The sequence below is a fragment of the Oncorhynchus mykiss genome, chromosome 1 (genome assembly GCF_057628025.1).
Source record: "Oncorhynchus mykiss isolate SJ-2025 chromosome 1, ASM5762802v1, whole genome shotgun sequence".
Lineage (NCBI taxonomy): Eukaryota > Metazoa > Chordata > Actinopteri > Salmoniformes > Salmonidae > Oncorhynchus > Oncorhynchus mykiss.
Window position 1 is genome coordinate 1616417 of NC_143022.1, and position 60948 is coordinate 1677364.

The 60948-nt window shown below is 44.4% G+C and overlaps 1 protein-coding gene across 1 annotated transcript; it reads left to right on the top strand.

Annotated features, from left to right (window-relative positions):
• Positions 1 to 3788: 3788 nt before the first annotated feature.
• gabrb3 (gamma-aminobutyric acid type A receptor subunit beta3) lies at positions 3789 to 55532 on the top strand. The gene is made up of 9 exons (XM_021608164.3): positions 3789 to 4411; positions 4504 to 4595; positions 4726 to 4793; positions 23336 to 23556; positions 35733 to 35815; positions 42727 to 42864; positions 45565 to 45717; positions 51551 to 51813; positions 54257 to 55532. Exons 1-9 carry the CDS (start codon positions 4311 to 4313, stop codon positions 54602 to 54604), a joined length of 1467 nt encoding a protein of 488 aa, XP_021463839.3. The 5' UTR covers positions 3789 to 4310; the 3' UTR covers positions 54605 to 55532.
• The last annotated feature ends 5416 nt before the right edge of the window (positions 55533 to 60948 follow it).

The following is a 60948-nucleotide window of genomic DNA, read 5'->3' on the forward strand; positions in this document are numbered from 1 at the left end:
TTGAATGATAGGCTACTACCTCGTTGAATGATAGGATACTACCTCGTTGAATGATAGGATACTACCTCGTTGAATGATAGGCTACTACCTCGTTGAATGATAGGATACTACCTCATTTAATGATACATACTACCTCGTTGAATGATAGGCTACTACCTCGTTGAATGATAGGCTACTACCTCGTTGAATGATAGAGTACTACCTCGTTGAATGATAGAGTACTACCTCGTTGAATGATAGGCTACTACCTCGTTGAATGATAACTACTACCTCGTTGAATGATAGGATACTACCTCATTGAATGATAGGCTACTTCCTGTCACAATTGACTCATCTATCACACACAGAGTCACGGGCAAGAGAGCAGTACTTCACTGAGCTGACATATCTTATCTAGGTTAACACACATAACTGATCTTGTTTAACACACAGAACTGATCTAGGTTAACACACATAACATAAATCTGATCTAGGTTAACACACATAACACATAACCTAGATCAGTTAACACACATAACATAAATATGATCTAGGTTAACACACAACACAGAACTGATCTAGGTTAACACACATAACACATAACCGATCTAGGTTAACACACAACACAGAACTGATCTAGGTTAACACACATAACACATAACTGATCTAGGTTAACACACAACATAAATCTGATCTAGGTTAACACACATAACACATAACTGATCAGGTTAACACACATAACATAAATCTGATCTAGGTTAACACACATAACATACATCTGATCTAGGTTAACAAACACAACACATACATTATCTAGGTTAACACACATAACTGATCTAGGTTAACACACAACACAGAACTGATCTAGGTTAACACACATAACATACATCTGATCTAGGTTAACACACACAACACATAAATGATCTAGGTTAACACACATACCTGATCAGATTAACACACATAACACAGAACTGATCTAGGTTAACACACATAACATAAATCTGATCTAGGTTAACACACAGAACTGATCTAGGTTAACACACATAACACATAACTAATCTAGGTTAACACACATAACATAAATCTGATCTAGGTTAACACGCATAACTGATCTAGGTTAACACATAACATAAATCTGATCTAGGTTAACACACAACACAGAACTGATCTAGGTTAACACACATAACACATAACTGATCTAGGTTAACACACAACACAGAACTGATCTAGGTTAACACACAACACATAACTGATCTAGGTTAACACACAACATACATCTGATCTAGGTAAACACACATAACACATAACTGATCAGGTTAACACACAACACAGAACTGATCTAGGTTAACACACACAAAACAGAACTGATCTAGGTTAACACACATAACTGATCAGGTTAACACACATAACATAGAACTGATCTAGGTTAACACACAACATAAATCTGATCTAGGTTAACACGCACAACACAGAACTGATCTAGGTTAACACACAACATAAATCTGATCTAGGTTAACACACACAACACATAACTGATCTAGGTTAACACACACAACACAGAACTGATCTAGGTTAACACACATAACTGATCAGGTTAACACACATAACACAGAACTGATCTAGGTTAACACACAACATAAATCTGATCTAGGTTAACACACAACACATAACTGATCTTGGTTAACACACACAACACATAACTGATCTAGATTAACACACACAACACATAACATAGAACTGATCTAGGTTAACACACATAACATAGAACTGATCTAGGTTAACACACACAACACATAACCGATCTAGGTTAACACACATAACACAGAACTGATCTAGGTTAACACACAACACAGATCTGATCTAGGTTAACACACACAACACAATATAAAACTGCAACACACTGTAATGAACCAGAGATTTACTCCACAGCTAGCTTGAAATGTTGCGGATGGAGCCACCAATTGGTACCTATTGGGTGACTCAACCCGCTGGAATGTTGTCAAGGAGGGCGTGTGTTAGCAAACCAGAGGTCCGGAGTTTGAGCCAGGTACTGCCGTGTTCACATGCTAGGCACATGCTAGGCAGAACTAGAAAACACACCGAAATTGTTTGTGTATCCCATGCTTTCGGTGTTGTACACCAGATGAAAATGCACTAATTCTGGTTGTGGAAAATATATTTCAAAGCTGGTTAGACAGTGCAATGATTCAAAGCGGGTTAGACAGTGCAATGATTCAAAGCGGGTTAGACAGTGCAATGATTCAAAGCGGGTTAGACAGTGCAATGATTCAAAGCGGGTTAGACAGTGCAATGATTCAAAGCGGGTTAGACAGTGCAATGATTCAAAGCGGGTTAGACAGTGCAATGATTCAAAGCGGGTTAGACAGTGCAATGATTCTCTACACTGGACTTGCTTGTTTTGTCACCAAACTGAAATGGTCAAACTATTAGAATTTTAACAACCAGGAAATGGAAGAGTGATTTCTGAATAGTACATATTTAACTAGTTTGCTGGAAGACAATCAACCATAGGCTAAATATTGCCAATAAGATGCAAAACCTCATAATTAAGCAATAAGTCCCGAGGGGGTGTGGTATATGGCCAATATACCAAATCAAATCAAATCAAATTTTTATTTGTCACATACACATGGTTAGCAGATGTTAATGCGAGTGTAGCGAAATGCTTGTGCTTCTAGTTCCGACAATGCAGTAATAACAAGTAATCTAACTAACAATTCCAAAACTACTGTATTGTACACAGTGTAAGGGGATAAAGAATATGTACATAAGGATATATGAATGAGTGATGGTACAGAGCAGCATAGGCAAGATACAGTAGATGGTATCGAGTACAGTATATACATATGAGATGAGTATGTAAACAAAGTGGCATAGTTAAAGTGGTATTACATAAGGATACAGTCGATGATATAGAGTACAGTATATACGTATGCATATGAGATGAATAATGTAGGGTAAGTAACATTATATAAGGTAGCATTGTTTAAAGTGGCTAGTGATATATTTACATCATTTCCCATCAATTCCCATTATTAAAGTGGCTGGAGTTGAGTCAGTGTCAGTGTGTTGGCAGCAGCCACTCAATGTTAGTGGTGGCTGTTTAACAGTCTGATGGCCTTGAGATAGAAGCTGTTTTTTTCAGTCTCTCGGTCCCAGTCACCACGGCTAAGGGCTGTTCTTAGCACGACGCAACACGGAGTGCCTGGACTTCAGCCGTGGTATATTGGAGATGTTATAGCAACGTGCATTAGGTGAACACCAAACATGGTATATTGGCCATACATCACAAACCCCGGAGGTGCCTTATTGCTATTATAACCTGGTTACCAACTTAATTGGAGCAGTAAAAATAAATGTTTTGTCATACCCGTGGTATACGATCTGCTATACCACAACTTTCAACCAATCAGCATTCAGGGCTCGAACCACCCACTTTACAAATAGTAATACACACTATGTAGCAGAAAGCTTGATCCAAAGTGTCCTACAGGGAATCGAACCCATAACATTTACTGTTGTACGCGCCCTGCTCTACCGACTGAGCCGCATAGGACCACCACATTACCTTGTGGAATATTAAACTAATGATGTCAGGGCATATACATTTAACAGTTTTACCCATGTAGATAATAGATATATATTTCCGTTTAGTGAATTGTTGCTAGCTTGCCCCCGAGTCAATATGAATTCTGCTGTTCTACCAATCAGCAAAACGCTCCAACGAGCTCGCAAACTGAAGTATCACGTAACCAGGTCCATTTAGCTGCTCTGTCATACAGAGAGCCAGTTTCTTCAGACTCCGGACAACCTGGTATGAACCAGTGGTGGTGGTGAGTCTCGTCTAAGGGAGAGGAAAACCTGGTAACAACATGGATAATGTAGGCTAGATGAGTTTTGCGCACTCGGAAACGAATTGGTCTTTAATTCAACCCTCCCCCCCAAAAACCACAGAAGTGACATTTGGACTTCTACATTGCCGTGGGTGTGATAGTCTAATAACCAATGAATGCCACGGCTTGGATAATGGAGGTTTGGATGAGTTCAAACCACGACGGGTCTCGCCGCCGCTACTGGTAACGGTTTAGGCAAAATGTTTGGTGTTCACCTAATGCGCGGTGCTATAACATCTTCCGAAAGATTTCCGACTGATGTGAAACATTTCAACTGATCTAAGATCTCGGGAGCTGTTAGGTTAATATCAGAGAGCTGCTGATCAAATATAGCCATAGATACGTGGTTTTATAACGGGTTTTTTTAACGCTGGAAAACCCGTTAAACACCTGTTTAGAGTCGAGACGCGTGATCCTATGTTGGAGAGATCACAAGAAATGTTTGGGTTGCAGAGAAGAGGGGAATTTGACATTCTCTCTGTGTCACTCATAGTGGCGTTGGTGTGCTGTGCGCAGAGGTGAGTGTTGGGGAAGAGACCCGTCGTAAAGAAGGGATGGTCCCGTCCTATTGGAAAAAAGTTAGTTTAATGGTCTCTTTCTTGTATTTCAGCGCCAACGAACCGGGGAATATGTCTTTCGTAAAGGAGACGGTGGACAAACTGTTAAAAGGGTATGATATCCGCCTTCGACCAGACTTCGGAGGTACATCTACACTTTTTTTGCGCGTTGATGATGGTGCAAATTATTGCCCAATAATATTACTATAATGAATATAATAATATACGTCATTTGTCATGTTAATGGTAATTTGATTATTGTTCCTATTTCTCAGGCAAACCGGTTTCTGTTGGCATGAGTTTAGATGTGGCAAACATCGACATGGTGTCAGAGGTCAACATGGTAAGTAGTATAAATCCATATACTTACATTTGACCACTGATTGACTGGATGTTGCATCATTTTTATTATTCTATATTTTTTATTTCACCTTTATTTAACCAGGTAGGCTAGTTGAGAACACCTTTATTTAACCAGGTAGGCTAGTTGAGAACACCTTTATTTAACCAGGTAGGCTAGTTGAGAACACCTTTATTTAACCAGGTAGGCCAGTTGAGAACACCTTTATTTAACCAGGTAGGCCAGTTGAGAACACCTTTATTTAACCAGGTAGGCCAGTTGAGAACACCTTTATTTAACCAGGTAGGCCAGTTGAGAACACCTTTATTTAACCAGGTAGGCTAGTTGAGAACACCTTTATTTAACCAGGTAGGCCAGTTGAGAACACCTTTATTTAACCAGGTAGGCTAGTTGAGAACACCTTTATTTAACCAGGTAGGCTAACTGTGACCTGGCCAAGATAAAGCAAAGCAGTGCGACACAGAAGACAACACAGAGTTGGAGTATGGAGTAAACAATAAACAAGCCAATAACACAAACAAGTCAATGGCACAGTAGAAAAAATAAAGTCTATATACAGTGTGTGCAAAAGGCATGAGGAGGAAGGTAATAAATAGGCCATAGGAGCGAATAATTACAATTTAGCAGATTAACACTGGAGTGATAAATGAGCAGATGATGATGTGCATGTAGAGATACTGGTGTGCAAAAGAGCAGAAAAGTACATCAAATTAAAACAGTATGGGGATGAGGTAGGTAGATTGAATGGGCTATTTACAGATAATGTTGATATATTTCAGACATTCCTATGGTTTACCTTTTCCTTATTGACAATGTTGTCTTCATGTTGTTTGAAAGGTTGAGCGATCGCTTTATGTTGACCGACAGTATTTCAGACATCAGTATTACCTTTCCACTGTCTTTACTCGTCAGAAGTGAAAACCTTTTGGTTGAGAAGTTAGTGGCAGATTGTTGTATTTTGTGTCTTGCTGAGCAGGATAAGGAAGATACTTAATCAGCGTTTCTATATAGAAATATATGTTTCACATTGCAATGCATGGTCATATAAAGTCATTGCTTTTCACAGTGCAACGCTCACATTACTTTTGATATGATTCTCTTCTCATTTGTTAAAATACATTTTACCGTTACTTAATCCCAAGGCTCATCATTGATAATCATTAAACCATTTGGTAAACATATATATTTTTCTACTGGCTACTACAGATTTACATAATGAAAATGTAAGTTTGTAAAGTATAAACATTTAAAGTATGATACAGTGTATATATATATATATACTGTAATGTATTATTATGGAGTATTAAAACAATCTGATATTGACAAGATCAGAGATGTTAGTTTATTGGTCACATACACAGATTAGCAGATGTTACAACCGGTGTGACGGAATGCTTGTGTTTCTAGCTCCTACAGTGGAATAGTTGTTTCTAGCTCCTACAGTGGAATAGTTGTTTCTAGCTCCTACAGTGGAATAGTTGTTTCTAGCTCCTACAGTGGAATAGTTGTGTTTCTAGCTCCTACAGTGGAATAGTTGTGTTTCTAGCTCCTACAGTGGAATAGTTGTGTTTCTAGCTCCTACAGTGGAATAGTTGTGTTTCTAGCTCCTACAGTGGAATAGTTGTTTCTAGCTCCTACAGTGGAATAGTTGTGTTTCTAGCTCCTACAGTGGAATAGTTGTGTTTCTAGCTCCTACAGTGGAATAGTTGTGTTTCTAGCTCCTACAGTACAGTGGAATAGTTGTGTTTCTAGCTTCTACAGTACAGTGGAATAGTTGTGTTTCTAGCTCCTACAGTGGAATAGTTGTGTTTCTAGCTCCTACAGTGGAATAGTTGTGTTTCTAGCTCCTACAGTGGAATAGTTGTGTTTCTAGCTCCTACAGTGGAATAGTTGTGTTTCTAGCTCCTACAGTGGAATAGTTGTGTTTCTAGCTCCTACAGTACAGTGGAATAGTTGTGTTTCTAGCTCCTACAGTGGAATAGTTGTGTTTCTAGCTCCTACAGTACAGTGGAATAGTTGTGTTTCTAGCTCCTACAGTGGGATGCTTGTGTTTCTAGCTCCTACAGTACAGTGGAATGCTTGTGTTTCCAGCTCCTACAGTGGGATGCTTGTGTTTCTAGCTCCTACAGTACAGTGGAATGCTTGTGTTTCTAGCTCCTACAGTGGAATAGTTGTGTTTCTAGCTCCTACAGTACAGTGGAATAGTTGTGTTTCTAGCTCCTACAGTACAGTGGAATAGTTTTGTTTCTAGCTCCTACAGTGCAGTGGAATAGTTGTGTTTCTAGCTCCTACAGTACAGTGGAATAGTTGTGTTTCTAGCTCCTACAGTGGAATAGTTGTGTTTCTAGCTCCTACAGTACAGTGGAATAGTTGTGTTTCTAGCTCCTACAGTGGAATAGTTGTGTTTCTAGCTCCTACAGTACAGTGGAATAGTTGTGTTTCTAGCTCCTACAGTGGAATAGTTGTGTTTCTAGCTCCTACAGTACAGTGGAATAGTTGTGTTTCTAGCTCCTACAGTACAGTGGAATAGTTGTGTTTCTAATCAAATCAATTCAAATCAAATTTTATTTGTCACATACACATGGTTAGCAGATGTTAATGCGAGTGTAGCGAAATGCTTGTGCTTCTAGTTCCGACAATGCAGTAATAACAAGTAATCTAACTAACAATTCCAAAACTACTGTCTTGTACACAGTGTAAGGGGATAAAGAATATGTACATAAGGATATATGAATGAGTGATGGTACAGAGCAGCATAGGCAAGATACAGTAGATGGTATCGAGTACAGTATGTACAAATGAGATGAGTATGTAAACAAAGTGGCATAGTTTAAAGTGGCTAGTGATACATGTATTACATAAGGATACAGTCGATGATATAGAGTACAGTATATACGTATGCATATGAGATGAATAATGTAGGGTAAGTAACATTATATAAGGTAGCATTGTTTAAAGTGGCTAGTGATATATTTACATCATTTCCCATCAATTCCCATTATTAAAGTGGCTGGAGTTGAGTCAGTGTCAGTGTGTTGGCAGCAGCCACTCAGTGTTAGTGGTGGCTGGTTAACAGTCTGATGGCCTTGAGATAGAAGCTGTTTTTCAGTCTCTCGGTCCCAGCTTTGATGCACCTGTACTGACCTCGCCTTCTGGATGATAGCGGGGTGAACAGGCAGTGGCTCGGGTGGTTGATGTCCTTGATGATCTTTATGGCCTTCCTGTGACATCGGGTGGTGTAGGTGTCCTGGAGGGCAGGTAGTTTGCCCCCGGTGATGCGTTGTGCAGACCTCACTACCCTCTGGAGAGCCTTACGGTTGAGGGCGGTGCAGTTGCCATACCAGGCGGTGATACAGCCCGCCAGGATGCTCTCGATTGTGCATCTGTAGAAGTTTGTGAGTGCTTTTGGTGACAAGCCGAATTTCTTCAGCCTCCTGAGGTTGAAGAGGCGCTGCTGCGCCTTCTTCACGATGCTGTCTGTGTGAGTGGACCAATTCAGTTTGTCTGTGATGTGTATGCCGAGGAACTTAAAACTTGCTACCCTCTCCACTACTATTGATGTGGATAGGGGGGTGTTCCCTCTGCTGTTTCCTGAAGTCCACAATCATCTCCTTAGTTTTGTTGACGTTGAGTGTGAGGTTATTTTCCTGACACCACACTCCGAGGGCCCTCACCTCCTCCCTGTAGGCCGTCTCGTCGTTGTTGGTAATCAAGCCTACCACTGTTGTGTCGTCCGCAAACTTGATGATTGAGTTGGAGGCGTGCGTGGCCACGCAGTCGTGGGTGAACAGGGAGTACAGGAGAGGGCTCAGAACGCACCCTTGTGGGGCCCCAGTGTTGAGGATCAGCGGGGAGGAGATGTTGTTGCCTACCCTCACCACCTGGGGGCGGCCCGTCAGGAAGTCCAGTACCCAGTTGCACAGGGCGGGGTCGAGACCCAGTGCACTGGAATAGTTGTTTCTAGCTCCTACAGTGCACTGGAATAGTTGTGTTTCTAGCTCCTACAGTGGAATAGTTGTGTTTCTAGCTCCTACAGTGCAGTGAAATAGTTGTGTTTCTAGCTCCTACAGTACAGTGGAATAGTTGTGTTTCTAGCTCCTACAGTGGAATAGTTGTGTTTCTAGCTCCTACAGTGGAATAGTTGTGTTTCTAGCTCCTACAGTACAGTGGAATAGTTGTGTTTCTAGCTCCTACAGTGGAATAGTTGTGTTTCTAGCTCCTACAGTGCAGTGGAATAGTTGTGTTTCTAGCTCCTACAGTACAGTGGAATAGTTGTGTTTCTAGCTCCTACAGTTCAGTGGAATAGTTGTGTTTCTAGCTCCTACAGTACAGTGGAATAGTTGTGTTTCTAGCTCCTACAGTACAGTGGAATAGTTGTGTTTCTAGCTCCTACAGTACAGTGGAATAGTTGTGTTTCTAGGTCCTACAGTGGAATAGTTGTGTTTCTAGCTCCTACAGTACAGTGGAATAGTTGTGTTTCTAGCTCCTACAGTGGAATAGTTGTGTTTCTAGCTCCTACAGTACAGTGGAATAGTTGTGTTTCTAGCTCCTACAGTACAGTGGAATAGTTGTGTTTCTAGCTCCTACAGTACGGTGGAATAGTTGTTTCTAGCTCCTACAGTACGGTGGAATAGTTGTGTTTCTAGCTCCTACAGTGGAATAGTTGTGTTTCTAGCTCCTACAGTGGAATAGTTGTGTTTCTAGCTCCTACAGTGGAATAGTTGTGTTTCTAGCTTCTACAGTGGAATAGTTGTGTTTCTAGCTCCTACAGTGGAATGCTTGTGTTTCTAGCTCCTACAGTACAGTGGAATGCTTGTGTTTCTAGCTCCTACAGTGGAGTGGAAGGCTTGTGTTTCTAGCTCCTACAGTGGAATAGTTGTGTTTCTAGCTCCTACAGTACAGTGGAATGCTTGTGTTTCTAGCTCCTACAGTGGAATGCTTGTGTTTCTAGCTCCTACAGTGGAATGCTTGTGTTTCTAGCTCCTACAGTACAGTGGAAGGCTTGTGTTTCTAGCTCCTACAGTGGAATAGTTGTGTTTCTAGCTCCTACAGTACAGTGGAATGCTTGTGTTTCTAGCTCCTACAGTACAGTGGAATGCTTGTGTTTCTAGCTCCTACAGTGGAATGCTTGTGTTTCTAGCTCCTACAGTACAGTGGAATGCTTGTGTTTCTAGCTCCTACAGTACAGTGGAATGCTTGTGTTTCTAGCTCCTACAGTGGAATAGTTGTGTTTCTAGCTCCTACAGTGGAATGCTTGTGTTTCTAGCTCCTACAGTACAGTGGAATGTTTGTGTTTCTAGCTCCTGCAGTACAGTGGAATGCTTGTGTTTCTAGCTCCTACAGTACAGTGGAATGCTTGTGTTTCTAGCTCCTACAGTACAGTGGAGTGCTTGTGTTTCTAGGTCCTACAGTGGAATGCTTGTGTTTCTAGCTCCTACAGTACAGTGGAATACTTGTGTTTCTAGCTCCTACAGTGGAGTGCTTGTGTTTCTAGCTCCTACAGTACAGTGGAATGCTTGTGTTTCTAGCTCCTACAGTACAGTGGAATGCTTGTGTTTCTAGCTCCTACAGTGGAGTGCTTGTGTTTCTAGCTCCTACAGTGGAATGCTTGTGTTTCTAGCTCCTACAGTACAGTGGAATGCTTGTGTTTCTAGCTCCTACAGTGGAATAGTTGTGTTTCTAGGTCTTACAGTGGAATAGTTGTGTTTCTAGCTCCTACAGTGGAACGCTTGTGTTTCTAGCTCCTACAGTGGAACGCTTGTGTTTCTAGCTCCTACAGTACAGTGGAATAGTTGTGTTTCTAGGTCCTACAGTGCAGTGGAATAGTTGTGTTTCTAGCTCCTACAGTACAGTGGAATAGTTGTGTTTCTAGCTCCTACAGTGGAATAGTTGTGTTTCTAGCTCCTACAGTACAGTGGAATAGTTGTGTTTCTAGCTCCTACAGTGCACTGGAATAGTTGTGTTTCTAGCTCCTACAGTGGAATAGTTGTGTTTCTAGCTCCTACAGTACAGTGGACTGCTTGTGTTTCTAGGTCCTACAGTACAGTGGAATAGTTGTGTTTCTAGCTCCTACAGTGGAATAGTTGTGTTTCTAGCTCCTACAGTACAGTGGAATAGTTGTGTTTCTAGGTCCTACAGTGGAATAGTTGTGTTTCTAGCTCCTACAGTGCAATGGAATAGTTGTGTTTCTAGCTCCTACCGTGGAATAGTTGTGTTTCTAGCTCCTACAGTACAGTGGAATAGTTGTGTTTCTAGCTCCTACAGTACAGTGGAATAGTTGTGTTTCTAGCTCCTACAGTACAGTGGAAGGCTTGTGTTTCTAGCTCCTACAGTACAGTGAAATAGTTGTGTTTCTTGCTCCTACAGTGGAATAGTTGTGTTTCTAGCTCCTACAGTGGAATAGTTGTGTTTCTAGCTCCTACAGTACAGTGGAATAGTTGTGTTTCTAGCTCCTACAGTACAGTGGAATAGTTGTGTTTCTAGCTCCTACTGTACAGTGGAATAGTTGTGTTTCTAGCTCCTACAGTGGAATAGTTGTGTTTCTAGCTCCTACAGTGGAATGCTTGTGTTTCTAGCTCCTACAGTGGAATAGTTGTGTTTCTAGGTCCTACAGTACAGTGGAATAGTTGTGTTTCTAGCTCCTACAGTGGAATAGCTGTGTTTCTAGCTCCTACAGTGGAATAGTTGTGTTTCTAGCTCCTACAGTGGAATAGTTGTGTTTCTAGGTCCTACAGTGGAATAGTTGTGTTTCTAGCTCCTACAGTGGAATGCTTGTGTTTCTAGCTCCTACAGTACAGTGGAATAGTTGTGTTTCTAGCTCCTACAGTGGAATAGTTGTGTTTCTAGCTCCTACAGTACAGTGGAATAGTTGTGTTTCTAGCTCCTACAGTGGAATAGTTGTGTTTCTAGCTCCTACAGTGGAATAGTTGTGTTTCTAGGTCCTACAGTGGAATGCTTGTGTTTCTAGCTCCTACAGTGGAATAGTTGTGTTTCTAGCTACTACAGTACAGTGGAATAGTTGTGTTTCTAGCTCCTACAGTGGAATAGTTGTGTTTCTAGGTCTTACAGTGGAATAGTTGTGTTTCTAGCTCCTACAGTGGAATAGTTGTGTTTCTAGCTCCTACAGTACAGTGGAATAGTTGTGTTTCTAGCTCCTACAGTGGAATAGTTGTGTTTCTAGCTCCTACAGTACAGTGGAATAGTTGTGTTTCTAGCTCCTACAGTGGAATAGTTGTGTTTCTAGCTCCTACAGTACAGTGGAATAGTTGTGTTTCTAGCTCCTACAGTGGAATAGTTGTGTTTCTAGCTCCTACAGTGGAATAGTTGTGTTTCTAGCTCCTACAGTACAGTGGAATAGTTGTGTTTCTAGCTCCTACAGTGGAATAGTTGTGTTTCTAGGTCCTACAGTACAGTAATACAATATCAATACAATACAATAAGCAACTAATCCAGAAAGTCCAACACTAGAAAGATATGCATTCCCTATACAATAAACATGTGTCCAAAAGTGTATTTTTAATGGATGGGAGGGGGGGGGGGGGGGGGGGGGCAGCAATAGAGTAATGTAATATAGGCCAATACAGTACTCTAATACTGTAATATAGGCCAATACAGTACTCTAATACTGTAATATAGGCCAATACAGTACTCTAATACTGTAATATAGGCCAATACAGTACTCTAATACTGTAATATAGGCCAATACAGTACTCTAATACTGTAATATAGGCCAATACAGTACTCTGATACTGTAATATAGGCCAATACAGTACTCTAATACTGTAATATAGGCCAATACAGTACTCTAATACTGTAATATAGGCTTATACAGCACTCTAATACTGTAATATAGGCCAATACAGCACTCTAATACTGTAATATAGGCCAATACAGTACTCTAATACTGTAATATAGGCCAATACAGCACTCTAATACTGTAATATAGGCCAATACAGTACTCTAATACTGTAATATAGGCCAATACAGCACTCTAATACTGTAATATAGGCCAATACAGCACTCTAATACTGTAATATAGGCCAATACAGCACTCTAATACAGTACTCTGATACTGTAATATAGGCCAATACAGTACTCTAATACAGTACTCTAATACTGTAATATAGGCCAATACAGTACTCTAATACTGTAATATAGGCCAATACAGTACTCTAATACTGTAATATAGGCCAATACAGTACTCTAATACTGTAATATAGGCCAATACAGTACTCTAATACAGTACTCTGATACTGTAATATAGGCCAATACAGTACTCTAATACAGTACTCTAATACTGTAATATAGGCCAATACAGTACTCTAATACTGTAATATAGGCCAATACAGTACTCTAATACAGTACTCTGATACTGTAATATAGGCCAATACAGTACTGTAATACTGTAATATAGGCCAATACAGTACTCTGCTACTGTAATATAGGCCAATACAGTACTCTGCTACTGTAATATAGGCCAATACAGTACTCTAATACTGTAATATAGGCCAATACAGTACTCTGATACTGTAATATAGGCCAATACAGTACTGTAATACTGTAATATAGGCCAATACAGTACTCTGATACTGTAATATAGGCCAATACAGTACTCTGATACTGTAATATAGGCCAATACAGTACTCTAATACTGTAATATAGGCTTATACAGCACTCTAATACTGTAATATAGGCCAATACAGTACTGTAATACTGTAATATAGGCCAATACAGTACTCTGATACTGTAATATAGGCCAATACAGTACTGTAATACTGTAATATAGGCCAATACAGTACTCTGATACTGTAATATAGGCCAATACAGTACTGTAATACTGTAATATAGGCCAATACAGTACTCTGATACTGTAATATAGGCCAATACAGTACTGTAATACTGTAATATAGGCCAATACAGTACTGTAATATAGGCCAATTCAGTAATATATTCCATTTACACAGCAGAAAATGTTTTCCAAAGTGACAGCAGTCCATACATTTAGCTATGTAACCCCAGTGGGAATTCAACCCACAACTGTGGTGTTGCCAGGGCCATGCTCTATTGAACCGAGCTACGGACAGGACCACTACAATACATTCCTACAATACCAAAGTGCTTGGTTATGTTGCTGACTTCTTAACTTTGTAACCACTATTTTAGGAGTTTCATAATGAGTCAGCAGAGCACAGCTAAGTGGTCGAGCCCACAGAGGGCCATTTTAAAAGCATTACCCTCAACAGTAGAACCGGTCTTAGAGGCTGTGTCCCAAATGACACCCCGTTTCCTATACAGTTGCACTACTTTTGACCACGGCCCATGGGGCTCTGGTGAAGAGTATCAAATCAAATCAAATCAAATCAAATTTATTTTATATAGCCCTTCGTACATCAGCTGATATCTCAAAGTGCTGTACAGAAACCCAGCCTAAAACCCCAAACAGCAAGCAATGCAGGTGAAGAAGCACGGTGGCTAGGAAAAACTCCCTAGAAAGGCCAAAACCTAGGAAGAAACCTAGAGAGGAACCAGGCTATGTGGGGTGGCCAGTCCTCTTCTGGCTGTGCCGGGTGGAGATTATAACAAAACATGGTCAAGATGTTCAAATGTTCATAAATGACCAGCATGGTCGAATAATAATAAGGCAGAATAGTTGAAACTGGAGCAGCAGCACAGTCAGGTGGACTGGGGACAGCAAGGAGTCATCATGTCAGGTAGTCCTGGGGCATGGTCCTAGGGCTCAGGTCCTCCGAGAGAGAGAAAGAAAGAGAGAATTAGAGAGAGCATATGTGGGATGGCCAGTCCTCTTCTGGCTGTGCCGGGTGGAGATTATAACAGAACATGGCCAAGATGTTCAAATGTTCATAAATGATCAGCATGGTCGAATAATAATAAGGCAGAACAGTTGAAACTGGAGCAGCAGCACAGCCAGGTGGACTGGGGACAGCAAGGAGTCATCATGTCAGGTAGTCCTGGGGCATGGTCCTAGGGCTCAGGTCCTCCGAGAGAGAGAAAGAGAGAAGGAGAGAATTAGAGAACGCACACTTAGATTCACACAGGACACCGAATAGGACAGGAGAAGTACTCCAGATATAACAAACTGACCCTAGCCCCCCGACACATAAACTACTGCAGCATAAATACTGGAGGCTGAGACAGGAGGGGTCAGGAGACACTGTGGCCCACTCCGAGGACACCCCCGGACAGGGCCAAACAGGAAGGATATAACCCCACCCACTTTGCCAAAGCACAGCCCCCACACCACTAGAGGGATATCTTCAACCACCAACTTACCATCCTGAGACAAGGCTGAGTATAGCCCACAAAGACCTCCGCCACGGCACAACTTAAGGGGGGGGGGGGAGCGCCAACCCAGACAGGATGACCACATCAGTGACTCAACCCACTCAGGTGACGCACCTCCTCCAGGGACGGCATGAGAGAGCCCCAGTAAAGCCAGTGACTCAGCCCCTGTAATAGGGTTAGAGGCAGAGAATCCCAGTGGAAAGAGGGGAACCGGCCAGGCAGAGACAGCAAGGGTGGTTCGTTGCTCCAGAGCCTTTCCGTTCAACCTCCCACTCCTGGGCCAGACTACACTCAATCATATGACCCACTGAAGAGATGAGTCTTCAGTAGAGACTTAAAGGTTGAGACCGAGTTTGCGTCTCTGACATGGGTAGGCAGACCGTTCCATAAAAATGGAGCTCTATAGGAGAAAGCCCTGCCTCCAGCTGTTTGCTTAAAAATTCTAGGGACAATTAGGAGGCCTGCGTCTTGTGACCGTAGCGTACGTGTAGGTATGTACGGCAGGACCAAATCAGAGAGATAGATAGGAGCAAGCCCATGTAATGCTTTGTAGGTTAGCAGTAAAACCTTGAAATCAGCCCTTGCTTTGACAGGAAGCCAGTGTAGAGAGGCTAGCACTGGAGTAATATGATCAAATTTTTTGGTTCTAGTCAGGATTCTAGCAGCCGTATTTAGCACTAACTGAAGTTTATTTAGTGCTTTATCCGGGTAGCCGGAAAGTAGAGCATTGCAGTAGTCTAACCTGGAAGTGACAAAAGCATGGATTAATTTTTCTGCATCATTTTTGGACAGAAAGTTCCTGATTTTTGCAATGTTTCGTAGATGGAAAAAAGCTGTCCTTGAAATGGTCTTGATATGTTCTTCAAAAGAGAGATCAGGGTCCAGAGTAACGCCGAGGTCCTTCACAGTTTTATTTGAGACGACTGTACAACCATTAAGATTAATTGTCAGATTCAACAGAAGATCTCTTTGTTTCTTGGGACCTAGAACAAGCATCTCTGTTTTGTCCGAGTTTAAAAGTAGAAAGTTTGCAGCCATCCACTTCCTTATGTCTGAAACACATTCTTCTAGCAAGGGCAATTTTGGGGCTTCACCATGTTTAATTGAAATGTACAGCTGTGTGTCATCTGCATAGCAGTGAAAGTTAACATTATGTTTTCGAATAACATCCCCAAGAGGTAAAATATATAGTGAAAACAAAAGTGGTCCTAAAACGGAACCTTGAGGAACACCGAAATTTACAGTTGATTTGTCAGAGGACAGACCATTGACAGAGACAAACTGATATCTTTCCGACAGATAAGATCTAAACCAGGCCAGAACTTGTCCGTGTAGACCAATTTGGGTTTCCAATCTCTCCAAAAGAATGTGGTGATCGATGGTATCAAAAGCAGCACTAAGGTCTAGGAGCACGAGGACAGATGCAGAGCCTCGGTCCGATGCCATTAAAATGTCATTTACCACCTTCACAAGTGCCGTCTCAGTGCTATGATGGGGTCTAAAACCAGACTGAAGCATTTCATATACATTGTTTGTCTTCAGGAAGGCAGTGAGTTGTTGCGCAACAGCCTTTTCTAAAATTTTTGAGAGGAATGGAAGATTCGATATAGGCCGATAGTTTTTTATATTTTCTGGGTCAAGGTTTGGCTTTTTCAAGAGAGGCTTTATTACTGCCACTTTTAATGAGTTTGGTACACATCCGGTGGATAGAGAGCCGTTTATTATGTTCAACATAGTAGGGCCAAGCACAGGAAGCAGCTCTTTCAGTAGTTTAGTTGGAATAGGGTCCAGTATGCAGCTTGAAGGTTTAGAGGCCATGATTATTTTCATCATTGTGTCAAGAGATATAGTACTAAAACACTTGAGTGTCTCTCTTGATCCTAGGTCCTGGCAGAGTTGTGCAGACTCAGGACAACTGAGCTTTGAAGGAATACGCAGATTTAAGGAAGAGTCCGTAATTTGCTTTCTAATAATCATAATCTTTTCCTCAAAGAAGTTCATGAATTTATCACTGCTAAAGTGAAAGTCATCCTCTCTTGGGGAATGCTGCTTTTTAGTTAGCTTTGCGACAGTATCAAAAAGGAATTTCGGATTGTTCTTATTTTCCTCAATTAAGTTAGAAAAATAGGATGATCGAGCAGCAGTAAGGGCTCTTCGGTACTGCACAGTACTGTCTTTCCAAGCTAGTCGGAAGACTTCCAGTTTGGTGTGGCGCCATTTCCGTTCCAATTTTCTGGAAGCTTGCTTCAGAGCTCGGGTATTTTCTGTGTACCAGGGAGCTAGTTTCTTATGAGAAATGTTTTTAGTTTTTAGGGGTGCAACTGCATCTAGGGTATTGCGCAAGGTTAAGTTGAGTTCCTCAGTTAGGTGGTTAACTGATTTTTGTCCTCTGGCGTCCTTGGGTAGGCAGAAGGAGTCTGGAAGGACATCAAGGAATCTTTGTGTTGTCTGTGAATTTATAGCACGACTTTTGATGATCCTTGGTTGGGGTCTGAGCAGATTATTTGTTGCAATTGCAAACGTAATAAAATGGTGGTCCGATAGTCCAGGATTATGAGGAAAAACATTAAGATCCACAACATTTATTCCATGGGACAAAACTAGGTCCAGCGTATGACTGTGACAGTGAGTGGGTCCAGAGACATGTTGGACAAAACCCACTGAGTCGATGATGGCTCCGAAAGCCTTTTGGAGTGGGTCTGTGGACTTTTCCATGTGAATATTAAAGTCACCAAAGATTAGAATATTATCCGCTATGACTACAAGGTCCGATAGGAATTCAGGGAACTCAGTGAGGAACGCTGTATATGGCCCAGGAGGCCTGTAAACAGTAGCTATAAAAAGTGATTGAGTAGGCTGCATAGATTTCATGACTAGAAGCTCAAAAGACGAAAACGTCATTTTTTTTTTTGTAAATTGAAATTTGCTATCGTAAATGTTAGCAACACCTCCGCCTTTGCGGGATGCACGGGGGATATGGTCACTAGTGTAGCCAGGAGGTGAGGCCTCATTTAACACAGTAAATTCATCAGGCTTAAGCCAGGTTTCAGTCAGGCCAATCACATCAAGATTATGATCAGTGATTAGTTCATTGACTATAATTGCCTTTGAAGTAAGGGATCTAACATTAAGTAGCCCTATTTTGAGATGTGAGGTATCATGATCTCTTTCAATAATGACAGGAATGGAGGTGGTCTTTATCCTAGTGAGATTTCTAAGGCGAACACCGCCATGTTTAGTTTTGCCCAACCTAGGTCGAGGCACAGACACGGTCTCAATGGTGATAGCTGAGCTGACTACACTGACTGTGCTAGTGGCAGACTCCACTATGCTGGCAGGCTGGCTAACAGCCTGCTGCCTGGCCTGCACCCTATTTCATTGTGGAGCTAGAGGAGTTAGAGCCCTGTCTATGTTGGTAGATAAAATGAGAGCACCCCTCCAGCTAGGATGGAGTCCGTCACTCCTCAGCAGGTCAGGCTTGGTCCTGTTTGTGGGCGAGTCCCAGAAAGAGGGCCAATTATCTACAAATTCTATCTTTTGGGAGGGGCAGAAAACAGTTTTCAACCAGCGATTGAGTTGTGAGACTCTGCTGTAGAGCTCATCACTCCCCCTAACTGGGAGGGGGCCAGAGACAATTACTCGATGCCGACACATCTTTCTAGCTGATTTACACGCAGAAGCTATGTTGCGCTTGGTGATCTCTGACTGTTTCATCCTAACATCGTTGGTGCCGACGTGGATAACAATATCTCTATACTCTCTACACTCGCCAGTTTTAGCTTTAGCCAGCACCATCTTCAGATTAGCCTTAACGTCGGTAGCCCTGCCCCCCGGTAAACAGTGTATGATCGCTGGATGATTCTCAAGTCTAATACTGCGGGTAATGGAGTCGCCAATGACTAGAGTTTTCAATTTGTCAGAGCTAATGGTGGGAAGCTTCGGCGTCTCAGACCCCGTAACGGGAGGAGTAGAGACCAGAGAAGACTCGGCCTCTGACTCCGACCCGCTGCTTAATGGGGAAAACCGGTTGAAAGTTTCTGTCGGCTGAATGAGCGACACCGGTTGAGCGTTCCTACAGCATTTCCTTCCAGAAACCGTGAGAAAGTTGTCCGGCTGCGGGGACTGTGCCAGGGGATTTATACTACTATCTGTACTTACTGGTGGCACAGACGCGGTCTCATCCTTTCCTACACTGAAATTACCCTTGCCTAGCGATTGCGTCTGAAGCTGGGCTTGTAGCACAGCTATCCTCGCCGTAAGGCGAGTACAGCGACTACAATTAGAAGGCATCATGTTAATGTTACTACTTAGCTTCGGCTGTTGGAGGTCCTGACGAATCGTGTCCAGATAAAGCGTCCGGAGTGAAAAAGTTGAGTAGGAAAAAACAAAAATAGTGCACTATGTAGGGAATAGGTTGCCATTTGGGACAGATGATCAGAATGGTTTCTGAATAATTCACAGCCTGACTCTGTTGCTTGATGTGTGGCAGGTTGTTATAACCCTGTCCTAGCCTGCTTCAGGTTGTTATAACCCTGTCCTAGCCTGCTTCAGGTTGTTATAACCCTGTCCTAGCCTGCTATACTATACACCCCCTGCCTGGGTCTATGCTATACTAGACACCCCCTGCCTGGGTCTATGCTATACTAGACACCCCCTGCCTGGGTCTATGCTATACTAGACACCCCCTGCCTGGGTCTATGCTATACTAGACACCCCCTGCCTGGGTCTATGCTATACTAGACACCCCCTGCCTGGGTCTATGCTATACTACTAGACACCCCCTGCCTGGGTCTATGCTATACTAGACACCCCCTGCCTGGGTCTATGCTATACTAGACACCCCCTGCCTGGGTCTATGCTATACTAGACACCCCCTGCCTGGGTCTATGCTATACTAGACACCCCCTGCCTGGGTCTATGCTATACTAGACACCCCCTGCCTGGGTCTATGCTATACTAGACACCCCCTGCCTGGGTCTATGCTATACTAGACACCCCCTGCCTGGGTCTATGCTATACTAGACACCCCCTGCCTGGGTCTATGCTATACTAGACACCCCCTGCCTGGGTCTATGCTATACTAGACACCCCCTGCCTGGGTCTATGCTATACTAGACACCCCCTGCCTGGGTCTATGCTATACTAGACACCCCCTGCCTGCGTCTGTGCTATACTAGACACCCCCTGCCTGGGTCTGTGCTATACTAGACACCCCCTGCCTGGGTCTGTGCTATACTAGACACCCCCTGCCTGGGTCTATGCTATACTAGACACCCCCTGCCTGGGTCTATGCTATACTAGACACCCCCTGCCTGGGTCTATGCTATACTAGACACCCCCTGCCTGGGTCTATGCTATACTAGACACCCCCTGCCTGGGTCTATGCTATACTAGACACCCCCTGCCTGGGTCTATGCTATACTAGACACCCCCTGCCTGGGTCTATGCTATACTAGACACCCCCTGCCTGGGTCTATGCTATACTAGACACCCCCTGCCTGGGTCTATGCTATACTAGACACCCCCTGCTTGGGTCTATGCTATACTACTAGACACCCCCTGCCTGGGTCTATGCTATACTAGACACCCCCTGCCTGGGTCTATGCTATACTAGACACCCCCTGCCTGGGTCTATGCTATACTAGACACCCCCTGCCTGGGTCTATGCTATACTAGACACCCCCTGCCTGGGTCTATGCTATACTAGACACCCCCTGCCTGGGTCTATGCTATACTAGACACCCCCTGCCTGGGTCTATGCTATACTAGACACCCCCTGCCTGGGTCTATGCTATACTAGACACCCCCTGCCTGGGTCTGTGCTTGACAGGTCCCGAATAATGGCTGTGGAGGAGGGGGTCTATACTAGATAGGTCCTGAATAATGGCTGTGGAGGAGGGGGTCTATACTAGACAGGTCCTGAATAATGGCTGTGGAGGAGGGGGTCTATACTAGATAGGTCCTGAATAATGGCTGTGGAGGAGGGGGTCTATACTAGACAGGTCCTGAATAATGGCTGTGGAGGAGGGGGTCTATACTAGACAGGTCCTGAATAATGGCTGCTGAAGGCATGTTGTTGGGAGGAATATAGAGTTGTTTGACACTTCTATAAATATCAACCTGACTACAGGAAATCTATTTCCACTGTCAGACTGTGATGAATATCTCTGTCCGTTGGTTGTCTCTTCTCCTGTGAGGAGAGGAGGAGCCTCCTGAACCTGACGCTAGTGAGAGAGTGTAGTTACCCAATGAAATGACATATTTGGGCGTTCGTTGAAACAATGTAAAATACAGTGTTTTATTTGATACACCTTATCGTAACCTTGCTCTGTCTATATATACAGACGCATACAGTTGGAGTCAAAAGTTTGGACACACTTACTCATTCCTCATGGTTTTTTCTTTATTTTTACTATTTTCTACATTGTGGAATAATAATGAAGACATCAAAACTATGAAATAACACATGGAATCATGTAGTAACCAAAAAATGTTAATCAAAATATATTTTATATTTGAGATTCTTCAAAGTAGCCACCCTTTGCCTTGATGACAGCTTTGCACAAGCTTGGCATTCTCTCAACCAGCTTCATGAGGTAGTCACCTGTAATACATTTCAATTAACATGTGTGCCTAGTTCAAAGTTCATTTGTGGAGTTTCTTTCCTTCTTAATGGGGCCAATCATGTGTGTTGTGACAAGGTAAGGGGGTACACAGAAGATAGCCCTAATTGGTAAAAGACCAAGTCCATATTATGGCAAGAACAACTCAAATAAGCAAATAGAAATGACAGTCTGTCATTACTTTTTAAGACATGAAGGTCAGTCAATCCAATTTCAAGAACTTTGAAAGTTTCTTCAAGTGCAGTCGCAAAAACCATCAAGCGCTATGATGAAACTGGCTCTCATGAGGACCGCCACAGGAAAGGAAGACCCAGAGTTACCTCTGCTGCAGAGGATAAGTTCATTAGAGTTAACTGGCTCTCAGGAGGACCGCCACAGGAAAGGAAGACCCAGAGTTACCTCTGCTGCAGAGGATAAGTTCATTAGAGTTAACTGCACCTCAGATTGCAGCCCAAACAAATGCTTTTCAGAGTTCAAGTAACAGACATTTCAACATCAACTGTTCAGAGGAGACTGTGTGAATCAGGTCTTCATGGTTGAATTGCTGCAAAGAAACCACTACTAAAGGACACCAATAAGAAGAAGAGGCAATGGACATTTGACCGGTTGCAAACATCGTGTCTTTGTGAGAAAGAGTAGGTGAACGGATGATATCTGCATGTGTGGTTTCCACCGTGAAGCATGGAGGAGGAGGTGTGATGGTGCTTTGCTGATGACACTGTCTGTGATTTATTTAGAATTCAAGGAACACTTAACCAGCAGGGCTACCACAGCATTATGAAGCGATACACCATCCCACCTGGTTTTCGCTTACTGGGACTGACATTCGTTTTTTAATAGGACAATGACCCAAAACACACCTCCAGGCTGTGTAAGGTCTATTGACTAAAGAGGAGAGTGATGGAAAGGGGGATACCTAGTCAGTTGTACAACTGAATGCCTTCATCTGAAATTTGTCTTCTGCTTTCAATCCAACCCCTTTGAATCAGAGAGGTGTGGGGGGCTGCCATAATCGACATCCACGTCTTCGACGCCCGGGGAGCAGTGGGTTAACTGCCTTTACTTATGGGCTGAAGGACAGATTTTTACCTTGTCAGCTCGGGAATTTGATCCAGCAACGTTTCGGTGACTGGCCCAACGCTCTAACCACTAGGCTACCTGCCGCCCTGCATCAGATGACCTGGCCTCCACAATCATTCGACCTTAACCCAATTGTGATGGCTCGGGATGAGTTGGACAGCAGAGTGAAGGAAAAGCAGCCAACAAGTTGTTAGCATATGTGGGAACTCCTTCAGACTGTTGGAAAAGCATTCCTCATGAAGCTGGTTGAGAGAATGCCAAGAGTGTGCAAAGTTGTCATCACGGCAAATGGTGGCTACTTTTTTTTAAAGAATCTCAAATATAAAATATATTTGGATTTGTTCAAAACTTTTTTGCCTACTACAAGATTCCATATGTGTTATTTCATAGTTTTGACATTTTCAATATTATTCTACAATAAAGAAAAACCCTTGAATGAGTTGTTGTATCCAAACGTTTGACTGGTTCTGTAGGTGGGAAACCATGATACGACTGCTCTAATTCTCTGTGCGTCTCCAGGACTACACGTTGACCATGTACTTCCAGCAGTACTGGAGGGACAAGAGGCTGGCGTACGCTGGGATCCCCCTCAACCTGACGCTGGATAACCGGGTCGCTGACCAGCTCTGGGTCCCCGACACCTACTTCCTCAATGATAAGAAGTCCTTTGTGCATGGGGTCACCGTGAAGAACCGTATGATCCGACTGCATCCGGACGGCACCGTGCTCTACGGACTGAGGTTAGTACTGTCTCTCCACACATACAGTGCCTTGCGAAAGTATTCGGCCCCCTTGAACTTTGCGACCTTTTGACACATTTCAGGCTTCAAACATAAATATATAAAACTGTATTTTTTTGTGAAGAATCAACAACAAGTGGGACACAATCATGAAGTGGAACGACATTTATTGGATATTTCAAACTTTTTTAACAAATCAAAAACTGAAAAATTGGGCGTGCAAAATTATTCAGCCCCCTTAAGTTAATACTTTGTAGCGCCACCTTTTGCTGCGATTACAGCTGTAAGTCGCTTGGGGTATGTCTCTATCAGTTTTGCACATCGAAGACTGACATTTTTTCCCATTCCTCCTTGCAAAACAGCTCGAGCTCAGTGAGGTTGGATGGAGAGCATTTGTGAACTGCAGTTTTCAGTTCTTTCCACAGATTCTCGATTGGATTCAGGTCTGGACTTTGACTTGGTCATTCTAACACCTGGATATGTTTATTTTTGAACCATTCCATTGTAGATTTTGCTTTATGTTTTGGATCATTGTCTTGTTGGAAGACAAATCTCCGGCCCAGTCTCAGGTCTTTTGCAGACTCCATCAGGTATTCTTCCAGAATGGTCCTGTATTTGGCTCCATCCATCTTCCCATCAATTTTAACCATCTTCCCTGTCCCTGCTGAAGAAAAGCAGGCCCAAACCATGATGCTGCCACCACCATGTTTGACAGTGGGGATGGTGTGTTCAGCTGTGTTGCTTTTACGCCAAACATAACGTTTTGCATTGTTGCCAAAAAGTTCAATTTTGGTTTCATCTGACCAGAGCACCTTCTTCCACATGTTTGGTGTGTCTCCCAGGTGGCTTGTGGCAAACTTTAAACGACACTTTTTATGGATATCTTTAAGAAATGGCTTTCTTCTTGCCACTCTTCCATAAAGGCCAGATTTGTGCAATATACAATTGTGCAATTGTTGTCCTATGGACAGTCTCCCACCTCAGCTGTAGATCTCTGCAGTTCATCCAGAGTGATCATGGGCCTCTTGGCTGCATCTCTGATCAGTCTTCTCCTTGTATGAGCTGAAAGTTTAGAGGGACGGCCAGGTCTTGGTAGATTTGCAGTGGTCTGATACTCCTTCCATTTCAATATTATCGCTTGCACAGTGCTCCTTGGGATGTTTAAAGCTTGGGAAATCTTTTTGTATCCAAATCCGGCTTTAAACTTCTTCACAACAGTATCTCGGACCTGCCTGGTGTGTTCCTTGTTCTTCATGATGCTCTCTGCGCTCTGAGACTATCACAGTGCAGGTGCATTTATATGGAGACTTGATTACACACAGGTGGATTGTATTTATCATCATTAGTCATTTAGGTCAACATTGGATCATTCAGAGATCCTCACTGAACTTCTGGAGAGAGTTTGCTGCACTGAAAGTAAAGGGGCTGAATAATTTTGTACGCCCAATTTTTCAGTTTTTGATTTGTTAAAAAAGTTTGAAATATCCAATAAATGTCGTTCCACTTCATGATTGTGTCCCACTTGTTGTTGATTCTTCACAAAAAAATACAGTTTTATATCTTTATGTTTGAAGCCTGAAATGTGGCAAAAGGTCGCAAAGTTCAAGGGGGCCGAATACTTTCGCAAGGCACTGTATGTCCCAGTATATTATATATGGTATATGTAGCAGTATATTATATATGGTATATGTAGCAGTATATTGTACATGTAGCAGTATATTATATATGTTATATGTAGCAGTATATTGTATATGTAGCACTATATGCAGCAGTATATTATAAATGGTATATGTAGCAGTATATTGTATATGTAGCAGTATATTATAAATGGTATATGTAGCAGTATATTATATATGGTATATGTAGCAGTATATTATAAATGGTATATGTAGCAGTATATTGTATATGTAGCAGTATATTATAAATGGTATATGTAGCAGTATATTATATATGTTATATGTAGCAGTATATTGTATATGTAGCAGTATATTATATATGGTATATGTAGCAGTATATTGTATATGTAGCAGTATATTATATATGGTATATGTATATGTATCAGTATATTATATATGTTATATGTAGCAGTATATTATATGTTATATGTAGCAGTATATTATATATGTTCCATGTTATATGTAGCAGTATATTGTATATGTAGCAGTATATTGTATATGGTATATGTAGCAGTATATTATATATGGTATATGTATATGTATCAGTATATTATATATGTTATATGTAGCAGTATATTATATGTTATATGTAGCACTATATTGTATATGTTCCATGTTATATGTAGCATTATATTATATATGTTATATGTAGCAGTATATTGTATATGTAGCAGTATATTATATATGGTATATGTAGCAGTATATTGTATATGTAGCAGTATATTATATATGGTATATGTATATGTATCAGTATATTATATATGTTATATGTAGCACTATATTATATATGTTATATGTAGCAGTATATTATATATGTTCCATGTTATATGTAGCAGTATATTGTATATGTAGCAGTATATTGTATATGGTATATGTAGCAGTATATTGTATATGTAGCAGTATATTATAAATGGTATATGAATCAGTATATTATATATGTTATATGTAGCAGTATATCGTATATGTAGCAGTATATTGTATATGGTATATGTAGCAGTATATTATAAATGGTATATGAATCAGTATATTATAAATGGTATATGTAGCAGTATATCGTATATGTAGCAGTATATTATATATGGTATATGTAGCAGTATATTGTATATGTTCCATGTTATATGTAGCAGTATATGTAGCAGTATATTATATATGGTATATGTAGCAGTATATTATATATGGTATATGTAGCAGTATATTATATATGTTATATGTAGCAGTATATTATATATGTTCCATGTTATATGTAGCAGTATATTGTATATGTAGCAGTATTCTGTATATGGTATATGTAGCACTATATGTAGCAGTATATTATATATGGTATATGTAGCAGTATATTATATATGTTATATGTAGCAGTATATTGTATATGTAGCAGTATATTGTATATGGTATATGTAGCACTATATGTAGCAGTATATTATAAATGGTATATGTATCAGTATATTATATATGTTATATGTAGCAGTATATTGTATATGTTCGATGTCATATGTAGCAGTATATTATATATGGTATATGTAGCAGTATATTGTATATGTATCAGTATATTATATATGTTATATGTAGCAGTATATTGTATATGTTCGATGTTATATGTAGCAGTATATTATATATGGTATATGTAGCAGTATATTGTATATGTAGCAGTATATTATATATTGTATATTGTATATGTAGCAGTATATTCTATATGGTATATGTAGCAGTATATTGTATATGTAGCAGTATATTATATATGGTACATGTAGCAGTATACGGTATATGTAGCAGTATATTGTATCAGTATATTATATATGTTATATGTAGCAGTATATTATATATGTTATATGTAGCAGTATATTGTATATGTAGCAGTATATTATATATGTTATATGTAGCAGTATATTGTATATGTTATATGTAGCAGTATATTGTATATGTTATATGTAGCAGTATATTGTATATGTAGCAGTATATTATATATGTTATATGTAGCAGTATATTGTATATGTAGCAGTATATTATATATGTTATATGTAGCAGTATATTGTATATGTTATATGTAGCAGTATATTGTATATGTTATATGTAGCAGTATATTATATATGTTATATGTAGCAGTATATTGTATATGTAGCAGTATATTATATATGTTATATGTAGCAGTATATTGTATATGTTATATGTAGCAGTATATTAATAATGTTATATGTAGCAGTATAATATATATGTTATATGTAGCAGTATATTGTATATGTTATATGTAGCAGTATATTATATATGGTATATGTAGCAGTATATTATATGTAGCAGTATATTATATATGGTATATGTAGCAGTATATTATATATGTTATATGTAGCAGTATATTGTATATGTAGCAGTATATTGTATATGTAGCAGTATATTATATATGGTAAATGTAGCAGTATATTATATATATGTTATATGTAGCAGTATATTATATATATGTTATATGTAGCAGTATATTATATATGGTATATGTAGCAGTATATTATATATATGTTATATGTAGCAGTATATTTTATATATATGTTATATGTAGCAGTATATTGTATATGTTATATGTAGCAGTATATTATATATATGTTATATGTAGCAGTATATTATATATGGTATATGTAGCAGTATATTTTATATATATGTTATATGTAGCAGTATATTATATATATGTTATATGTAGCAGTATATTATATATGGTATATGTAGCAGTATATTTTATATATATGTTATATGTAGCAGTATATTATATATGGTATATGTAGCAGTATATTATATATATGTTATATGTAGCAGTATATTTTATATATATGTTATATGTAGCAGTATATTATATATGGTATATGTAGCAGTATATTATATATATGTTATATGTAGCAGTATATTTTATATATATGTTATATGTAGCAGTATATTGTATATGTTATATGTAGCAGTATATTATATATATGTTGTAAGTAGCCGTATATTATATATGTTGCAGTATATTGCAGTGAATATAGTGCAATATAATAAATAGTGTACTCAGGTTCTCCCTTAGTTAAAGAGGCACAGACCTGTTACACTTTTTTAAGTAAAAATGTTTTTTTACTGATGAAGAGGCAAAGTGCAATCACTTGGTCTGTATAGTAGCAGACCAGAATTACATAATTTAGGAAGAGTGCTTAATGTGAAGACGTGGATGTCGATTATGGCAGCCCCCCCCCCCCCCCCCCCCCCCCCACCTCTCTGATTCAGAGGGGTTGGGTTAAATGCAGAAGACACACCTCTCTGATTCAGAGGGGTTGGGTTAAATGCAGAAGACACACCTCTCTGATTCAGAGGGGTTGGGTTAAATGCAGAAGACACATTTCAGTTGAAGGCATTCAGTTGTACAACTGACTAGATATCCCCCTTTTCCCTTTTCCTATCAGTAGCTTGTATTAGCAATAGGCCATCGGATGCATCATGGCATCCCAACAGAGTACTAACAACTCAGGAAGAGAAGAGATCAACCTATCCAGGAAGGAAGAGACGGATCTGATTTAATGGATAGCGGAAGAGAGGATTTGCTGGTCTGTTAGGAGGCCGTTAATGGAGAAATGCTCATGTGTTTTCCTGGTAAAGTGGTCGTATTGTTACATTCAGAGACTCACACACATCTCTCCGTCCTGGACATCTAACTGATGCAGGAAGCCATTTTGGGATGCCCCTCAGGGTGTGTTCCAAATGGAACTCTATTTCCTGTATAGTACACTACTTTTGACCAAAGCACCATGCGGGCCCCGGCCAAAAGTAGTGTACTACTTAGGAAATAGGGGGTCATTCGGGACACAGTCGGGGAGCCTCTCAGACCGAGGCTAAACCACCACAGTCGGGGAGCCTCTCAGACCGAGGCTAAACCACCACGGTCTGGGAGCCTCTCAGACCGAGGCTAAACCACCACGGTCGGGGAGTCTCTCAGACCGAGGCTAAACCACCACAGTCGGGGAGCCTCTCAGACCGAGGCTAAACCACCACAGTCGGGGAGCCTCTCAGACCGAGGCTAAACCACCACAGTCGGGGAGCCTCTCAGACCGAGGCTAAACCACCACAGTCGGGGAGCCTCTCAGACCGAGGCTAAACCACCACAGTCGGGGAGCCTCTCAGACCGAGGCTAAACCACCACAGTCGAGGAGCCTCTCAGACCGAGGCTAAACCACCACGGTCGGGGAGCCTCTCAGACCGAGGCTAAACCACCACAGATATGTAATCTCAGAATATCCAGTGTTTTAGAGGTAGGCCATCTGATAAAGCCATTCAGGATCAGTTTAGATAGGAATATCTGGGTTCCTAGTCTCTGCCCCGTTTAGTGAACCTAGTCTCTGCCCCGTTTAGTGAACCTAGTCTCTGCCCCGTTTAGTGAACCTAGTCTCTGCCCCGTTTAGTGAACCTAGTCTCTGCCCCGTTTAGTGAACCTAGTCTCTGCCCCGTTTAGTGACAGGCAGTGTGTTGGTTCATTGAGACCAGGCCACGTCGGACCAGACAGGCAGTGTGTTGGCTCATTGAGACCAGGCCACATCGGACCAGACAGGCAGTGTGTTGGTTCATTGAGACCAGGCCACATCGGACCAGACAGGCAGTGTGTTGGCTCATTGAGACCAGGCCACATCGGACCAGACAGGCAGTGTGTTGGCTCATTGAGACCAGGCCACGTCGGACCAGACAGGCAGTGTGTTGGTTCATTGAGACCAGGCCACGTCGGACCAGACAGGCAGTGTGTTGGTTCATTTCAACAGGCCACATCGGACCAGACAGGCAGTGTGTTGGTTCATTTCAACAGGCCACATCGGACCAGACAGGCAGTGTTTTGGCTCATTGAGACCAGGCCACATCGGACCAGACAGACAGTGTGTTGGTTCATTGAGACCAGGCCACGTCGGACCAGACAGGCAGTGTGTTGGTTCATTTAAACAGTCCACATCGGACCAGACAGGCAGTGTGTTGGTTCATTTAAACAGGCCACATCGGACCAGACAGGCAGTGTGTTGGTTCATTGAGACCAGGCCACATCGGACCAGACAGGCAGTGTTTTGGTTCATTGAGACCAGGCCACATCGGACCAGACAGGCAGTGTTTTGGCTCATTTAAACAGGCCACATCGGACCAGACAGACAGTGTGTTGGTTCATTGAGACCAGGCCACATCGGACCAGACAGGCAGTGTGTTGGCTCATTTAAACAGGCCACATCGGACCAGACAGACAGTGTGTTGGCTCATTGAGACCAGGCCACATCGGACCAGACAGGCAGTGTGTTGGTTCATTGAGACCAGGCCACATCGGACCAGACAGGCAGTGTGTTGGCTCATTGAGACCAGTCCACATCGGACCAGACAGGCAGTGTGTTGGCTCATTGAGACCAGGCCACATCGGACCAGACAGGCAGTGTGTTGGCTCATTGAGACCAGGCCACGTCGGACCAGACAGGCAGTGTGTTGGTTCATTTCAACAGGCCACATCGGACCAGACAGGCAGTGTGTTGGTTCATTTCAACAGGCCACATCGGACCAGACAGGCAGTGTGTTGGTTCATTTCAACAGGCCACATCGGACCAGACAGGCAGTGTGTTGGCTCATTGAGACCAGGCCACATCGGACCAGACAGGCAGTGTGTTGGCTCATTGAGACCAGGCCACATCGGACCAGACAGGCAGTGTGTTGGCTCATTGAGACCAGGCCACATCGGACCAGACAGGCAGTGTTTTGGCTCATTGAGACCAGGCCACATCGGACCAGACAGGCAGTGTGTTGGCTCATTGAGACCAGTCCACATCGGACCAGACAGACAGTGTGTTGGTTCATTGAGACCAGTCCACATCGAACCAGACAGACAGTGTGTTGGTTCATTGAGACCAGTCCACATCGAACCAGACAGACAGTGTGTTGGTTCATTGAGACCAGGCCACATCGGACCAGACAGGCAGTGTGTTGGTTCATTGAGACCAGTCCACATCGGACCAGACAGGCAGTGTTTTGGCTCATTGAGACCAGGCCACATCGGACCAGACAGGCAGTGTGTTGGTTCATTGAGACCAGGCCACATCGGACCAGACAGGCAGTGTTTTGGTTCATTGAGACCAGGCCACATCGGACCAGACAGACAGTGTTTTGGCTCATTGAGACCAGGCCACATCGGACCAGACAGGCAGTGTGCTGGCTCATTGAGACCAGGCCACATCGGACCAGACAGGCAGTGTGTTGGTTCATTGAGACCAGGCCACATCGGACCAGACAGGCAGCGTGTTGGTTCATTGAGACCAGTCCACATCGGACCAGACAGGCAGCGTGTTGGTTCATTGAGACCAGGCCACATCGGACCAGACAGACAGTGTGTTGGCTCATTTAAACAGGCCACGTCGGACCAGACAGGCAGTGTGTTGGTTCATTGAGACCAGGCCACATCGGACCAGACAGGCAGTGTGTTGGCTCATTGAGACCAGGCCACATCGGACCAGACAGGCAGTGTTTTGGCTCATTGAGACCAGGCCACATCGGACCAGACAGGCAGTGTGTTGGTTCATTGAGACCAGGCCACATCGGACCAGACAGGCAGTGTTTTGGCTCATTGAGAACAGGCCACATCGGACCAGACAGGCAGTGTGTTGGTTCATTTCAACAGGCCACATCGGACCAGACAGACAGTGTGTTGGCTCATTTAAACAGGCCACGTCGGACCAGACAGGCAGTGTGTTGGTTCATTGAGACCAGGCCACATTGGACCAGACAGGCAGTGTGTTGGCTCATTGAGACCAGGCCACATCGGACCAGACAGGCAGTGTTTTGGCTCATTGAGACCAGGCCACATCGGACCAGACAGGCAGTGTGTTGGTTCATTGAGACCAGGCCACATCGGACCAGACAGGCAGTGTTTTGGCTCATTGAGAACAGGCCACATCGGACCAGACAGGCAGTGTGTTGGTTCATTTCAACAGGCCACATCGGACCAGACAGGCAGTGTGTTGGTTCATTTCAACAGTCCACATCGGACCAGACAGGCAGTGTTTTGGCTCATTGAGACCAGGCCACATCGGACCAGACAGGCAGTGTTTTGGCTCATTTAAACAGGCCACATCGGACCAGACAGGCAGTGTTTTGGTTCATTGAGACCAGGCCACATCGGACCAGACAGGCAGTGTGTTGGCTCATTGAGACCAGGCCACATCGGACCAGACAGGCAGTGTGTTGGTTCATTGAGACCAGGCCACATCGGACCAGACAGGCAGTGTGTTGGTTCATTTAAACAGGCCACATCGGACCAGACGGGCAGTGTTTTGGATCATTGAGACCAGGCCACATCGGACCAGACGGGCAGTGTTTTGGCTCATTGAGACCAGGCCACATCGGACCAGACAGGCAGTGTGTTGGTTCATTGAGACCAGGCCACATCGGACCAGACAGGCAGTGTGTTGGTTCATTTAAACAGGCCACATCGGACCAGACGGGCAGTGTTTTGGATCATTGAGACCAGGCCACATCGGACCAGACAGGCAGTGTTTTGGCTCATTGAGACCAGGCCACATCGGACCAGACAGGCAGTGTGTTGGTTCATTGAGACCAGGCCACATCGGACCAGACAGGCAGTGTTTTGGCTCATTGAGAACAGGCCACATCGGACCAGACAGGCAGTGTGTTGGTTCATTTCAACAGGCCACATCGGACCAGACAGACAGTGTGTTGGCTCATTTAAACAGGCCACGTCGGACCAGACAGGCAGTGTGTTGGTTCATTGAGACCAGGCCACATTGGACCAGACAGGCAGTGTGTTGGCTCATTGAGACCAGGCCACATCGGACCAGACAGGCAGTGTTTTGGCTCATTGAGACCAGGCCACATCGGACCAGACAGGCAGTGTGTTGGTTCATTGAGACCAGGCCACATCGGACCAGACAGGCAGTGTTTTGGCTCATTGAGAACAGGCCACATCGGACCAGACAGGCAGTGTGTTGGTTCATTTCAACAGGCCACATCGGACCAGACAGGCAGTGTGTTGGTTCATTTCAACAGTCCACATCGGACCAGACAGGCAGTGTTTTGGCTCATTGAGACCAGGCCACATCGGACCAGACAGGCAGTGTTTTGGCTCATTTAAACAGGCCACATCGGACCAGACAGGCAGTGTTTTGGTTCATTGAGACCAGGCCACATCGGACCAGACAGGCAGTGTGTTGGCTCATTGAGACCAGGCCACATCGGACCAGACAGGCAGTGTGTTGGTTCATTGAGACCAGGCCACATCGGACCAGACAGGCAGTGTGTTGGTTCATTTAAACAGGCCACATCGGACCAGACGGGCAGTGTTTTGGATCATTGAGACCAGGCCACATCGGACCAGACGGGCAGTGTTTTGGTTCATTGAGACCAGGCCACATCGGACCAGACAGGCAGTGTTTTGGATCATTGAGACCAGGCCACATCGGACCAGACAGGCAGTGTTTTGGCTCATTTAAACAGGCCACATCGGACCAGACAGGCAGTGTGTTGGTTCATTGAGACCAGTCCACATCGGACCAGACAGGCAGTGTGTTGGCTCATTGAGACCAGGCCACATCGGACGAGACCAGGCCACATCGGACCAGACAGGCAGTGTGTTGGCTCATTGAGACCAGGCCACGTCGGACCAGACAGGCAGTGTGTTGGCTCATTGAGACCAGGCCACATCGGACCAGACAGGCAGTGTGTTGGTTCATTTCAACAGGCCACATCGGACCAGACAGGCAGTGTGTTGGTTCATTTCAACAGGCCACATCGGACCAGACAGGCAGTGTGTTGGTTCATTTCAACAGGCCACATCGGACCAGACAGGCAGTGTGTTGGCTCATTGAGACCAGGCCACATCGGACCAGACAGGCAGTGTGTTGGCTCATTGAGACCAGGCCACATCGGACCAGACAGGCAGTGTTTTGGCTCATTGAGACCAGGCCACATCGGACCAGACAGGCAGTGTTTTGGCTCATTGAGACCAGGCCACATCGGACCAGACAGGCAGTGTGTTGGCTCATTGAGACCAGGCCACATCGGACCAGACAGGCAGTGTTTTGGCTCATTGAGACCAGGCCACATCGGACCAGACAGGCAGTGTGTTGGCTCATTGAGACCAGGCCACATCGGACCAGACAGGCAGTGTGCTGGCTCATTGAGACCAGTCCACATCGGACCAGACAGGCAGTGTGTTGGTTCATTTCAACAGGCCACATCGGACCAGACAGGCAGTGTGCTGGCTCATTGAGACCAGTCCACATCGGACCAGACAGGCAGTGTGTTGGTTCATTTCAACAGGCCACATTGGACCAGACAGGCAGTGTGCTGGCTCATTGATACCAGTCCACATCGGACCAGACAGGCAGTGTGTTGGTTCATTTCAACAGACCACATCGGACCAGACAGGCAGTGTGTTGGCTCATTGAGACCAGGCCACATCTGACCAGACAGGCAGTGTTTTGGCTCATTGAGACCAGGCCGCATCGGACCAGACAGACAGTGTGTTGGTTCATTTCAACAGGCCACATCGGACCAGACAGGCAGTGTGTTGGCTCATTGAGACCAGGCCACATCTGACCAGACAGGCAGTGTTTTGGCTCATTGAGACCAGGCCACATCGGACCAGACAGGCAGTGTGTTGGTTCATTTCAACAGGCCACATCGGACCAGACAGGCAGTGTGTTGGTTCATTGAGACCAGGCCAATGGCTCTCTATTAACGTATGTGTCGTCTTAGTGAGTCAGACCAGTTCCAGGGCACACCTCCAGAAGAGACTGCTGTAGTGGGTTCATGTTTCAACCAGAGGTTTCTTCAGGACCTGCGTGTTCAGGGCTTCATGTTGTTGGTTCAACACAGACAAATAGAACCCACACAGCTCTTTCTAGCTCTGGAGGTGGCAGCTGGAAAAGGGCTGACATTCTCATTGCTGTGTGTGTGTGTGTGTGTGTGTGTGTGTGGTGTGTGGTGTGTGGGGGGGGGGGGGGTAATAAGTGGGTGGGTGTGTGCATGTGTGCTAAGGTACGGAGAATCCGAGCATGTCAGTCCTGTTCAGGTGGCCGGTCCTGTTCAGGAGGCCAGTCCAGAATCTTTACTCTGTCTATCAGGGCTCCCGAGTGGCGCAGCAGTCTAAGGCACTGCATCTCATTGCTTGAGGCGTCACCACAACCGGCCGTGATTGGGAGTCCCATAGTTGTGGGAACCCACAATTGGCCCAACGTAGTCCGGGTTTGGCTGGTGTTGGCCGTCATTGTAAATAAGAATTTGTTCTTAACTGACTTTCCTGGTTAAATTAAATAAATAAATATCAGCATGTCTGTACCTTTCTGTAGGATGTGTTTGCCTATCTTTTATTCAGTCCCAAATGGCACCCTATTCCCTAGTGTACTAGTTTTCACCAGAGGGGCCTTGGTCAGAAGTAGTGCACTATAAAGGGAAACGTTAATGGACTCGCACCATGCCTGTTTCTTAATCTGTGTCATAATGTTGGTCTGTTTGATGTAGGATAACAACGACGGCTGCCTGTATGATGGACCTGAGGAGATACCCACTGGACGAACAGAACTGTACTCTGGAGATAGAGAGCTGTGAGTAAACTAGATATCAAACCAAATCAAATTATTGGTCACATACACATATTTAGCAGATCTTATTGCGGGTGTAGGGACATGCTGTAGTGTTCCTAGCTCCAACAGTGCAGTAATATCTAACAATTCACAACAATACACACAAGATAAAAGTAATATAATTAAATTAAGAAATATATATATTAGGACAAGCAATGTCGGAGTCCGGTGTATAAAAAATATATATGTGATGCGATGTATAGACACTATACTATATATTCTATCCACATACTGTCCATATTAGGATCGAATAGTACATTTCCAGCCATAGTTGAATAGGATGAGCATTGACTATAATACAGTATATACATATGAAATGAGTAAAACAGTATGTAAACATTATTAAAGTGACCAGTGATTCCATGTCTATGTACATAAGGCAGCAGCCTCTAAGGTGCAGGGTTGAGTAACCAGGTGGTAACCGTCTAGTGACGATGACTAAGCTCAGGGCAGGGTACTGGACGGGGGTCAGCTAGTGACGGTGACTAAGCTCAGGGCAGGGTACTGGACGGGGGCCAGCTAGTGACGGTGACTAAGCTCAGGGCAGGGTACTGGACGGGGGCCAGCTAGTGACGGTGACTAAGCTCAGGGCAGGGTACTGGACGGGGGTCAGCTAGTGACGGTGACTAAGCTCAGGGCAGGGTACTGGACGGGGGCCAGCTAGTGACGGTGACTAAGCTCAGGGCAGGGTACTGGACGGGGGTCAGCTAGTGACGGTGACTAAGCTCAGGGCAGGGTACTGGACGGGGGCCAGCTAGTGACGGTGACTAAGCTCAGGGCAGGGTACTGGACGGGGGTCAGCTAGTGACGGTGACTAAGCTCAGGGCAGGGTACTGGACGGGGGCCAGCTAGTGACGGTGACTAAGCTCAGGGCAGGGTACTGGACGGGGGTCAGCTAGTGACGGTGACTAAGCTCAGGGCAGGGTACTGGACGGGGGCCAGCTAGTGACGGTGACTAAGCTCAGGGCAGGGTACTGGACGGGGGCCAGCTAGTGACGGTGACTAAGCTCAGGGCAGGGTACTGGACGGGGGTCAGCTAGTGACGGTGACTAAGCTCAGGGCAGGGTACTGGACGGGGGTCAGCTAGTGACGGTGACTAAGCTCAGGGCAGGGTACTGGACGGGGGCCAGCTAGTGACGGTGACTAAGCTCAGGGCAGGGTACTGGACGGGGGTCAGCTAGTGACGGTGACTAAGCTCAGGGCAGGGTACTGGACGGGGGTCAGCTAGTGACGGTGACTAAGCTCAGGGCAGGGTACTGGACGGGGGCCAGCTAGTGACGGTGACTAAGCTCAGGGCAGGGTACTGGACGGGGGCCAGCTAGTGACGGTGACTAAGCTCAGGGCAGGGTACTGGACGGGGGCCAGCTAGTGACGGTGACTAAGCTCAGGGCAGGGTACTGGACGGGGGTCAGCTAGTGACGGTGACTAAGCTCAGGGCAGGGTACTGGACGGGGGCCAGCTAGTGACGGTGACTAAGCTCAGGGCAGGGTACTGGACGGGGGCCAGCTAGTGACGGTGACTAAGCTCAGGGCAGGGTACTGGACGGGGGCCAGCTAGTGACGGTGACTAAGCTCAGGGCAGGGTACTGGACGAGGGTCAGCTAGTGACGGTGACTAAGCTCAGGGCAGGGTACTGGACGGGGGCCAGCTAGTGACGGTGACTAAGCTCAGGGCAGGGTACTGGACGGGGGCCAGCTAGTGACGGTGACTAAGCTCAGGGCAGGGTACTGGACGGGGGCCAGCTAGTGACGGTGACTAAGCTCAGGGCAGGGTACTGGACGGGGGCCAGCTAGTGACGGTGACTAAGCTCAGGGCAGGGTACTGGACGGGGGTCAGCTAGTGACGGTGACTAAGCTCAGGGCAGGGTACTGGACGGGGGCCAGCTAGTGACGGTGACTAAGCTCAGGGCAGGGTACTGGACGGGGGTCAGCTAGTGACGGTGACTAAGCTCAGGGCAGGGTACTGGACGGGGGCCAGCTAGTGACGGTGACTAAGCTCAGGGCAGGGTACTGGACGGGGGTCAGCTAGTGACGGTGACTAAGCTCAGGGCAGGGTACTGGACGGGGGCCAGCTAGTGACGGTGACTAAGCTCAGGGCAGGGTACTGGACGGGGGCCAGCTAGTGACGGTGACTAAGCTCAGGGCAGGGTACTGGACGGGGGCCAGCTAGTGACGGTGACTAAGCTCAGGGCAGGGTACTGGACGGGGGTCAGCTAGTGACGGTGACTAAGCTCAGGGCAGGGTACTGGACGGGGGCCAGCTAGTGACGGTGACTAAGCTCAGGGCAGGGTACTGGACGGGGGCCAGCTAGTGACGGTGACTAAGCTCAGGGCAGGGTACTGGACGGGGGCCAGCTAGTGACGGTGACTAAGCTCAGGGCAGGGTACTGGACGGGGGCCAGCTAGTGACGGTGACTAAGCTCAGGGCAGGGTACTGGACGGGGGCCAGCTAGTGACGGTGACTAAGCTCAGGGCAGGGTACTGGACGGGGGCCAGCTAGTGACGGTGACTAAGCTCAGGGCAGGGTACTGGACGGGGGCCAGCTAGTGACGGTGACTAAGCTCAGGGCAGGGTACTGGACGGGGGTCAGCTAGTGACGGTGACTAAGCTCAGGGCAGGGTACTGGACGGGGGCCAGCTAGTGACGGTGACTAAGCTCAGGGCAGGGTACTGGACGGGGGCCAGCTAGTGACGGTGACTAAGCTCAGGGCAGGGTACTGGACGGGGGCCAGCTAGTGACGGTGACTAAGCTCAGGGCAGGGTACTGGACGGGGGCCAGCTAGTGACGGTATAATTGCACCAGAGGGGATGGCTGTCGTTTTACTGGCTCCTAACCAACTGTGCTGTTTTTCCACATTGTTTGTAACTTATTTTGTACATAATGATGCTGCTATCGTCTCTTATGACCGAAAAGAGCTTCTGGACATCAGAACAGCGACTACTCACCTCGAACTGAATGAAGAGTTTTTTTTCTTTAATGAGTCTAACTCGAAGGATATACTGCTTTGTCAAGACAAGGCCCAAATCCCCATCATCAGCGTGAGGAAAAGACGGAGGAAAAGCGGGAGGAGGGCGGGTTGCAAGGCTTTCGCCGACGAATAGGTAAACCACCACTACCCTCCGTACTATTGGCCAACGTGCAGCCAATCATTGGAAAACAAACTGGACGATCTACGATTAAGACTATTCTACCAACGGGACATAAAAAACTGTCATCTTATGTTTCACCGAGACGTGGCTGAACGACGACACGGATAATATAGAGCTGGCTGACTTCTCCATGAATCGGCAGGACAGAGCAGCTACATCTGTTAAGACGAGGGGCGGGGGTGTGTATTTGTCAATAACTGCTGGTGCACGTCGTCTAATATTAAAGAAGTCTCGAGGTAGAATACCTCATGATAAGCTGTAGACCACATTATCTACCAAGAGTTATCATCTATATTATTCGTAGCCATCTATTTACCACCACAAACCGACGCTGGCACTAAGACCACATTCAACCAACTCTATAAGGCCATAAGCCAGCAATAAAATGCTCATCCAGATGTGGCACTCCTAGTGGCCGGGGACGTTAATGCAGGGAAACTTAAATCCATTTGACCTAATTTCTATCAGTATGTTACATGTGCAACCAGAGGGGAAAAAACTCTAGACCACCTTTACTCCATACACAGAGACGCATACAAAGCTCTCCCTCGACCTCCATTTGGCAAATCTAACCATAATTCTATCCTCCGGATCCCTGCTTACAAGCAAAAACTAAAGCAGGAAGTACCAGTGACTCAGTCAATACGGAACTGGTCAGATGACGCGGATGATAAACTACAGGACTGTTTTCCTGCACAGACTGGAATATGTTCCCGGATCCATCCAATTGCATGCCAGTCACCGGCTTCATAAATAAGTGCATCAACGACGTTGTCCCCACAGTGACTGTACGTACATTTCCCAACCAGAAGCCATGGATTACACGCAACATCAGCACTAAGCTAAAGGCTAGAGCGGCAGGTAGCCTAGTGGTTAGAGCATTGGGCCAGTAACTGAAAGTTTGCTGACTCGAATCCCCAAGCTATTAAGAAATCCCGCTATGCCCTCAGACAAATCATCAAACAGGCAAAACGCCAATACAGGACTATTATGGGCTACAAAGGGAAACCGAGTCGCGAGCTGCCCAGTGATGCGAGCCTACCAGACTAGCTAAGTGCCTTTTATGCTCGCTTCGAGGCAAGCAACACTGAAGCATGTATGAGAGCACCAGCTGTTCCGGATGACTGTGTGATCACACTCCCTGTAGCTGATGTGAGCAAGACCTTTAAATAGGTCAACATCCACAAAGCTGCGGGACCAGACAGATTACCAGGACATGTACTCAAAGCATGCATGGACCAACTGGCAAGTGTCTTCACTGACATTTTCAACCTCTCCCTGACTGAGTCTATAGTACTTACATGTTTCAAACAGACCATCTCGGTGCCCAAGAAAGCGAAGGTAACCTGCCTAAATGATTACCGCCCCGTAGCACTCACGTCGGTAGCCATGAAGTGCGTTGAAAGGCTGGTCATGGCTCACATCAACACCATCATGCCGGAAACCCTAGACCTACTCCAATTTGCATACTGCCCCAACAGATCCACAGATAACAAAATCTCAATCGCACTCCACACTGCCCTTTCCCACCTGGACAAAAGGAACACCTATGTGAGAATGCTGTTCATTGACTACAGCTCTGCGTTATGGTGCCCACAAAGCACCATAGTGCCCACAAAGCTCATCACGAAGCTAAGGACCCTGGGACTGAACACCTCCCTCTGCAACTGGATCCTGGACTTCCTGACTGGCTGCCCCCAGGTGGTAAGGGTAGGCAGCAACACATCTGCCACGCTGATCCTCAACACTGGGGCCCTTCAAGGGTGCGTGCTCAGTCCCCTCACCGCCTGGTATGGCAACTGCTCTGCATCTGACCGTAAGGCTCTACAGAGTGCCATCACTGGGTCCAAGCTTCCTGCCATCCAGGACCTCTATACCAGGCGGTGTCAGAGGAAGGCCCTAAAAATTGTCAGACTCCAGTCACCCAAGGTATAGACTGTTCTCTCTGCTACCGCACGGCAAGCGGTACCAGAGCACCAAGTCTAGGACCAAAAGGCTCCTTAACAGCTTCTACCCCCAAGCCATAAGACTGATGAACAATTAATAAAATGGCCACCCAGACTATTTACACATTGACCCCCCCCCCCCCCCCCCTCTTTGTTTTTACACCATCATGCCGGAAACCCTAGACCCATTCCAATTTGGGGGTGGGTCCAATTTGCATTCTTGAATGTTCCAAATAGAAATTCCCTTTTAATAGAGTCAATGTTATTTCTTATTCAACAAGTCAGAGAGGCATTTTTGTTCTACATAGCCTACTTTTTACCTATTTTTCTGTTACTACTCGCTGTTTATTATCTATTCATAGTCACTTCACGAATTACCTTGACTAACCTGTATCCCCGTTAACTCAGTACCGGTACCACCTGTAAATAGCCTTGTTATTGTTATGTACATTTCTTGTGTTACTCATTTTTGTATAATTTTTTTATCGCTTTAGTTTATTTAGTAAATATTTTATTATGAACTGCGCTGTTGGCCTGTAAGTAAGCATTTCATGGTCTACACCTGTTGTATGGCTATTTAACAGTCTGAAATGTAAGGTGTTTTTCAGTCTCTCGGTCCCATCTTTGATGCACTTGTACTGACCTCGCCTTCTGGATGGTAGCGGGTTGAACAGGCCTTTTCTCGGGTGGCTGAGGTCCTTGATGATCTTTTTGCCCTTTCTGTGACATCCAGTGCTGTAGGTGTCCTGAAGGGCAGGTAGTGTGCAGTTGCCATACCAGGCGGTGCAGTTGCCATACCAGGCGGTGATAGAGTCCTCTGAAGAGGAGATCAAGAGAGAGATCGATAGAGTGGACTCTGTACTTTATCCATGATGTCTCCTAACTCATCAGTACATGTCTCCCCATAAAACTGCTGAAGGTCACTTATGAACAGCCGTAAACAGCGTATCTGTTGGTCTGCCTACCAATGAGACTGGAAACACTGTCAGGCTATCTCCAAAATGGCACCCTGTTCCCTATGTAGTGCACTACTTTAGACCAGAGCCCTGTTCCCTATATAGTGCACTACTTTAGACCAGAGGCCTGTTCCCTATATAGTGCACTACTTTAGACCAGAGCCCTGTTCCCTATATAGTGCACTACTTTAGACCAGAGCCCTATTCCCTATATAGTGCACTACTTTAGACCAGAGCTCTATTCCCTATATAGTGCACTACTTTAGACCAGAGCCCTATTCCCTATGTAGTACACTACTTTAGACCAGAACCCTATTCCCTATATAGTACACTACTTTAGACCAGAACCCTATTCCCTATATAGTACACTACTTTTGATCTGGAATAGGGTGCTATTGGGGACACAAACGCTTTGTCAGCTAGACATCAGGCTAATAGTAGATTTACGTCAGCCTCATGTAACTAACTATCTATTACCCACGAGCCTCTGCTCTTTCTGTGATTCACAGGACTTCATCATACTCTGTCATCACGAGCCACAAATATCACTTAGCCTGAATGCTAATGAAATAGATGAGTCATCTTAATGTGTCAACTAAATTAATGACAAGGCTAGTGTAAGTTAGTGCTTTAGTGTGTTGGCTTGGGTTACATAACCTATATTTTACTTTCATTCGCACATATTTAGTAGTTCACTGCATTCAATAATCTACAATACGTTATTTCTCGTCAGACTCGCATAGTTAACTAGATTCAACTATGATTTCTATTATGTTGAGTAATGAACTAAGTATGGCGCATGCCTGTGTGTTTCTGTGTGACAGATGGCTACACCACAGATGACATCGAGTTCTACTGGAAAGGGGGGGAGAATGCTGTGACAGGAGTGACTCGCATCGAGCTGCCTCAGTTCTCCATCGTGGACTACAAACTGGTTTCCAGGAATGTGGTCTTTTCCACAGGTACAGTAACGGCCATGGAGAGCCACGATTAGGGTTGCTTTTACAGAAAACGTAGGTTTGACGGTTCCCGGAATCAGGAGGGAATCTAGAATCCTCCAACTAGGATTTCTGGGAAACCTGGGAGTTTTGTGGAAGTTAATGTAATATTGCAAAACGTATCATGATCATATTATACAGTCCCCGTGTTTGGTATCATGATCATATTATACAGTCCCCGTGTTTGGTATCATTATCAAAAAAATTGGCGCACTCTTTTGTGATTTGTTTTTTGTTTGTTAGACAAAACCAGACCAACAGCCTCTGATGAAGTTTCTGTTTTGTTAGAGAAACCAGACCAACTGCCTCTGATGAAGCTTCTGTTTTGTTAGAGAAACCAGACCAACTGCCTCTGATGAAGCTTCTGTTGTTTGTTAGAGAAACCAGACCAACTGCCTCTGATGAAGCTTCTGTTTTGTTAGAGAAACCAGACCAACTGCCTCTGATGAAGCTTCTGTTTTGTTAGAGAAACCAGACCAACTGCCTCTGATGAAGCTTCCGTTGTTTGTTAGAGAAACCAGACCAACAGCCTCTGATGAAGTTTCTGTTTTGTTAGAGAAACCAGACCAACTGCCTCTGATGAAGCTTCTGTTTTGTTAGAGAAACCAGACCAACTGCCTCTGATGAAGCTTCCGTTGTTTGTTAGAGAAACCAGACCAACAGCCTCTGATGAAGTTTCTGTTGTTTGTTAGAGAAACCAGACCAACTGCCTCTGATGAAGCTTCCGTTGTTTGTTAGAGAAACCAGACCAACTGCCTCTGATGAAGCTTCCGTTGTTTGTTAGAGAAACCAGACCAACTGCCTCTGATGAAGTTTCTGTTGTTTGTTAGAGAAACCAGACCAACTGCCTCTGATGAAGCTTCCGTTGTTTGTTAGAGAAACCAGACCAACTGCCTCTGATGAAGTTTCTGTTGTTTGTTAGAGAAACCAGACCAACTGCCTCTGATGAAGCTTCCGTTGTTTGTTAGAGAAACCAGACCAACTGCCTCTGATGAAGCTTCCGTTGTTTGTTAGAGAAACCAGACCAACTGCCTCTGATGAAGCTTCCGTTGTTTGTTAGAGAAACCAGACCAACTGCCTCTGATGAAGCTTCCGTTGTTTGTTAGAGAAACCAGACCAACTGCCTCTGAAGTTGCCATTGCCTCGAACTTTATTGTAACTTTTTTTTTTACTACGCAACAATCTCTCTCCCAGCTCCCTCCAAAATGTTATGTTCCTGTGTATTGTATTGTGATGTCGTTTTCAGGTACTCAAACACTCCATTGAAGAGTGATCCAGAATAATAGTTATTGTCTGGGGTCCTGTAGTGTAGTGGTCCTGTGCTGTGATCCAGAATAATAGTTATTGTCTGGGGTCCTGTAGTGTAGTGGTCCTGTCCTGTGATCCAGAATAATAGTTATTGTCTGGGGTCCTGTAGTGTAGTGGTCCTGTGCTGTGATCCAGAATAATAGTTATTGTCTGGGGTCCTGTAGTGTAGTGGTCCTGTGATCCAGTATTAGAGAGTTATTGTCTGGGGTCCTGTAGTGTAGTGGTCCTGTGATCCAGAATAATAGTTATTGTCTGGGGTCCTGTAGTGGTCCTGTGATCCAGAATAATAGTTATTGTCTGGGGTACTGTAGTGTAGTGGTCCTGTGCTGTGATCCAGTATAATAGTTATTGTCTGGGGTCCTGTAGTGTAGTGGTCCTGTGCTGTGATCCAGTATAATAGTTATTGTCTGGGGTCCTGTAGTGTAGTGGTCCTGTGCTGTGATCCAGAATAATAGTTATTGTCTGGGGTCCTGTAGTGTAGTGGTCCTGTGATCCAGAATAATAGTTATTGTCTGGGGTCCTGTAGTGTAGTGGTCCTGTGATCCAGAATAATAGTTATTGTCTGGGGTCCTGTAGTGTAGTGGTCCTGTGATCCAGAATAATAGTTATTGTCTGGGGCCCTGTAGTGTAGTGGTCCTGTGATCCAGTATTAGAGAGTTATTGAAGCTATAGACTACTGTCTACTCTATTACTGAAGCGATAGCCTACTGTCTACTCTATTACTGAAGCGATAGCCTACTGTCTACTCTATTACTGAAGCTATAGACTACTGTCTATTCTGAGTATTTGATGAATGTATTTGCAATTTTGATGGTATAATATAGTTTTGATGAACTTATTTATGTTTTGAGAAGGCAACTACATTTTAGAAATGCATTGACTGTTTAGCAAAAGGCCAGAGTTCTTTGTCTAGTGTACTGTTTTGAAAATCGATTGTTCCAGAAAATGATTGTACGCGATTGAGAAACTGTAATGTCATCGAAGCATAAACATTTATTATTATTATTATACTGAGAAATGTAAATTTCCATTTCCATTGTGGTCTCAATGCTAAGTTGCGAACAAATCATTTGGACTTTGGTCCAGGGTTGCTTGTTACCATGGTGACACAAACTGCCGTTGCTATGGGAACGTGAAACAAGCCACAAAATAAGATAAGCCTATCACTGTGTTTGTGCCGCTCGAGCTAAGCAGCAGTTCTGTCACCTTTTTCCATCTTCTCCCTCTTTTTTACTACGTTGTGTTTCTATAGACAGGTGCCTACCCAAGACTGTCTCTAGGTAGTACAGTCTAGTCTAGTCCAGTCCATTCTGTATGTCTGTCTTGAAATAAGACGCAATATTGTTTTCCCTACAGGTGCCTACCCACGTCTGTCTCTGAGCTTCAAGCTAAAGAGGAACATCGGCTACTTCATCCTGCAGACGTACATGCCCTCCATCCTGATCACCATCCTGTCCTGGGTCTCCTTCTGGATCAACTACGACGCCTCCGCTGCCAGAGTGGCTTTAGGTACTGCCTTTAAAACTGATCTGGAGAGAGAGAGAGAGCGAGACGGGGATAGTGTGACTGTCCCCTCTGAGCCAGTGCATTGGGACACAGAATGCCAGGGGGGTGCTGTGGGGTTATTTAAGATACTCTTTGAAGAGGTAGGGTTTCAGATGTTTTCGGGAACATGGGCAGGGACTCTGCTGTCCTAGCTTCAGGGGGAACCTGGTTCTACCAGAACGGAGTGCTCGGGTTGGGGTGTAGGGTTTGATCATAGCCTGAAGGTAGGGAAGGGCAGTTTCTCTTGCTGCTCCGTAGGTAAACACCATGGTGTTGTAGTGGATGTGAGTTTCGACTGGAAGCCAGTGGAGTGTGCGGAGGAGTGCGGTAACATGGGAGAATTGAGGAAGGTTGAAAACCAAGTGGATTGCAGTGTTTGGGATAAATTGCAGGGGTTTAATGGCACAAGCTGGGAGCCCAGACAACACTGAGTAGAGCAGGAACCTGCAGGAGTGAATCACTGTTTTGATGTTTGCAGAGAATGACAGTGTGTTATCCAGGGTCATGCCAGGTTCTTTGCACTCTGGGAGGACAACACTGTGGAGTTGTCAACTGTGATGGCAAGGTCTTTGAACGGGCAAGCATTCCCCGGGAGTAAGAGCAGCTCTGTCTTGTCGATATTGACCTTGACGTGGTGGACCGACATCCAAGTTGAAATATGCGTGCCGCCACCTGGGAGTCAGAGGGGAGGAAGGATAAAAGTAGTTGAGTGTCATCTGTATAGCAAATGTAGGAGAGACCATGTGAGGACATGACAGAGCTGAGTGACTTGGTCTATAGAGAGGAGAGGAGAGGTCCATCCTCATAGCAGTGATAGGAGAGACCATGTGAGGATATGACCAGTGACTTGGTATATAGAGTGTTACGTGGAGTGGAACAGGGAAACCAAAGAGCAGACTCAGACGAGGAGACTGGGATCAAGTCACCAAGGTATTTATTAAAACGAAGCAGGAAGATGGAGAGCAGTCCAGGGGAAGCTCGGGCGGGTTGCAGGAAACCAGGTGCGGAGAATGAGGCTGGAGCGAGAGGGGTTGGGACAGGGTAACCAGGTGAGGAGACTGAGGCTAGAGCGAGAGGGGTTGAGACAGGGTAACCAGGTGAGGAGAATGAGGCTGGAGCGAGAGGGGTTGAGACAGGGTAAGCAGGTCTGGGGGGGGAATCCAAGGGAGTAGTAGAGTGGGGATTCCAGGACAGAGTAGCAGGATGACGAGACGTGGGACTGGAGACGGGGACCAGAGTCAGAGCGGGCAGAACTGTAGCGGAGAGGAAAACCGTATCAGGCAAGGAAAACAGGCATAACAGGATCTAAATAGTAATAAACGGCTAGAAACATAGACTGGCTGAGCAGAGATTACGATCTGGCAGTGTGGAAGTGGCAGGACTGAGTATTTGTAGAGGTCTTGGTTATGGAACAGGTTGCAGCTGGTGGGGATCTGCTCTGACTCCAGCACACCTGTCTCCAACCACACAATCACACAGAGAGGGAGAGAGAGAGCACTGGGGGAGTGGCGGCAGGTAAAGGAGACACAGGATGAGCAGTAGAGGGCGTGGCAGGAGCAGATGTAACGTAGAGCAAAGAGGATAGGCCTAGAACCGAGTCCTGGGGGACACCAGTAGTGAGACTACGTGGTGCAGTCATAGATCCTCTCCATGTCACCTGGTAGGAGTGGCCTGCCAAGTAGGATGCAATCCAATAGTGTGTAGAGCCTGAGATGCCTAGCCCTGAGAGGGTGGTGGGGAGGATCTCATAGAGCCTGAGAGGGTGGAGAGGGGGAGCTGATGGTTCACGGGGTGAAAGGCAGCGGCTGGATCTAGGAGGATGAGAACAGAGGAGAGAGAGTCAGCTTTGGCAGAGAGTCTCCATGACACAGAGAAGAGCAGTCTCAGTTGAGTGACCCATCTTGAGGAGGAGGTCAGAGACCTGGCCTTCTGGTGTCAGGACAACAACCTCTCCCTCAACGTGATCAAGACTAAGGAGAAGATTGTGGACTACAGGAAAAGGAGGACCGAGCACTCCCCCATTCTCATCGACGGGGCTGTAGTGGAGCAGGTTGAGAGCTTCAAGTTCCTTGGTGTCCACATCACCAACAAAATATAATGGTCCAAGCACACCAAGACAGTTGTGAAGAGGGCACGACAAAACCTATTCCCCCTCGGGAGACTGAAAAGATTTGGCAAGGGTCCTCAGATACACAAACAGTTCTACAGTTGCGCCATTGAGAGCATCCTGACCAGTTGCATCACCGCCTGGTATGGCAATTGCTCTGCATCTGACCGTAAGGATCTACAGAGTGCCATCACTGGGGCCAAGCTTCCTGCCATCCAGGACCTCTACACCAGGCGGTGTCAGAGGAAGGCCCTAAAAATTGTCAAAGACTACAGCCACCCCAGTCATAGACTGTTCTCTCTGCTACCGCACGGCAAGCGGTACTGGAGCGCCAAGTCTAGGTCCAAGAGGCTTCTAAACAGCTATGACCCCCAAGCAATAAGACTCCTGACCATCTAATCAGACTATTTGCATTACCCCCCCCCCTTTTGCGCTGCTGCTACTCTCTTTTATTATCTATGCATAGTCACTTAACTCTACTTAACTCTACCCACATGTACATATTACCTCAATTACCTCAACTAACCAGTGCCCCCACACATTGACTCTGTACCGGTACCCTCCTGTATATAGCCTTCACATTGACTCTGTACCGTAACACCCTGTATATAGCCTCCACATTGACTCTGTACCTTTGCCCCCTGTAATAGCCTCCACATTGACTCTGTACCGGTGCCCCCTGTATATAGCCTCCACATTGACTCTGTACCGGTACCCCCTGTATATAGCCTCCACATTGACTCTGTACCGGTACCGGTACCCCCTGTATATAGCCTCCACATTGACTCTGTACCGGTACCCCCTGTATATAGTCTCCACATTGACTCTGTACTGGTACCCCCTGTATATAGCCTCCACGTTGACTCTGTACCGTAATACCCTGTATATTGACTCTGTACCGTAATACCCTGTATATAGCCTCCACATTGACTCTGTACCGGTACCCCCTGTATATAGCCTCCACATTGACTCTGTACCGTAATACCCTGTATATAGCCTCCACATTGACTCTGTACCGTAATACCCTGTATATAGCCTCCACATTGACTCTGTACCGTAATACCCTGTACATAGACTCCACATTGATTCTGTACCGTAATACCCTGTATAAAGCCTCCACATTGACTCTGTACCGGTACCCCCCTGTATATAGCCTCCACATTGACTCTGTACCGTAATACCCTGTACATAGCCTCCACATTGATTCTGTACCGTAATACCCTGTATAAAGCCTCCACATTGACTCTGTACCGGTACCCCCCTGTATATAGCCTCCACATTGACTCTGTACTGGTACCCCTTGTATATAGCCTCGCTATTGTTATTTTACAGCTGTTCTTTAACTTCTTGTTACTTTTATTTATGTTTCTTATTGATCTTTTTTAAACTGCATTGTTGGTTAAGAGCTTGTAAGTAAGCATTTCACTGTAAGGTCTACGACACCTGTTGTTTTTGTGACTAATACAATTTGATTTGATTTGATTTGAAAAAGCACTTCAGGCAAACAGATTGTAATTTTGGTGCACACAGAATGGAGTCGTGAGTGCATTAAAGTGCCTCTTCTGTTTTCTTCACAATACAACAAACGGGTTCATTCTGTCCAGGACAATCCAGGGTTTAACACATCATCTTATGACTGTGGATCAAACATTACAGCATCCTCAAAATCTCATCTGTCAACACATTCTCACCTCTCTATTTACAGCATCCTCAACGTCTCATCTGTCAACACATCCTCCCCTCTCTATTTACAGCATCCTCAACATCTCATCTGTCAACACATCCTCCCCTCTCTATTTACAGCATCCTCAACGTTTCATCTGTCAACACATCCTCCCCTCTCTATTTACAGCATCCCCAACGTCTCATCTGTCAACACATCCTCTCCTCTCTTTTACAGCATCCTCAACGTCTCATCTGTCAACACATCCTCTCCTCTTTTACAGTATTCTCAACGTCTCATCTGTCAACACATCCTCCCCTCTCTATTAACAGCATCCCCAACGTCTCATCTGTCAACACATCCTCCCCTCTCTATTTACAGCATCCTCAACGCCTCATCTGTCAACACATCCTCCCCTCTCTCTATTTACAGCATCCTCAACGTCTCATCTGTCAACACATCCTCCCCTCTCTATTTACAGCATCCTCAACGTCTCATCTGTCAACACATCCTCCCCTCTCTATTTACAGCATCCTCAACGTCTCATCTGTCAACACATCCTCTCCTCTCTATTTACAGCATCCCCAACATCTCATCTGTCAACACATCCTCTCCTCTCTATTTACAGCATCCCCAACATCTAATCTGTCAACACATCCTCTCCTCTCTTTTACAGCATCCTCAACGTCTGTATTTGCTGCTACAGTATATATCAGGATGTGCAGTATGTGACTGTTACAGTATATATCAGGATGTACAGTATGTGACTGTTACAGTATATATCAGGATGTGCAGTATGTGACTGTTACAGTATAAGTCAAATGAAATGTTATTTGTCACATACACATGGTTAGCAGATGTTAATGCGAGTGTAGTGAAATGCTTGTGCTTCTAGTTCTGACAATGCAGTAATAACCAACGAGTAATCTATCTAACAATTCCAAAACTACTACCTTATACACACAAGTGTAAAGGGATAAAGAATATGTACATAAAGATATATGAATGAGTGATGGTACAGAGTGGCATAGGCAAGATGCAGTAGATGGTATCGAGTACAGTATATACATATGAGATGAGATAAATAATGTAGGGTATGTAAACATTATATTAAGTAGCATTGTTTAAAGTGGCTAGTGATATATTTTACATCAATTCCCATCAATTCCCATTATTAAAGTGGCTGGAGTTGAGTCAGTGTGTTGGCAGCAGCCACTCAATGTTAGTGGTGGCTGTTTATATATCAGGATGTGCAGTATGTGACTGTTACAGTATATCAGGATGTGCAGTATGTGACTGTTACAGTATATATCAGGATGTGCAGTATGTGACTGTTACTGCACATCCTGATATATACTGTAACAGTCACATACTGCACATCCTGATATATACTGTATGTGACTGTTACAGTATATATCAGGATGTGCAGTATGTGACTGTTACAGTATATATCAGGATGTGCAGTATGTGACTGCTACAGTATATATGAGACTGGGAGGTGGGAGGCATTCTAGGCTACTGCATTTAAATTATATTGATTTTCTTTTGATTAACAATAAGCTTCAAACGATTAGAAATAGCTTTTCATTGATGCTATTACTCTCAAAGTTACTGTTAGTTCAGTTTGTGTTATGTCCTCTGTTTACTTCGTGTGAATAGTTCATTCTAATTCTAAAGCTGAAGTTTGATTACCTTATTAGATTACTATAATGACTGGTCAACCAAATAACACACTTTACTTCACTACCTGGAATGTAAAAGGGCTCAATCACCCTGTTAAGAGAAACAAAATCTTTGCTCACCTTATTTGATCGGCTCTACTTAGAACCCACTTGTGTAAATAGGATTAGTATAAATAGGATCTGGGTATTGGCCATCTATACTGACCAAGTTTATTAGATTTAGTTTTGTCAATAAACCCCAATATCCCAGAGGTAGAGCAAATCAGATATTTTCTTATAGGTGGGCGAACTCCGCTCTTGTGCCGTGATGCCTATTGTTTCAAACCAAGGAACTTTCCGCTCCAGGTATCACCACGGTGTTGACCTTGACCACCATCAACACCCATCTGAGAGAGACGCTCCCTAAGATCCCCTATGTCAAGGCCATAGACATGTACCTGATGGGCTGCTTCGTGTTCGTCTTCCTGGCTCTGCTGGAGTACGCCTTCGTCAACTACGTCTTCTTCGGACGGGGCCATCGGATGCAGAAGAAGTTGGCAGAGAAGGTCAACAATGACAGGGCGGCCAAGTTCGACGGCAACAGGGTAACGTTTACCCCCTCAGAAATGGTCAGTAGGTTTATTTTTTATTATTCTGTAATTGGACATCTTGGATTGTTAACTGTGGGTCCCTGTTTTATCTACAGTACATTTTAAGTCACATAACAACGGACAGAGATTGAGACTAATTGTACTCAACGATATGTTGATTGTTCAAATTTGATTGGTCACATGCGACGAATACAACAGGTGTAGACTTTACCGTGAAATGCTTACTTACGAACCCATTCCCAACAATGCAGAGTTTAAAAAATATATATATATTTTCTCAATCAAAACTAAATCAAAACATTGTTTTCTGGGGGACTCTTCCCATTGACCTCCACAGACCTGTAAGTACTAGTACACTATACACAGTATTAGGAGGGCCCTAGGTGAAAGGATGATATTGCCACTAAGATAAACTGACATATAGCATCATAGAGATGAAAGTAACATTGATAAGTCCAGACGTGGATCTTCACAGTAACAGTGTTAGAGTCAGTTCAGTATTAAGTTCCTATATTCAGTTATTCTTCTCTAGGAGAGTGCTGTCAAATGGATGGACATCAATCAGATTCACATGCAGTGGTAGATTCAGTTACAGCATCTAGGTATGAATTCCAAATGGAACCATATTCCGTATATAGTGCACTAGCTGACAAGGTAAAAATCTGTTGTTTTGACCCTGAGCAAAGAAGTTAACCCACTGTTCGCCACTGTTCCCCGGGCGCTGAAGACGACAATGTCCATTAAGGCAGCCCCCCCTGGCACCTCTCTGATTCAGAGGGGTTGGGTTAAATGCGGAAGACACATTTCAGTTGAATGCATTCAGTTGTACAACTGACCAGGTATTCCCCTTTCCCTGTCCCTTACTTTTGACCACAGCCCAATGAGCCCTGGTCAAGAGTAGTGCACTATATAGAGACTACTGTGCCATTTGGGATTCATTCCTAGTATTCTCCAACACTTTCAACATACCTAGCATTAGTATTTTGGCTGCCCTGGTCCAGTATTCATTATTAGATGTCTGAAACGGAGGTCCAGTATTCATTATTGGATATCTGGCTTAACTCGGCTTGAAAATCTATGGCAAGTCTTAAATGGCTGTCTAGCAATAATCAACAACCAACTAGACACTATGGAACACAAAGCTTTTACTATCTCATCCTGGAACTTAAAAGGTCGGAGGTCATCTGACTTTGTCCTAAAGAGCAGGAACCTGGACTTCACCAAATAAATTAGAAGTACAGACATTGTCATCCTTCAAGAAACCTGGTATAGAGCAGACGGACCCAGTGGGTTACAGAGAGCTGGTAGTCCAATCCACCAACCTACCAGGTGTGAAACAGGGAAGAGATGCAGGGGGTATGATAACTTGGTATAAAGCAGACCTAACCCACTCTATTAAATTCATCAAAACAGGAACATTTTACATCTGGTTAGAAATAAATACATAAATAATCTCAACTGAGAAAAATTTCCTCTTGTGTGCTACCTATATCCCCCCCACTAGAATCCCCATACTTTAACGAAGACAGCTTCTCCATCCTGGAGGGGTAAATCAATCATTTCCAGACCCGGGGACATGTACTAGTCTGTGGTGACCTACATGCCAGAACCGGACAAGAACCTGACACCCTCAGCACACAGGGGGACAAACACCTACCTGGAGGTGACAGCATTCCCTCCCCTGTATGCCCTCCTAGACACAACTACGACAACATAACCAACAAAAACAGGTCACAACTGCTGCATGTCTGTCGCGTGCTGGTTCTGTACATAGTGGATGGTAGGCTTCGAGGGGACCACGTTGTTTACGTTCCCCTCTTTGTCACAATCAGCAAATAGTGTCTCTGGAACTTATTTGTGTACTTATTCCTTGCAGTGTTCTTTTTTTTATATCCAAGGGGAAGTGGGATGATCTCTACACGGGGGAGTCATGGAGCCTCAGAGGCCCCTGCATTTGGGTGGGGGAGGCTGTGACGCTCTGCTGCCATTGTTGAGATCAAGGGGCTTTCATATCTCTCACTTCACATCTGTGCAAATTGTCGTTGCAGCCGCAATGCCCGTCCTGTCCTAGCAAGCTTGGTAGCTTAGTGGCCTTACCTTAGCATGAGGTCTGTATATTACAAAATATTTACAGATGATTTTACTTTTTGGATTCAGAAGTAGGTTGACTGAACTCACTCGGTTTTGTGTTGGATGTTATCTCCAGGTTTCTGCTTTTGCAGGTTTTGGTTTGTTAGAAGAAAAAAAATCTGGATAGTCCTTCCAGGTAATCTGGATCAAAATAAGGTTTTAGGTTTGAAATGTAGATTTGGAGTGAAGGTTTTGATGTATAGGTTTGTATCCTATATTTAAAAAAATCCAAGTTTTCAAAGTTCAGCCAAATAATTAATTTTTTTGCAGAAAAGTTCAGAAGGCCATGAGCTCATGACCTCTCTTCTCTTGCTGTCCTTTCCTCTGATAGGTTGACTCTCAGGGCAACATCCTCCTGACAACCCTGGAGATCCACAACGAAGTTGGCGCCGGCAATGAGATCACAACCAGCATCACCGAGACAACTACACGGAACTCCACCTCCATGATATTCAACCAATCAGGCCTCCAGTACCGAAAACCGAGTGCTCTGAGTGGCCGGGAGAGAAACGCCCATGCTCACGTGAAGAAGGCACGGCTACGCAGGCGGTCCTCTCAATTCATAATCAAAATCCCCAACCTGACGGACGTGAACTCCATCGATAGATGGTCACGGGTTGTCTTCCCCTTCACCTTTACCCTCTTCAACTTCATCTACTGGCTTTACTACGTGAACTAGTGGTCTTCAAGCCTCTCCTCAGGGACCCCCAGCCGTTAAATTTTAGATCCACTGAACTAAGTAACAGAAGGGATTTTCACTCCTTAAACTTCTCTTGTTTCTCTAAAGAGTAAAGAAACCCATCTGTATTCGGAGGACATATGACTACGCAGTCCATACTGAGTGCAGAGAAACACTACTACAACACTGAGTTGTGGGGTCTCTTGAACTGTACGTTCAGACGAGCAGAGACAGACGCTTTGTGGAAATACTATCCTTCTGAACACTCCTCTGTACAAACAAGAGGGGGACACAGTAAATGGTATGGGGTTTTCAGAAGCGTTATTTACTTTGATTTATGCCAATTATTGTGACTCTACCCCCTTATTTTAGTGTGAGAAATTCATTGAGCTAAATGAATTCAGTATGCTATTTATCATAGCCCGTTATAAACTGAATGAGAAATGAATTCAGTGTGCTATTTATCATATCCCGTTATAAACTGAATGAGAAATTAATTCAGTGTGCTATTTATCATAGTAGCCCATTATAAACTGAATGAGAAATTAATTCGGTGTGCTATTTATCATAGCCCGTTATAAACTGAATGAGAAATTAATTCGGTGTGCTATTTATCATAGTAGCCCATTATAAACTGAATGAGAAATTAATTCAGTGTGCTATTTATCATAGTAGCCCATTATAAACTGAATAAGAAATTAATTCAGTGTGCTATTTATCATAGTAGACATTATAAACTGAATGAGAAATTAATTCAGTGTGCTATTTATCATAGTAGCCCGTTATAAACTGAATGAGAAATTAATTCAGTGTGCTATTTATCATAATAGCCCGTTATAAACTGAATGAGAAATTAATTCAGTGTGCTATTTATCATAATAGCCCGTTATAAACTGAATGAGAAATTCATTCAGTATGCTATTTATCATAGTAGCCCATTATAAACTGAATGAGAAATTAATTCCGTATGCTATTTATCATAGTAGCCCATTATAAACTGAATGAGAAATTAATTCCGTATGCTATTTATCATAGTAGCCCATTATAAACTGAATGAGAAATTAAATGCACAGCCTTTGAGTCAGGATATGTCTGGTTTATCTGTTGGGATATTACCATTCCAGTCATGTCTATGTTCTATGGACTGTCAGAACAGGATCATATGTACTGTATAGGGTTGCATATGAGCTGAATATTATAGTCATGAATAGTCATTAACAGTCATGAATAGCCATGAATAGTCATTAACAGTCATGAATAACCATGAATAGTCATTAACAGTCATGAATAACCATGAATAGTCATTAACAGTCATGAATAACCATGAATAGTCATTAACAGTCATGAATAACCATGAATAGTCATGTACTGAATCACTTTTGGATACTAATTCCATTGGCTTGGGTCTGACTATTCTGCAAACGATTTACTTTAAAAAAATATATATAAGTACTGAAGTAACCTCTATGTTATCTTGATCTATATTTCACTGTACATTGGAGACAACGTAATGTCAACTCTGCTCTCACCAACCCACACCTCAGTATCACTGTAGTTCATAGGTCACGCCTAACATCCACACTGCCAAGATAAGCATGTCATGGAACTTGAATCATCCATTTTTATTCATTAAACCAGACTTACTTTTATTAATTTTACAATAATCAATGTAAGTCATTTACCTTCCCTGAGTGAAATTATGTTTTCTGATCACAAGAAAACGTGTGTTCCGATCTGCTGTCATGCAATGCTCAATCAAGGCTTTGATGTGGGCCTTACATGTGTTGGCAATACAGTAGGCTCTGACCTTCGTCTGACCTAAACTGTACCCATATCTTTATGAATAGCCTAATGAATTTTGAATTATGTTATTTTTTACAATGTACATACATACCGTAGCCATAGAAAACACAACTCAGGTTCTGAATGGAGAGGTTCCTTATCACAATACACATGATCTATTGTCTGATTGTGTTATTACACAGTATTCCTATACATTTCCCTATGATTGGTTTATAATGTAGCCATACTATATACTACACATGACTACTGCTTTATAATTTCTCAGTGAAGTATCCTGTCCTTTAAGATCTCAGAGAACTGACACTAGGGGTTCTGCTCATACACACTACAACAACATCCCCCTGGTCCAAGACAGACATCGCACATTAGAGGCTCTGTATAGGGAATAGGGTGCTGTTTGAGATGCAGACTTTACACTAGACCCCCCTACAGAGAGTCTAGGCCCCCCTACAGAGAGTCTAGGCCCCCCTACAGAGAGTCTAGGCCCCCCTACAGAGAGTCTAGGCCCCCCTACAGAGAGTCTAGGCCCCCCTACAGAGAGTCTAGGCCCCCCTACAGAGAGTCTAGGCCCCCCTACAGAGAGTCTAGGCCCCCCTACAGAGAGTCTAGGCCACCCTACAGAGAGTCTAGACCCCCCTACAGAGTCTCTACCACCCTACAGAGAGTCTAGACCCCCCTACAGAGTCTCTACCACCCTACAGAGAGTCTAGGCCACCCTACAGAGAGTCTAGGCCACCCTACAGAGAGTCTAGGCCACCCTACAGAGAGTCTAGACCCCCTACAGAGAGTCTAGACCCCACTACAGAGAGTCTAGGCCACCCTACAGAGAGTCTAGGCCACCCTACAGAGAGTCTAGGCCAACCTACAGAGAGTCTAGGCCACCCTACAGAGAGTCTAGGCCACCCTACAGAGAGTCTAGGCCACCCTACAGAGAGTCTAGGCCACCCTACAGAGAGTCTAGGCCACCCTACAGAGAGTCTAGACCCCCCTACAGAGAGTCTAGACCCCCCTACAGAGAGTCTAGACCCCCCTACAGAGAGTCTAGACCCCCCTACAGAGAGTCTAGACCCCCCTACAGAGAGTCTAGACCCCCCTACAGAGAGTCTAGACCCCCCTACAGAGAGTCTAGACCCCCCTACAGAGAGTCTAGACCCCCCCTATGGAGAGTCTAGACCCCCCTATAGAGAGTCTAGACCCCCCTTCCATAGAGTCTAGACCCCCCTAAAGACTCTAGACCCCGAAACAGAGAGTCTAGACCACCCTACAGTCCATACCCCCCTACAGAGAGTCTAGACCCCCCTACAGAGAGTCTAGACCCCCTACAGACAGTCTCATTTTGAGTGTGATTCCATATTTAGGCTAGTTGAGCTGGGAGCATTGAGCATGATTGCAGAGAGAGTAAGCATGCCATAGAACCCTAATCATCTGTTTTTATCCATAACAGAGACTTACCTTCATTCATTTCACATAATCTTAATCATTAACTTCCCTGAGTGAGTAGGACATGAAAACACTTTTAAATTAAACTTAGTGTTTAAAAAAACATTATGAAACATGTATACAAATGGTTATTTTGTCAATAGTACAACAATTTGAATAAAGAAAGGTGAATGAATCCCTCATGAGTCATGTGTTTCTACTCTGTACTCTGACCATTTGTGTGCATCCACACCACATATTACAGTATGCTGTTACTGACCCACATACAGTAGGACGGGCTGTTACTGACCCACATACAGTAGGAAGGGCTGTTACTGACACATACAGTAGGCAGGGCTTTTACTGACACACATACAGTAGGAGGGGCTGTTACTGACACACATACAGTAGGAGAAGCTGTTACTGACCCACATACAGTAGGAAGGGCTGTTACTGACCCACATACAGTAGGAAGGGCTGTTACTGACACACATACAGTAGGAGGGGCTGTTACTGACCCACATACAGTAGGAGGGGCTGTTACTGACCCACATACAGTAGGAGGGGCTGTTACTGACCCACATACAGTAGGAAGGTCTGTTACTGACCCACATACAGTAGGAGGGGCTGTTACTGACCCACATACAGTAGAAAGGGCTGTATGTGGGTCAGTAGGAAGGGCTGTTACTGACCCACATACAGTAGGAAGGTCTGTTACTGACCCACATACAGTAGGAGGGGCTGTTACTGACCCACATACAGTAGGAGGGGCTGTTACTGACCCACATACAGTAGGAAGGGCTGTATGTGGGTCAGTAGGAAGGGCTGTTACTGACCCACATACAGTAGGAAGGTCTGTTACTGACCCACATACAGTAGGAGGGGCTGTTACTGACCCACATACAGTAGGAGGGGCTGTTACTGACCCACATACAGTAGGAAGGTCTGTTACTGACCCACATACAGTAGGAGGGGCTGTTACTGACCCACATACAGTAGGAGGGGCTGTTACTGACCCACATACAGTAGAAAGGGCTGTATGTGGGTCAGTAGGAAGGGCTGTTACTGACCCACATACAGTAGGAAGGTCTGTTACTGACCCACATACAGTAGGAGGGGCTGTTACTGACCCACATACAGTAGGAGGGGCTGTTACTGACCCACATACAGTAGGAAGGGCTGTATGTGGGTCAGTAGGAAGGGCTGTTACTGACCCACATACAGTAGGAAGGTCTGTTACTGACCCACATACAGTAGGAGGGGCTGTTACTGACCCACATACAGTAGGAGGGGCTGTTACTGACCCACATACAGTATGAAGGTCTGTTACTGACCCACATACAGTAGGAGGGGCTGTTACTGACCCACATACAGTAGGAGGGGCTGTTACTGACCCACATACAGTAGGAGGGGCTGTTACTGACCCACATACAGTAGGAGGGGCTGTTACTGACCCACATACAGTAGGAGGGGCTGTTACTGACCCACATGGGGCCATATACAGCATTCCTCACTAATATTCCTTGAATTCATATTGGACCTTGTAGTCATGGCAGGTAATATTCCCTGGATCAGTCATACCCTGGATCAGTCATACCCTGAATCTGTCATATTCTGGATCAGTCATATCCTGGATCAGTCATACCCTGGATCAGTCATATCAAGGATCAGTCATATCCAGGATCAGTCATACCCTGGATCAGTCATATCCAGGATCAGTCATACCCTGGATCTGGGTTTGTCCTGTGGAATAAATATTGTAGATCTAAACGTTTTTTTCTCATAATCCTGGACTATCAGACTAGCATCTTATTATGTTTGCAATCTCAACAAATAATCTGCTCAGACGGCAACCAAACATTATCAAAATCTAGGCTATACATTCTCAGACAACCCAAAAATGCCCTTCCAGACTCCCTCCACCTCCCCAAGGGCGTCGAAGTTAACCACCTAACCGAGGATCTAAACTAACCTAACCACTTTGATGTCCTAACCCTGACCACTTTGATGTCCTAACCACTTTGATGTCCTAACCCTAACCACTTTGATGTCCTAACCCTAACCACTTTGATGTCCTAACCCTAACCACTTTGATGTCCTAACCCTAACCACTTTGATGTCCTAACCCTAACCACTTTGATGTCCTAACCCTAACCACTTTGATGTCCTAACCCTAACCACTTTGATGTCCTAACCCTAACCACTTTGATGCCCTAACCCTGACTACTTTGATGCCCTGACCCTGACCACTTTGACCTAACTCTAACACAGAGGTTGGAACCAAAAATCTCAAATTTGGACTCATTAGACCAAAGCACACATTTCCACCGGTCTAATGTCCATTGATCGTGTTTCTTGGTCCAAGTAAGTCTCTTCTTCTTATTGGTGTCCTTTAGGAATTCGACCATGAAGGCCTGATTCACACAGTCTCCTCTGAACAGTTTATGTTGAGATGTCTGTTACTTGAACTCTGTGAAGCATTTATTTGGGCTACAACTTCTGATGCTGGTAACTCTAATGAAGTTATCCTCTGCAGCAGAGGTAACTCTGGGTCTTCCTTTCCTGTGGCGGTCCTCCTGAGAGCCAGTTAACTCTAATGAACTTATCCTCTGCAGCAGAGGTAACTCTGGGTCTTCCTTTCCTGTGGCGGTCCTCATGAGAGCCAGTTTCATCATAGCAGAAGTAACTCTGGGTCTTCCTTTCCTGTGGCGGTCCTCATGAGAGCCAGTTTCATCATAGCAGAAGTAACTCTGGGTCTTCCTTTCCTGTGGCGGTCCTCATGAGAGCCAGTTTCATCATAGCAGAAGTAACTCTGGGTCTTCCTTTCCTGTGGCGGTCCTCATGAGAGCCAGTTTCATCATAGCAGAAGTAACTCTGGGTCTTCCTTTCCTGTGGCGGTCCTCATGAGAGCCAGTTTCATCATAGCAGAAGTAACTCTGGGTCTTCCTTTCCTGTGGCGGTCCTCATGAGAGCCAGTTTCATCATAGCAGAAGTAACTCTGGGTCTTCCTTTCCTGTGGCGGTCCTCATGAGAGCCAGTTTCATCATAGCAGAAGTAACTCTGGGTCTTCCTTTCCAGTGGCGGTCCTCATGAGAGCCAGTTTCATCATAGCGCTTAATGGT

Excerpts from the sequence above, each read along its gene's own strand:
- gabrb3 (XM_021608164.3), top strand. The coding sequence starts at position 4,311 with ATGTTGGAGAGATCACAAGAAATGTTTGGGTTGCAGAGAAGAGGGGAA. Across the intron at positions 4,412-4,503 it reads TTGGTGTGCTGTGCGCAGAG|CGCCAACGAACCGGGGAATA; the intron begins GTGAGTGTTGGG and ends CTTGTATTTCAG. Across the intron at positions 42,865-45,564 it reads GAATGTGGTCTTTTCCACAG|GTGCCTACCCACGTCTGTCT; the intron begins GTACAGTAACGG and ends TTTTCCCTACAG.